We start from the raw sequence: 72,089 nt of genomic DNA on the forward strand, positions 1-72,089 counted from the left end.
GTGATAAGGCAAGGCCTTGGTACTGTTTGAATTGTTGTGGCGGAACAGCATCTAAACCTTAGATCTGTCACTAGTGAAATGAACAATCGTCAAAAAATTGGACAAAAATGCAAATGCAAAATCGTGAGAGAGAACTGTAACATGCGCGAAAAATTCAAGCAAATTTATCTTAGAGCAGTCTAAAATTGGAACATTGTGACATTGAGCCATAGAGTTGGGCATATGATTAAAGGGAAAACGGGAAGAAAGGAGAACAATCAACAACATTTATTTTGCTCAAGTCGAAAGGGGGTGGTTTTGATCATCAGGATAAACAAGTCGAGAGGACCTTCATGGAGAAAAAAACGCTGGGGTATAATGCATAAATGAAATTAAATGAAATGTATATTTGTAGAGCGAGATTGCTGCCCTGAGGCGTCCAAGCACTAATGGCAAGTGTAGTTTGCTTACCAGAGGGAGATCGCTGGGGGATCAGTGAGGAGCGTTAAAAAGGAAAGTCTTCAACTGCTTCCGAAAGGAGGACAAATTAGGGTTGGACCTAAGTTGAAGGGGGAGTGAGTTCCACAGCCTGGCGGCATTGTAAGTAAACATCCTGCCGCCAGCTCTTGTCTTTTTTATTCTAGGGACTGTGGCCATGAACGCCTGGCTAGAGCGAAGATTTCTACTGGGATGGTACTGTGTTATCAGTTCACGTACGATAGCCGGTCCTGTGTCCCAGAAGGCTTGATGGGATATACACATAGCCTTAAAGGCAATTCTTTGTCGTACCGGTAGCCAATGCAGACTGCTCAGTCCAGGTTTGGCTGACAGTCTACGCGGCAGCTGGAGCAATGTGCGGGCCGCGCAGTTTTGAACTATCTGCAACTTACGCAGTGTCTATTCAGGGACACCGAGATAAAGGATGTAACTGAAGTCCAGTCGGGACTGAATCAGACCCTGAATGGCCACTTGTTTTGCCTCCATAGGTAGGAGTGGAAGAACTTTCTTCAACATCCTAAGGAGACCAAAACAAGTAGCCGAAAGTCTTGTGGCCTGGGTATTAAAAGATAGAGCTCTGTCCAGCCAGACCCCCAATAAAGGCAATAATAGTTTCTGTCACCTATAATACGAATTGCTACAAAGTGGAAACCCTAGTGATAAGGCAAGGCCTTGGTACTGTTTGAATTATTGTGGCGGAACAGCATCTAAACCTTAGATCTGTCACTAGTGAAATGAACAATCGTCAAAGAATTGGACAAAAATGCAAATGCAAAATCGTGAGAGAGAACTGTAACATGCGCGAAAAATTCAAGCAAAATTATCTTAGAGCGGTCTAAAATTGGAACATTGTGACATTGAGCCATAGAGTTGGGCATATGATTAAAGGGAAAACGGGAAGAAATGAGAACAATCAACAACATTTATTTTGCTCAAGTCGAAAGGGGGTGGTTGTGATCATCAGGATAAACAAGTCGAGAGGACCTTCATGGAGAAAAAAACGCTGGGGTATAATGCATAAATGAAATTAAATGTATATTTGTAGAGCGAGATTGCTGCCCTGAGGCTTCCAAGCGCTAATGACAAGTGTAGTTTGATCACCAGAGGGAGATCGCTAGGGGATCAGTGAGGAGCATTAAAAAGGAAAGTCTTCACTGCTTCCGAAAGGAGGACAAATTAGGGTTGGACCTAAGTTGAAGGGGGAGTGAGTTCCACAGCCTGGCGGCGTTGTAAGTAAACATCCTGCCGCCAGCTCTTGTCTTTTTTATTCTAGGGACTGTGGCCATGAACGCCTGGCTAGAGCGAAGATTTCTACTGGATGGTACTGTGTTATCAGTTCACGTACGATAGCCGGTCCTGCGTCCCAGAAGGATTGATGGGATATACACATAGCCTTAATGGCAATTCTTTGTCGTACCGGTAGCCAATGCAGACTGCTCAGTCCAGGTTTGGTTGACAGTCTACGCTGCAGCTGGAGCAATGTGCATGCCGCGCAGTTTTGAACTATCTGCAACTTATGCAGTGTGTATTCAGGGACACCGAGATAGAGGATGTTACTGAAGTCCAGTCGGGACTGAATCAGACCCTGAATGGCCACTTGTTTTGCCTCCATAGGTAGGAGTGGAAGAACTTTCTTCAACATCCTAAGGAGACCAAAACAAGTAGCCGAAAGTCTTGTGGCCTGGGTATTGAAAGATAGAGCTCTGTCCAGCCAGACCCCCAATAAAGGCAATAATAGTTTCTGTCACAGGGGCAATTTGAGTATAATGCATAAAGGCCAACAGTATCTGCCAAGAGGTCAATTACAGTGACAAAATAAATGAGAGAGGGAATTTCGTGACACTGAAGTAACATTGTATTTTGGTAAAGGGTATGCATAAACAAGGGAGCGGGTTAAGCTCTACTGACTAAAACATGATCCTTGTCTGAAGAAAAGATACGAAGAGAGAAACGACAATTGGGCCACAATGTGTGGCGGCAATAAGTGATAAAACCATGCACTATGTAGCGGTGCAAATGTGGACATGAGTGGGTATAACAGTCGGATACCTGAAATGTATGTATGTATCGCATACTTTTATAGCACAAACTGTCACCCAGAGGGTATCCTGGCGCTTTGACTCTACCTGACCAATACACAAACGCAAAATTACCCTGCCCTAGGGAAGAGATGAGTCTTCAAGCCCTTTTTAAAGGGTGCAAGCTCCCCCAGACTCCTTAGAGACAAAGGAAGGGAATTCCAAAGCTTGGCGGCCGAGAAACCAAAAAACGGCCACCCATCCGTAACCTCTGGATTCTAGGGACTACCACCAGACAAGCCGAAGAAGAACGTAGAGGTCTGGCTGTGGAATACCATGACAAAAGCTTTTGCAGCAAAACCGGCCCCTGCCCATGAAGGGCCTTGAAGACTAGGCAGGATGCTTTAAAACAAATGCACTGCTGGACAGGCAGCCAATGGAGATCTTTTAACGCCAGAGAGGAGGAGGCTGAGCGCAAACGAGAGAGGGCAAGCTTAGCTGCCATATTTTGTATGCGCTGCAGCTTACTAATTAAAGTACTAGGAGCACCCAGAAGCAGTGCGTTGCAGTAATCTAGCCTGCTAAGGATAATACTACGCACTACCTCTGGTCTGGTCTGTGCTGGGAGCATAGGAAGAATCTTGCGCAAAGTGCGGAGCTGCGTCATACATGTAGTAATCGTCTTATTGACAAAACCATCCAGTTGTAAATTAGGGCCAAACATAACCCCCAGGTTGCGAGCAGAGTCCGCCGCCGCCACCGTGCCCAAAAAAGATGTTGGCCAGAAGTCTTCCGGCAAAGGGCGTGGGATGCGGTCAGTTGAACAGTACAGCACCTCCGTCTTAGAACCATTAAACTGGAGGGAATTGTGTCGCAACCAGTCCGCAGTGGCTGTCATGCAGCGATGAAAAGTCTCTTTAGACACAGCATCTTTGCCTTCAAAAGAAAAGACAAGCTGCGTGTCATCAGCATAGTTAATTACTGAAATACCGAAGGATTTGATCAAGCTAATCAGAGGACGAAGGTACAGGTTAAATAAAATAGGGGTGATTGCTGAGTCCTGGGGCACGCCCTGCCCTACTCCTCTGACGCCTGATCTAAAAGGCGGCAAAGCCACCACCTGGTGTCTGTTGTTAAGGTAGGAGACTAGCCAGTCCCGCGCCAACCCGCTTACCCCAATCTCTTGCAGTCTACTGATAAGAGTGGCGTGACTGACCGTGTCGAACGCGGTCGACATGTCGAGCAGCACTTAAAAAGCTGCCCGACCAGTGTCGACCCGCGAACGAAGATCGTCCAAGACGACCACCAGCGCAGATACCGTGCCATGCGCTGGCCGGAAGCCGAACTGAGCCACGTCCAGACAGGTGTTAGTTTCCAGAAAGCTGGACAGAGACCGGGTAACAAGTTTCTCCATGATTTTAACAGGAAATGGAAGCAGCGAGATTGGCCGATAGTTCGCCGGGCAGGTAGGATCCAATATAGGCTTCTTCAAAAGAGGAGAAACCACTGCTAGTTTCCAGCATTCCGGGACCGTAGTGGTGCTGAGGGACTGGTGACAGATAGAGTATAGTGGGAGGAAAAGTTCCTCATGGAACAACTTCCAAAATTTATGGGGCAACGGGTCCAACGGAGAGCCCAAAGACACCCCGTTCGCCACTGTACAAAAATCCTCAAAGGAAGGGAGAGTAAAACTGTCCAGCCGGGGTTGACCTACCTTTTCTTCTAAATGACCTAAAATGGCTAAAGGTTCTGGAGCTGCCGAAGGCTGTAGGCCAGGGGTGCCTGAGCTGGAGAGTCCACTCAAGATGGTAGTGATCTTGTCCTCAAATCCAGCTGCCAAGGAGTCGCATAGTGACTGAGAAGCCGAGGTGTTATTTGACGCACAAGCCGGGTGAGAAAGATCGTTAACAATTTTAAACAAAGACTGCAACTTGTTTGATGCCTGCAACAGCATATCCTCGAGATATTTGGCTTTAGCGCACTTGATCTGTACTTTATAGTCCGAAGGCAATTGTTTAAAGAGGGCTTTATCTGACTCTGTATAACACTTCCTCCAAGCTCTAGGAGAAATAGCCTGGTGATGGCACGCATCTGTAAAGACAATGATTGCCGAAATAAGTAAAGGGCGGAAAATTGGCGGCCGGTCTACAAGTTGTCGATTACATCTAGCAAAACAGGGGTGGTGTCACTCACCGGTGTACCGGTGATATTTCCGACCCGGTAGCGGGGTCTCGGAGGCCACCGGTGTGGGCGGTCAATACCAGTGAAAATTAGCCGAATGGATAGGTTTGCGCTAAAAAGGTATGGGTTAAAGGTGGTACACGAGCGGGTACGAGAGAATAGCAGAATACGTGGACCTTTTTCTCAATCCTATAGTCAAAAATCTTCCATCGTTCATCCAAGACACAAAGCACGTTCTCAGCATTCTTAATGATATTCAATGGCAACCAGGGATGATCATGACAACTCTTGACGTGGTATCCCTGTATACCTCCATCAAACCAGACACAGGCCTAGAGGCCATGATCAAATATCTAGACGCCAGACCAGTAACCCTGTGGCAACACACTAGTATGCTACTCTCGATGATGGACATCATCCTCAAAAACAATTTCTTTTTGTATGATCACAAGTGGTACAAACAAACAAAAGGAGTGGTCATGGGCTCAAAATGTTCCCCTTCATTTGCAAACCTCTATATGGGGTCATTAGAAGCGACTTGGATCTGGGGCACAAGGGAAGCTCACTGGATAGACTCTATTGTCTACTGGGGTCGCTATATTGACGACTGTCTACTTTTCTGGTCAGACACACAGACAGAATTAGATGCCTTTTTTAGTTACCTCAACACCAACGACATGGACATGAGGTTCACCTGTAATTCCAGCACTCAACTGATCACTTTCCTAGATCTGGAACTTTACATCAAAGCCGATTCCCTCAAAAGCAGACTGTTCCGCAAGGAGACATCATGCAATGCTATACTCAGAGCAGACAGTTCCCACCCCAAAAACCAAATTGAAGCCATCCCTTATGGTGAATTAGTCAAAGCAAGGAGGAACTGCAGTTACACTACGGAATTCAACAAATGTGTCTCTGAAATGAAAGAGAGATTCCACAGACAAGGCTATAACTCCAGTGTGGTCAACAAAGCAGCCAAAAGAATAAACAAAGTAGAACGAGAGAGCAACTTGCGACCCAAACCTAAACGAGAACCTAGCGTGACACAAACTAGACTAATAATCGATTACACAGACTTAAGCACAGTGGTAAGAAAAAGCATCAACAGGCACTGAAACATATTACTGGCGGACAAATCTCTCAAAACTGACATCAGCCCCAAACCACTTATCACTTACAGAAGAAGTAGAACTCTACCAAGGGCTTCCACAAATGTGCTTGCTGCGGTGTTTGTAAATGGGCACGGAATGGCGTCAGAACTTTTTCCAGCCATCTTAAACGCAACTACGAGATTCAAGTCAACATAAACTGCAACACTAAATTTGTAGTGTATGTACTCGAATGCACGTGCCACAGCCAATATGTGGCCAGTACCATCAGAGCCCACAAAGATCGTATTAGCAAACACGCAAGAGCCATGCACCAACAAGACCCCCGCTATCTGATTGCACTGCATATGGCTACATGTCCCACTCAGGGCACACACAAGAGATTCTCTTTCTACGGAATTGACGTTGCCAAACCCAATGTCAGGGGTGGCAACCGTGAGCTCAGACTCGGACGTCTCGAGGCCACCTGGATTATGCGCTTACATACGGTCAAACATGGTCAGAACATCGACCATGAACTCCAATACTTCCTGGGCACCTGAGACACACACGCCCATCCCTATTTGCCTCTGTCATTCTTTCTCAACCGTAGTGTTTGTCACCATCACTATTATTGTAGAGTGCACCAGACACAGGTCACAACCTGTAAATATTTATGAATTTGAAAAAAGATACGGTGCTTTTGCAATCCCTGTGCTTTGAAAAAATACGGTTTTCAGTCCCTCGACCTGTCTATAATGCCATATCATGTCTTGCTATCATGGTTTATTCGTTAAATGTAATTTACCCTACTGTTTCACTAGTAACTTTCCACCTAATACTCAAGTTTTTAATGCTCAATTATACATGTTTTGTGTCATGAGGTCATGAATTTGCTTTTCGAGTTAGTGTCTCTGTTAATAAGAATATAAATATGACATTTAGGAGCTTTACGTAGGTACAAACGTGCTGTGTCATGATGTGATGAATTCGCTTTTCGAGTTAGTATCTCTGTTAATATGAATATTAATATGACATGTAGGAGATTTGGCGAATGTACAAACATGATCCTTTTAGTTTCCATCTATCACCCCGAGCTTTGTTCTAGCATGCCTCAGTGACACACAATCCCATTCCCAGAGCGCTATGACACGGCAGCCCTTCACTCGACACTGCCGACTACTCTCTACTCAATTCCGGTTTTACAAGACTATCCCCGATCTAGTTGGTCGGGCACGCCCCCTCCCTAGCGCCCGACCGATTTCCTCTTAAAACCTACTTCCACCCCTCAGTCAGCCTCACCAACTCCGAGGCGAGAGGAGCAGAGCCCGAAACCTGAAACCTACAGGTATGTCCTGTTCACAGCGATGCCCCCATTTCACTCGATCAAGAGACACTCAGTCTACTGACGATTTAAATTTTTCTCCGCAGGTTCGGAAGTACAAGCTCGTACCCGCTCGTGTACCACCTTTAAGCCATTCCTTTTTAGCGCGAACCTATCCGTTCGGCTAATTTTCACTCGTATTGACCGCCCAAACTTGTGGCCTCCGAGACCCCGCTACCGGGTCGGAAACATCACCGGTACACCGGTGAGTGACACCACCCCTGTTTTGCTAGATCTAATCCACAATTTGTAGACCGGCCGGCAATTTTCCGCCCTTTACTTATTTCGGCAATCATTGTCTTTACAGATCCGCGCCATCACCACGCTATTTCAGGTATCTGACTGTTATACCCACTCATGTCCACATTTGCACTGCTACATAGTGCATGGTTTTATTACTTATTGCGCCACACATTGTGGCCCAATTGTCGTTTCTCTCTTCGTATCTTTTCTTCACACAAGGATCATGTTTTAGTCAGTAGAGCTTAACCCGCTCACATGTTTATGCATACCCTTTGCCAAAATACAATGTTACTTCAGTGTCACGAACTTCCCTCTCTCATTTATTTTGTCACTGCAATTGACCTCTTGACAGATACTGTTGGCCTTCATGCATTATACTCAAATTGCCCCCGTGACAGAAACTATTATTGCCTTTACGCATTATACCCCAGCATTTTTTTCTCCATGAAGGTCCTCTCAACTTGTTTATCCTGATGATCACAACCACCCCCTTTCGACTTGAGCAACATAAATGCTGTTGATTGTTCTCCTTTCTTCCCGTTTTCCCTTTAATCATATGCCCAACTCTATGGCTCAATGTCACAATGTTCCAATTTTAGACTGCTCTAAGATAATTTTGCTTGAATTTTTCGTGCATGTTACAGTTCTCTCTCACGATTTTGCATTTGCATTTTTGTCCAATTTTTTGACGATTGTTCATCTCACTAGTGACAGATCTAAGTTTTAGATGCTGTTCCGCCACTATAATTCAAACAGTACCAAGGCCTTGCCTTATCACTAGGGTTTCCACTTTGTAGCAATTCCTATTATAGGTGTTATGTCATTTCAGTCTGTTCACCCACGACACCATGCACTCATTTTGTAATTTTCAATACCATGTGTACATTCCTTGCTCTTTCTGATTATGTAATCTACAGTCCTGAAGAGTCACAGGCTTGATCCTGATGACGAAACACGTGTCGGCTGGCATTGTTTTTGTACATATGAAGAATTCCATCTTTTTAAAGAACTGATTTTGTACCACCGGTGTCACTCTCCTTATGAAAACCTGAATAGTATCTATACTGTATATTTGAAAACGTGTGCCCAGTTTTTGTTGCATATTTGGTTGTGTTATAAGCTTGCCTCCCTTAACTCATTTAGAGGTTCTGAATCCTCCTGTACACTGGCACCACCGTTAAGCAACTTGTCAAATCTATATCCTCCTTCGATCACCCATTCCTGCCTGAGCGCCATTGTCCTGCTCCCTCCCAAACCCACCGCAGAAGTACAAAATAGGGCCCTATTATGATGGCGGGCGGATTTTGTCAGCCCGCCACCGTAACAGCAAACCAGACCGGCCACCAGTGATTCAACGGTCCTGCAAGGCCCATTAGGATGCAACCCCCACCCTGGGGGTCGCTTCCCGCATATTTTACATTGCGGCGGGGAAGTGCTGTAAGAAGCACCCGCCACAATGTGAAATATGCATGTTGTGCATTAGCATGAACAACATGCCAGGCACCGCGCGGTTCCTGCCACCTTGTGTATGTCAATGAAGGCCCTCCCCCCAAGTGCAGCCTCTCAACCCCCAAACCCCTGGGGCCCGTAATGGGCCCCCAAAGCATTTTCCGCCAACCTTTCCTTGGCAGCATCGCCGCCATGGAAAGGCATTTCAAATTGAACATAGTAATATGGATGCAAGGCACTGCAACCATATTGTCTGTACTTTCCACCCGGCCGGCAATCCGACCAGCGGAAAAGTGGCGGACGGACTTTCCGTCCGACGCCATACACCCGCCATTGTAATATGGCAGGGGGTAAATTGTGCTATGATGTCGTGCGGATCGCTGCCACACTGCCGGCCGGGCGGTGGTGATCCGCACAACATCCTAATAGACCCCATAGTGATAAAACCAGCTGACAAGGGGGGAGCAACTGTCATTCAAGATCTTGACAGCTACAGAGAAGCTTGCCTTACCTTACTTTTGGATGAAATACTCTACAAGAAACTACAAAGGGACCCTACTACACGCCTGCAGAAGAAGAAACATAAGCTTACCAGTGGAGTGCTGGAATGGGAATGGATTTCCAAAAATGAAATGGTACTGCCTGAACACTGTGGACCCTAGGACACCCCTCTTCTACACTATTCCAAAGATTCATAAGGGTAGGGTAACCCCGCCTGAAAGACACATAGTCGCTGAAATAGGTCCAGTACTAGAACCTCTATTCGAGTACGCCGACTGGTTCCTATGACCCTTAGTTATACAGATCAGGTCGTATGTCAAGAATACAAAACATCTTTTAAACATCCTATCTGAGTTGGAATATGACCCTACAAAAGTAATGTTGATGTGCTTGGATGTAGAGGCACTGTATACAAGCATTCCACAGGGGGAGAGCGTACGTGTCATTGAGAATGTACTACTTGCGCTAGAGTGGACAATTAGGATAGTGGGAGTGCTATTTGTGTGATGAGAATTGTGATAAATAATTTCCTGAAGAGGGTTGTAGCAGTATCCATAGGGTCTTTCTTTCCTTTGTGAGCACTGTGATGGGTAAGGGTATATGGAAGGGCGTTTGACAGTACCACTAAGTGAGTTACATCTGCCGGAGGACGCATTAAGTATTTCAGGTCAGGGTTTTGTATGCACACTTGCTCTCAAAGCTTGGGTAACATAAAAGGCCCTACCTTTATGAGAGTTCCCTGTTAATAAAATGGGGGTTCGACTTAAACTGCACACTTATCTCTGGCAGCTGTTCAGACATGTAACCAATGTATGGAGACAAGGCTACCTCTAGCTGGAGGAGGAACAGTAGGTAAAGGAGGGACCAGGCTGTGCACCACTGCTAGGGGAGGGAGGATAGAACATGTTGGAAGAGCAGGAGAGATGAATGAATGGAGAGAAAGGAGGGAACAAGAGAGCAGGAAGGAGGTATAGGTAGCAGGCAGAGGAAGGTCGAAGAAGAATGTGAAATGAAATAATAGAATAGAAGGATCAGGATGATATGGAAGTGTAAGATGAGGCGATAATGTGGAAGAGCACAGTAAAAAGGCCATAGGAAAAAGTGAAAGTAGTGACAGGAATGGTGGTATAGAAAGGTGGAATAAAAGCAAGAGAGAGAAGACAAATAAAGATAAACGTTCATTTAAAATGAATTTCATCATCAGCAAGATGCCTCTCAGCAGAGAGGACAAGGCAAGGACTGACTGGTTGCAGGATCTAGTCTTCATTTCTGACTCAGGAGCAGGTTTGAAACACCCAAGAGGCTAATATGACCAAAATGTACTCCGGTATGAAGTGCAAATAATTAGCTATGATGGACACATAAGTGGGACCTGCCAATTGGTAGGTTATTTGATGAACAGGTAATATACCCAATTGAGAGGCGCTGGTGGTCAGAACTTAGTTGATAATAGTGGTTACTATGTGGAGCTGGCACTCTTCGTGAGTGTAAGAATATGGAATTGCTGGGTATTGTGAGAAGCTGGTAATGGCGGACAGGGGAAGAGGTGACACTAATGTGTGATGTAAGGAGCATGCACTGGAGTCCATTGTAAGAATGAAGAGCCAGCACTGATGGGCAGAGTAAACTGTGCCACTAGAAGGCAGTGCAAAAACCTGATTACCTGAGACAGAAGCATAATTATTACCTTACATTGGTTGCAGCATGAGGGCTCTTAGACTTGGCATCCTTGTTGTGGTTTCCCCCTATTTTTTTGTCTTCAGATCTCCTGCTTTTTTTTGTCCTCTTTCACTATTAGATAAATTCAGAGCTATTCAATCAACTCCTGTGGCCACCCTCTCAGTTGACACCGACTGAAGATGTCTGTATCCAGATGGATAGGCTTTACGCAGAGCCTCTCTACTAGCTTGTTCTGTGTCACACGGGGGCCTCACAGAAACCAGAGAGATGAAGTAAGTTAGTGTAAAAGCTTATTCATCAGACTGATTAATCCTTTGTTATTATTTTTGTCTCTTTCTAATTTAACTCTGTCCAATTTCATCTTGTATTTAATGGAGATCACCCAACCTAAAAAAGTTAGAGGAGTGTCCTTTATCCACCTTTTGCAGATTTCTCTTCATGCAAGTAAAATCAGATATAAACATAACTTGTTTTCCCACCTAGACATAGACTCATAACCTGGAAACAACCCAAAGAAGACCAAGGTTATACTTGACTGGGTGCTTACACCAAAAATGCCTTCCATACCTCTATTTACCTCCGCCCAAAAATGATGTAGCTTTGGACAAGTTAAAAACATATGGACATCATCTGCATTGATCTGGAGACAAAAATTTGGAAAGCTTAAAGAGAGACCAGTGCACCCTGTGAATACAAAAGATATGATTTCTTCTTATAATTGCAAGTTGCACTGTAGTGTATTAACTGTCATGAGATACTTGCCATAAATCTTCAATATTGTGGCTTGCAGCGGCACGTTGTGGTCCCTCTTTTCTACACATCGGTGAAGGAAGGTGAGCAGTGAGGCCTGGGTGCACAGGGGTGGGCATGCACCGCTGAGCGGCGGGAGGGTCTGGGGTGCAGCTCCCTGAGTGCGCTGGGGCAAACAGGTGATGATGTGTGCAATTGTATATACTGTGCCATTCATGGATCTGGACTCTGTTTCAGATGACGGGTTTGTCTCAGATGTGGGACCTGGTGAACTGCACTGCATACCGATACGTGGTTGGAGACACACCGGTGGCAGCAGGTGAGCAGTGTGGCCTGGGTGCGCAGTATCGGCACTCTCTGTCCCTCTCTTCTGTTATCTGTGTCTTTCTCCCCCTCTCTGTCTGTCTATCTCTCTTTCCCCCTCTCTGTCCGTCTATCTCTTCTGTTATCTGTGTCTTTCTCCCCCTCTCTGTCTGTCTATCTCTCTTTCCCCCTCTCTGTCCGTCTATCTCTCTCTCCCCTCACTGTTCGTCTATCTCTCTCTCCCTCTCTTTCTCTCTCTCTGTATCTATCTCTCTCCTTCCCTCTCTCTCTCTGTCCTTTGATGTGCGCAAGATACACCTTCTCATCATGATTGTTGTCTTGCAGGCTGTGACCTATGGATTGTCCTGATTGTTGAATAGATTTTCATTTGTTGATTTGCAGGAGAATGTGTGATACTCATTTTTGTGACAACACATGCATGTCACCAGAGGTGATTGTGCGCATCAGGCGGATTATTTGGTATATAATTCTGTGTAGTTGATGTGGCATGTCTTTGGCCAGGGGAGGGGGTGCCCGGGGTGGAGGGGTCCTGGGGGTGGTGGCAGTGGGTGCTGTGGTCCTGTTGGGGCTCCGAGCTGCATGATCAGTGGCTCCATGGCATCTTTCGCCCTATGGGCTGGGCTCCCTTTTGTGGTGCAGGCTGTGGTCCGACTTTACACAAGGTATGAGCAGGTGTTAGTTTCCTTCTGCTAACGCGCCTTATCGCATGTTTTGTAGTCTGTAGTCTGGCTGGTCATTGAGAATGTTGCGGAGTGGTGTTATTGCAGATTACTGCTCGGGAACCCCTACTCTGCATCTCATTACCGATAGTTGCGGGGGTCATCTGTGGCAATGTTTTTTGCTGCTGCTATCGCGGGTAAACTGGTGCTATGGGCTGTTGGCACTAGCTTGTGAATGGGGTAATAAGTTTATCATGATGTTAGCTGTGATAAAGTATAGTTAACTCGGTGATAGCTCCTTGAGAATATGCCCCTCAGTTTTTAGCTGTGTTTATTTCATATCCCGATACACACTCAAAGTTCTGTGCTTCTTTGTAAATTAATGGGATTGTAACATTCAAGTCCGATGTAAATACCATTAAGTCATCGGCGTATAATGCCACCTTCCTTTCCCAGTTCTTACATTTAAAAGGAGGTACACCTGGATGTTGTCTAATCTTTCCAGGCAAAGGCTCAATGTATAAGTTAAAAAGCAATGAAGATAACTGGCAACACTGCCTTGTGCCTCTCTCGATTTAAACTGGAGCAGATGGGTTCCCATTCACTAGAATTCTGGCTATAGGGGCTTGATATATCAAGCAAACTGATCTACAGAAGTTTTTTTTCTAAATTACTCTCTTTTAATATATATTTTAAGTAGGCACAGTTTACTCTATCAAAAGCCTTCGTGGCATCTATAGTTATTATGGCCAGAGGAGTTTTATGTAGAGTTGCTATATCGATTGCCCCAATCAGATTGTAAGTGAGATCCCTGATTCCTCTCCCCCGAACAAATCCCTTTTGATCCCTGTGGAGTAGGTCCTCTATCACTCCATTCAACCTCTCTGCCAATATTTTTGCAAAGATCTTATAATCAATATTGAGCAGAGAGATAGGCCGGTAAGTGTCACATGAGCGTGATGATTTTGAGGTATTAAGGATCAACGCTACTGTTGCTTCATTCCAAGAAGGTAGTATATCCCCCTTCTTCAAAAATGTGAGAGAATAATCTCATCATAACAGGGATGAGTACTTCACTTAAAGCTTTGTATAGTTCCGCAAGTAGCCCATCTGGGCCTGAGGCTTTCATAGTTTTGCCCGATGCTATGGCTTTTCTGATCTCAGCACTTGAGATCGGCATGTCCATATTGTGAGATTTATCCTCAGCAATCCTGTTCAGGTGGCCTGACCCAGCCAAATTCGGATTTCCCTTTCCTGGACATTTAAGTCTTCACAATAGACTTCCTCAAAATGCAAATAAAAGGCCTTTTCGATTTCAGGCAGGGTCTTAAGTAAATTCCCTGTGACAACAGAGTTTAGCTCATTAATGGTGCCTCTTGCCAGCTCTTGTTTGATCTTCCATGCCAGGAGCTTTCCACAGCTCTCCTCATACTCAAAATGAGCTAATTTACTGGCTTGCCACCTCTTTTTCAATCTTGAATCAAGCACACCCGCCAATTTGATTTAAGAGACTGTAGCTTTGCTGACATATCTGCATCTGGAGAGCTACTCTCATGAGTTGTGAGGTAATACTCGGTTTCTTGTATTTCCTTCTCTATCCCCTCAACTTCATATCTATACTTTTTGTGCCTGAAAATTTGTAGAGAAGTTATTAGACCCCTTAAAAAGGCTTTCTACGCATCCCAGACCACTTGTATCAGAGAAGTACCTACATTTGTTTGAATAAAAGCTTTTGATTCAAGTGGTAACTTCTCAATTATGCCCTCCTCCAGAAGAATGGCACGCTCCAGTGTCCATCTCTTGAGGATCGATTTTACTGGCACCTTAAGTGATAATGCCACTGCTGAATAGTCAGAGAGGTCTTCCCCCACATGGTTAATATCCTGAACCCATTCCTTTAAGACGGTGCTCAACAGGAAATAGTCTAATCTAAACATAAGACCATATTTTTTATTATGGAAGGTGTAAACTCTTCTATTGCCCATTTTACTCCTCCATACATCATACAAGGCTAACTGTTTCATTGCATTTTTAATCAGTGCACTCATTTTAAGATTTTGAATTGCTCTACTTTTCTGGTATTTATCCAGTATCTTGTCCAGGACCACACTAAAATCTCCAGCCAGTATTAATGGATCTGTATAATTTAACAATTCAGAAAGTAGATTCTTGAAGGGAGCAGGTCATCTGTATTTTGGGCCATAGTATCCTGCTACTGTGAACTTAAATGCATAGCATTTGATTTTAGCTGTACCCCATCTACCCATCTTATCCACTGTAGTAGACTCTAGAGAGACAGCTGAGTTTTTTTAAATAAATATTGCAATTCCCTTGGTTGAAAGTTGTTGCATTGTACAGATCACTTCTTGAATCCACTTTCTGGGTTTACATAAGGATTTTAACTCACTTTCTGATAGATCGGTCTCTTGCAGTATGGGGATCTGTTCCGAAGTATCTCTCAAATTTTGGAAAATGTTCTTCATCCTATATTTTGTTCTTAACCATTCAGGTTCCAAGAGAGAACCTTTAACCTTAAATTCTGATGTTTATAGTGGACTGCCCATCTCTCTGATGTCTTCTCTGATTAAAACAGTCTAAACCGGCGATTTGGACATATTTTTAGATTTTTTCCCACTGCTCACCACCCTGGGCTCCCCCTCTTTCCCTCCTAGTGATTCCTTCCCTGGTGAAACCCCACTTTCCTCTGCCATGGCCTCTCCCTTGACCTATGGAGATCCCCCCATAGGTCAAGGGAGAGGCCATGGCAGAGGAAAACTTTAAGAAAGTAGGTATTTTCTTGTCTAACCATCCAAACCTGCCTTGTCTGGAGTTTGAGTGACAGGGGCTGGGGGATTCCAGGAGGCAGGTTGAGTCAGCACAGGGCTGAATAGAGAGATCTGCATGTAGATGGGTGGGAGGAGTTGCACCTGGGACCTGAATAGGGCTGTGTCTTCCCTCCACAATGCTGGCTCCACCTCCTGTGGTGTGTCTGATGCCCCTGCCCTGCACTGTGAAAGGAAAGAAGAAGTCATGTAAACAGAGAGCTCCAAGACTGACCAGAACTGGTTTGGAATAGGCAAAGGCCTCCCTGCCTTCAGAGAACAAAGAGAAACTGTGTATAAAAAGGGGGACCCAGACCCCAGAACTTTAGATCACTTTTGGGAAACAGGAAGAAACCTTTGCTGATGAGAGGAACCAGAGAGACTGAGGAGAGACTATCCCTAAGCTGAAGTGCTGCTTGGGGGATTGGCCGGCAGTGGTTGCCTGACTGCCAAATAAAGGAGAGAGGAACTCCCCAAGAGTTCTTTGAAAGTGCCTGCAGTTGTATTGGGCTTTCTGACGTACTGCGTGTTGCAAGGAGCTGGAAGCGTGACTCATGACGGAAAAGCATGTTGCCAAACTGCCACAGTCGCTTCGCAACGCAAAAGCACTTCACATCGCCAGATAAGAGGATCGACATCGCACAGATGCTGCCCCATCACCAGGAAGCGTGTCGCAGGGCCTGCCACGGCTCAGAAGATTCGGTGAGTCACAGCTCGGCCGCCAGGCGTGCATGCATAGTGTCGCATCAAGAAGAAGACACCATCTTTGTTTTCATCGCCCAGGATCTTCATCGCATCACCGCATTGCGGGTCACACCAGCACGAAAGAGCAGTAAGAAACCGACGCATCACCTGCATGTGAGGAACCGATGCATCACCTTCCTTGCAACACTTTCATTGTATAACGTTACGCATCCTAAGGTACATTGACTCAAAGTGTCGCATTTTACATCTTAAGAGAACTACGCTAATTCTACCATTTTTAAAGTACAGTTTTGTGGATTTTTGTTGTTTGTGGTGTTGTGTTACGTCTATATAAAAATACTTATTTTTAATATAAAACGTGTGTGGTGTCCATCTGTAGTGATGTCACTGGGTTACTGTATGTGTTCACAAATGCTTTACACACTGCCTCAGAGATTCAATCAATCAATCAATCAATGACACTTATAGAGCGCGCTACCTACCCGAAGGGTCTCAAGGCGCTGGGGGGGGGGGGGTGCCGCTACTGCTCGAATAGCCAGGTCTTCAGCTTCTTCCTGAAGGAGAGGTGGTCTTGGGTCAGGCGCAGGTCGGTCGGGAGGGAGTTCCAGGTCTTGGCGGCCAGGTAGGAGAAGGACCTTCCTCCTGATGTCGCTCTTCGGATGCGGGGGACAGCGGCGAGGGCGAGGCTGGCTGATCGGAGGTGGCGTTTGGGAGCGTGGAAGTTGATTCGGCTGTTGAGGTAGCTCGGGCCTTGGTTGTGTAGGGCTTTGTGTGCATGGGTGAGGAGGCGGAACGTGATTCTTTTGTTGACGGGGAGCCAGTGCAGGTCTCTCAGATGTCCGGAGATGTGGCTGGTTCGTGGGATGTCGAGGATGAGTCTGGCTGAGGCGTTCTGGATCCGCTGGAGTCTCTTCTGGAGTTTGGCGGTGGTCCCGGCGTAGAGGGCGTTGCCGTAGTCCAGCCGGCTGGTGACGAGGGCCTGGGTGACGGTCTTCCTGGTCTCGGTGGGGATCCACCAGAAGATCTTCCGTAGCATGCGCAGGATGTTGAAGCACGCCGAGGAGACGTTGTTGACTTGCCTGGTCATGGAGAGGGAGGAGTCCAGGATGAAGCCCAGGTTGCGTGCGTGGTCCGTCGGTTTGGGTGCGGTACCCAGGGCGGGGGGCCACCAGGAGTCGTCCCAGGCGGAGGGCGAGGAGCCCAGGATGAGGACCTCCGTCTTGTCCGAGTTTAGTTTCAGGCGGCTGGTCGTCATCCACTCGGCTACCTCTTTCATCCCTTCGTGCAGGTTGGCTCTGGCGGCGGCGGGGTTGTTGGTCAGGGAGAGGATCAGCTGGGTGTCGTCGGCGTAGGAGATAATGCTGAGGTTGTGTTTGCGTACGATGGCCGCGAGGGGGCTCATGTAGACGTTGAAGAGGGTTGGGCTCAGAGAGGATCCTTGGGGGACGCCGCAGATGACTTCGGTGGCCTCTGACTTGTACGGTGGTAGGCGGACTCTCTGTGTTCTTCCGTCGAGGAAGGAGATGATCCATTCCAGTGCCTTCCCCTGGACTCCGGCGTTGTCGAGGCGCTGCACTAGGGTGCGGTGGCAGACCGTGTCGAAGGCCGCGGAGAGGTCAAGGAGGATGAGGGCCGCTGTTTCTCCATTGTCCATCAGGGCTCGGATGTCATCGGTGGCGGCGATGAGGGCGGTCTCGGTGCTGTGATTGGCTCGGAAGCCAGACTGTGAGGGGTCGAGGGATCCGTTCGTCTCGAGGAAGGCGGCCATCTGCTTGTTGACGTTCTTCTCAATGACTTTGGCTGGAAACGGGAGGAGCGAGATGGGGCGGTAGTTCTTGAGGTCGGTGGGGTCCGCTGTTGGTTTCTTGAGTAGAGCGCTGAGTTCGGCGTGTTTCCAGCTCTCCGGGAAGGTGGCGGTGTCGAAGGATGTGTTGATGATGTCTCGCAGGTGGGGTGCGATGACTGCGTCGGCCTGGTTGAAGACGTGGTGAGGGCAGGGGTCGGTTGGTGATCCGGAGTGGATGGAGTTCATCGAGCGGATGGTGTCTTCGGTGCTGATCGGGGTCCAGGCGTGGAGGGCGGTGGTGGGGGGTGGTTGTTCGGTCATGGTGTGCGTTGGTTGGTTGTTGAAGCTGTTGTGTATGTCCGTGATCTTGTTGTGGAAGTATGAGGCGAGGGAGTTGCAGAGGTCTTGCGATGGGGTGATGTCGTTGTTTCCTGCGCTGGGGTTGGAAAGCTCTTTCACGATGTTGAAGAGTTCCTTGCAGTTGTGTGCGTTGTTGTCCAGCCGGTCCTTGAAAGCTGTTTTCTTGGCGGCGCGGATCAGCTGGTGGTGTTTCCGGGTGGCGAGTTTGAAGGAGGTCCTGTTGTCCGGTGTCGGTTCCCTTTTCCAGACTTTCTCGAGGGCTCGGCAGTTCTTCTTGGAGCTCTTGAGTTCGTCGGTGAACCATGGGGCCTTCTTGCTGCCGGGTCTGCTAGGCGGGGTCCTCAGAGGGGCGAGCTCGTCCGCGCAGTTGCTGATCCACTTCGTGAGGTTGTCGGCGGCCTGGCTGGGGTCTGCTGAGCTGGCAGGAGGGTGCTGGCTCAGGGACGTGGCGAGCTGGTCTGCTGTGATCTTGTTCCAGCTTCTACGGGCGGTCTGTTGCTGGTGGTGGTGGGTCGTCGTTCTCTTGAAGGTGAAGTGGACGCAGCTGTGGTCTGTCCATTGAAGCTCAGTGGCGTGGCTGAAGCTGACGTCTTTGCTGGAGGAGAAGACTGCGTCGAGTGTGTGTCCGGCGCGGTGGGTGGGGGTGGACACCAGTTGCTTGAGTCCCAGGTTGGCGAGGTTGTCGAGCAGGGTGCTGGAGTTGCGGTCGTTGTTGTTTTCCAGATGGAAGTTGAGGTCTCCCAGGAGGATGTAGTCAGCGGAGGGGAGGGCATGCGGGCTGACGAAGTCGGCGATGTCCTCGCTGAAATGTGTGCGTGGTCCGGGGGGTCGGTAGATCAGGGTGCCTCTGAGGGTGGTGTTCGGGTTGGTGTGGATCTGGAAATGCAGGTGTTCGGCGCTGGTCAGGGTGTTGTCGGTGCTGGTAGTGAGACGGATGGTGTTCCTGTGGATGATGGCGATGCCTCCTCCCATCTGGTTGGCGTTGCGGTCCCTGCGGACGATCTTGTAGCCCTCTGGGATGGCGATGGCGATGTCGGGAGCTGAAGAGGCGTTCATCCAGGTCTCCGTGAGGAAGGCAACGTCAGGGGCTGTGGCGTCTAGGAGGTTCCAGAGTTCTACGGCGTGTCTGTGGACGGAACGGGTGTTGAGCAGGATGCACTTGAGGTGTGTGCTGCTGGTGTTCGATTTGGCGGGTGCTGGTGTGAGGCAGGTCCGGATGCAGGCGAACTTGCAGGCGCGGCAGCTGAAAGGTCCGTGGGTGCGTCGTGGAGTGGCTTGGTAGCACTCTGGGCGTCGGCCGGTGTCGAGTGCGGTGAGGGAGGCGGCGGAGTACGTCAGGCGGGTCGGACGGGGTCTTCGTGGGCCAGGGGTCCTGGCGCTGGTCGCGGTCCGGTCGCGGACGGGCGCAGACGGGCTTACCTTTGGCGCGCCTTCGGCGCACAATCGGCGCGCCCGCTGCGCGTGACCGCTGCGCGTTCGCACGGTCGCCATTTAAGGCGAAGTGCGCGGGTGGGCGGAGCAGCTGGGAGGCGGGAGCGGGGAGGGATACAGAAGAGAAGAAAGGGGCAGGGACAAGCGGCGGTGGCGGGAAGGGAGGGTGGAGGGCGGCGGACAACACGAAGGATGAACAAAACAGGCACAAGTCTGCAACAAAACAAGGGGTATGAGGGGGAAAGATACCAAGATACACGGAGAATACTACACAAGCACAACTGTTGGACAAAACAGGCAAAATAAGGAAAGAAAAAAGGAGATGCACGGAGTTAAGGAGAGAAAACAGGCACAAATGTTTGTCAAAACAACCCTACTGCGGGGGCAGCCGGCAGCCGGCAAAACGAGGCAGTAGCGAGGCAGAGGGCGGGCAGGGGCACACACAGCAGCTGGTGGCCGTGCGGCGCGGGGGTGTCCCACAAGTGGGTCACACTCACCTGCGTCGCACGGTCGCCATTTAAGGCCAAGTGCGCGGGTGGGCGGAGCAGCTGGGAGGCGGGAGCGGGGAGGGATACAGAAGAGAAGAAAGGGGCGGGGACAAGCGGCGGTGGCGGGAAGGGAGGGTGGAGGGCGGCGGACAACACGAAGGATGAACAAAACAGGCACAAGTCTGCAACAAAACAAGGGGTATGAGGGGGAAAGATACCAAGATACACGGAGAATACTACACAAGCACAACTGTTGGACAAAACAGGCAAAATAAGGAAAGAAAAAAGGAGATGCACGGAGTTAAGGAGAGAAAACAGGCACAAATGTTTGTCAAAACAACCCTACTGCGGGGGCAGCCGGCAGCCGGCAAAACGAGGCAGTAGCGAGGCAGAGGGCGGGCAGGGGCACACACAGCAGCTGGTGGCCGTGCGGCGCGGGGGTGTCCCACAAGTGGGTCACACTCACCTGCGTCGCACGGTCGCCATTTAAGGCCAAGTGCGCGGGTGGGCGGAGCAGCTGGGAGGCGGGAGCGGGGAGGGATACAGAAGAGAAGAAAGGGGCGGGGACAAGCGGCGGTGGCGGGAAGGGAGGGTGGAGGGCGGCGGACAACACGAAGGATGAACAAAACAGGCACAAGTCTGCAACAAAACAAGGGGTATGAGGGGGAAAGATACCAAGATACACGGAGAATACTACACAAGCACAACTGTTGGACAAAACAGGCAAAATAAGGAAAGAAAAAAGGAGATGCACGGAGTTAAGGAGAGAAAACAGGCACAAATGTTTGTCAAAACAACCCTACTGCGGGGGCAGCCGGCAGCCGGCAAAACGAGGCAGTAGCGAGGCAGAGGGCGGGCAGGGGCACACACAGCAGCTGGTGGCCGTGCGGCGCGGGGGTGTCCCACAAGTGGGTCACACTCACCTGCGTCGCACGGTCGCCATTTAAGGCCAAGTGCGCGGGTGGGCGGAGCAGCTGGGAGGCGGGAGCGGGGAGGGATACAGAAGAGAAGAAAGGGGCGGGGACAAGCGGCGGTGGCGGGAAGGGAGGGTGGAGGGCGGCGGACAACACGAAGGATGAACAAAACAGGCACAAGTCTGCAACAAAACAAGGGGTATGAGGGATGAGAGATTAGCCTGTCTGCTCATGCCAATCTACCAAGGTGGTGAGCAGGTGTTATTTTAGGACTGTACCCCCTTACCCTGACTAGACGCAAGGGTCCCTATTTGTCAAAGGTACCTACCTCTGCCAACTAGAGAACCCCAAATCTAACAGCAAGTGAGTCCAGTTTAGCGTCTAGTTTCTCGCATGAGACTTTGATGTCTGCTAGGTTACGCGCTGAGACCAAGAATCTGCCTCTCACTTAGTCAGCTAGGACTTGTGATAAATCACACACTGATTGTGGCGAGGAGTGGTCAATATGTGCTTGAGCTTTCTCAAACTCTTCCAAACTGTCCCCGGAAAGTCTAGCTTGGTTTTTGTCTAAGGATACTTGAGAAGCAAATACTTCTCTTGGAGTACCCAGGACTCTCTGCTCCACCACCCATGCAACTGGGCTTTCTTCTGCTTTATCGGCCATTGCTGGGCCCTGTAAGTCATTCTCTTCCTGTAATCCTCCCTCATCCATAAATAAAGGAAACCTGTTAGAGGTAGGAATGTTATTCAAGAGATTTATTGACTCACGTGGTTCATACACGGAATTCTCATCTGTTGGTTTTAATATTAGCGTACTGGGGGCTACTTTAAAGTAACTCCTTACAGAAGGCGTTCATTTGGGGGTTTGTCGAACCGAGGGTGCACTCTTTTTTTGCAGTTATTCCTGTGTTTGCATGCCACCAAGTCTCCATTAGTTGATTTATTTGGAGGCTGAAACTTCTTTAGTTTTTTACTTTGCTGTACTTCTTGTTTTTGTGTGGCTCCGCTGCCCTGAGAGTCTACCATATGTAAATTCAATTTTGTGCTTCTTAAAGAATATCTGGATTGCACCTTTGACTTCTCCCCTAAAGTGTTTTTTCCTAGCTTACTAGTTACTTTTTTAAACGTTATAAGTGTAATTTATAAAAGCGGACAGGTAACCCCTTCATATTTGGTGTTTATAGAATCACAATTTAAAATCCAAACTGATGGTGAAGTTGAATTTTAAATTGCAACTCTGAAAATACCACTTTTAGAAAGTTTACATTTTCTTGCCTTAGCCATTTAGTACCTGTACCCTGTCTCTGGTCACATGACTGGGCATGGGTGACACTTGGACTTTGTGTATTCCTCTTAGACAGCCACACTCAATGGGAAGCTTAGTTATGTCAGGACCAGCCTCACTTACATCTGAATAGGTTGTGTCATGTCTCTACACAAAGGGCTGCATTCCCCCTGTGGTTAGTCTGGAGCGATGTCCAGAAGGGCAGGCTACCTGTGCACTTCAAAGGCTTGCCTCCAGAAGCTTCTCCACACTTCAAAGGCAACACTGTGCATAAAAGAAGAACCCCAGACACAACCTTTTCAGTATACATCTAGACCTGTAAATACACTGCCAGGACAAAGGATTGCAGTGCTTCTTTAAGGACTGCCACTATGCTGGACTGCTGCCCTGCTATGCTGTTGCTCACTTAACTGGCTGAGAAGGACCGGACCTGCAACTCTTGGACCGAGAAACTATAGTGACTCCAATGGCTAGTTGGCTGACCACCTGATCTGAAGCTTCCTCCTGATCTGAAGGCTCAGGGACATAACGGGCTTCCAACAACCTTCTACCTGGACTCTGCCATCTGTGATTCTGCCCTGCCAAGTGGTACCACCCCAGCCCTAGACCCTCAGAAGTGGGCTTAAGGTGCTTTGCCAGCCACGGTGGATCCAGCAGAACCCACACATCTGCTGGGCTGTGAGGGGCAAACCTGAGCAGAACTGATGCACCTCCGCTGCTGTTTAGATTGAACCTGTCAAAAAAGACCCCGAGCACAGCTCTTCAGAACTGCTACATCACCCCAATTGTGCGATGCATCCTCTGCACAGGCCCCCACATACCTCATTTTTCTAACTTGGTATGGGATCCTTTTTGTGTGGCGATTTCACTGTTTAACCGTTTGACCTGTTGCAAAAATACTTTACACATAGACTCTAGGTTAAGCCTAACTGGTCTGTGTCAAGCTACCAGGGTACTAAGCACAGGTTAATTTGGGGTTTGCGTGTGCCTTACCTTGTCAAGGATTAAGGTTGCTGCTTGACCAGGGCTCACACCCCAATCAACCAATAACCAATTTCTCACAAGGACCTATTAATGTTGAGCAGTGTAAGAAAAGGCCATATTGATTGGCACTGTCAGGACCTAGCAGCAGGGGTTATGTGAAGGTTTGGCATTAGTTGGTAGTATCAGCATATGTGCTGAGAGTTGCCAACAATGATGAGCAGAATAAGGAGTATGAAATGGTGGACAGTGTAAATAGTTGGCATTTGTTACCCATGAAAGGAGCAGGACCTGGCAGGCACCTTGAAACATGCTCACTGCAGTGTCATGAGCTAGCATTGATGCCAAGGGACAGAAGATGAGACTGGTTACCAGAACACATATACGATATGGCACATGACAACATGTAAAGCTGCCACTCGCGTTTAGCCCGAGGGCCAGACCCTTCTTGGTGTCACATATGTGAGCACTGTGAGTAACTTGGATAGGTTCTTGACAAGAGACACTGACATTGGTGAACAGTGTTAGGGGCTGGCACTAATGAGCTGTGCAAGTAGTTGGTATTGTTGAGCAGTATATGTAGCTGTGCTACTGATGGGTTGCATAATAAATTATGGGGTCCGGCACTATGAGAAGTTGATACTGGTGGACAGAGTGAGGATATGGTACTTAATGGCAGTGTGAGAAATGATATAGAGTGCTGGTGGTGGGTGCACAGCCCTGATGCTTATATATAAGATTTGAAGTTGTATTTTAGTCGTACAAGTTATTTCAAGATTGGGTGCTCCTTAGGTAACATTTCCGTCCTGGATTAACCTTGTTATTTCATAGATCAATATTGTGCTTCCACTCTTGGTCGCATCCCTATTAGGGCACACCTTTGGTTCCTTTCAATAAGAAGGACTCCAATGATTTTTCTTTTGAAAGTTGCAATTTATTTTTGTTTAATTCATAAGCTTAATTCAGTATTTTCGGAATTGTTCTCATTCCTTTACATCATGAGATTCTTATTCATAAACATTCCATGTGCTCCAATGCATTTCGGGCTGCCACGCCCTTCTTCTGGGAGCTTTAATCTACAAAATACCAAGGACACAGCTACTATGCATAAATATATAACGCAAAGTTCAATACATTATACACATTTTGTACTATTATTTGTGTGTTATTATCAAGCGGTGAGTCGAGTGTGAACTGGTGTGAAAAAAATCAGGCGAAAAATGTGACGGTAAAACGGACATTAGGTGAAATCGGTGGTGAAGGAAAAAGGTGCTAGTGGCATCTGGCAAAACACACTTACATTCGCTGTTGCCGTTCTGGGCTTGTTCATGAGCTGTGGGTAGAAGGAGCATTGTGGTGAGCACAATAAAATAAAACATTGTGCAATTTCGTCTGTAATTTCAACCGTTTAAAGAGTACCATTCTGTTGAACTTACAGTTTGTGGGCGCTCGTGTAGAGTGCTGCTCGATTTTCAATGGGGATCTGTGTACGCTTTGCCGGTCGGCATTCAGCTTTCGTGCACGTGTGGACCTTTCGTTTGTTTGTTAACACGTATATGCTCAATATAAAAGATGGACTACGACTGTAGAACTCAATGTGGCGGCCATTTCTAAGTGGTCGCGGAATATTTGTTTATTGCCTATTTCAGTGCTTGTGGAGGGGTAACTGAAATTGGAGCTGGGAACTAACTAAGAATAACATTGGGGCGTATAACACTGGAAAATAAACACGGTAAATAGGAATCGTGAAAAAACGGGTGTCGATAAAAATGTGCATGTATTTACAACAAGTGTTTATAACTTTATGGGAAACACTGGTAGCACTGCAGAAGAGAGAAACATATTTTGGCCCTAGTGGCCTTCTATAAAGTATGGTTATATTACATTACAGGTAACATGCAAGCTCCATACGGTCATTTAATCCATTCGGTTTCATGGAGTTCAGTCTGTATATCCAGAAATTCTCTCTACGTAGTAAATGTTTGTTATTGTCTCTACCTTCCACTTTCGTGATTGCTTCTAACACCAAAAATTTCAATTGTGAGACATGATGTTTTTGTTCGCTGAAGTGTAAGGCAACAGCTGATTTTTCATTGTGCGTTCTAATGTTCGACTTGTGCGCATTGATGCGAATTTTTATTTTTATTTTGTTTTTTCCAACATATACTTTAGAGCATGGACACTTCAATAAGTATATTACATTAGATGTATCACATGTTGCTGTTGTCTCCAGTTTGATATTGAACCCTTTTATGGGATGTGTTATTGTATTGCCTTTTATCACATTATTGCAGTTGTTGCAATTTGTACAGGCTCTAGTGCCTTTTGTAGGGGTTTGTGGAGGTGTGTTCTTTTTCAGTAGTTCTCCAAAATTGTTGTTTCTTCAATATGCAAATATGGGTGGCTGTGCGAATAGAGATTTAAAGTCTGGTTCCATGCTTAAGATTGGCCAATGTTTCATGACGATCCTTTTGTAAGCTGGACTTAATGTTGAATATTTTGAGACCATTACTAGTCTTGTGGTCTTTCGTTTTATGGTATTTTTCAACAAATTGGCTCTTGAGATTTGAGATACACGTTGTTTTGCTTGTTCTATGATGTTTTTCGGATAGCCTCTGTCTTTAAATCTTTGTCCAATTTCTTCAATTCTTTGGGTGGCTTTGTCCTCATTTGATGTTATCCTCTTTGCTCTTGTCATTTGGGAGAAAGGTAGGTGGTTTTTAAGCGACGCTTGATGGAAGCTGGTGTATTGCAAAGTATTATTTCGATCCATTTGTTTCCTGAATAAGTCTGTTTTCAGATTCCTGTCGCTAAGTGTGACTTCAACATCTAGGAATGGGATCTTTTCTTGTTGTATTTCCGAGGTGAATTGGATTCTGTAATCAATGTTATTTAAGGTTGTTAGTGCCTGTTATAATTTCTCTTGTGTATTGTTCCATAGTATAAAGACGTCGTCAATATATCTGACTAGGAGCTTAGTATTGGCTGTCCATATCTGGTTTGCGAAAATGTGGGTGTCTTCATATTGTTTCATGTAGAGGTTAGCATATATCGGCGCAGCGCAATTACCCATAGAGGTACCAGACAGTTGAAGATACCATTCATCCTTGTATTCGAAATAACTCTGGTATAAGGTGAAGTAAACGAGCTCCATCAGAAACTTTTGCATTGAATGGTCTATGTCGGAGTTTAAGATTGCAGACTCCATAGCTTCAATACCCCCTGCATGGGTTATGGAGGTATATAGCGACTTTAAGTCCGCCGTGCACATTAGTAGGTTGTCATCATCCTTGATTTCAATGGCCTTTAGCTTTAACAAAAAATCAGTTGTCTTTGATGTAGCTTCTCATTGTTTTTACTGTCGGTTGGAGGTACTTGTCCAGAAATTGTCCGACCGGTTCATGGAGGCTTCCCCTTGTAGACACAATCGGGCTTAGGGGAGGATCCTCTGGACATTTGTGCATTTTTGGAACCATGTGTAACGATGGGCTTCTGGGATTTGGTTTCAGTAAAAAAGTGCGAGTTTTTTCTTTGAACGTGCCTTCATCATATGCTCTGTCCAATATAGATTTGACAAAGGTTTTGAATCTGGTTGTGGGTTTCTCATCCAGCTTCATATAGATTTCCTTATCTGAAATGTGTTCCATCACCTTTCTTTCATACATCTCTGTGTTTAAGATCACTAGTGCTCCGCCTTTATCTTCTTTGATGCACTTAATGTTTTTGTTGTTAGCAATCTTTCTTAAGGTATCTGCATCTTTTCGGGTGATGTTTTGTTTGAGTTTTTTGTTATAATTGAGTTTTGTGAGGTCCTGTCTGATCAGATTTTCGAACAGTTCCAAGCATTTATGACTGATAAGGGCTTGGTATGTACTTGTTGGTCTAAGGCCCATTAGTTGATCCGTCTGTTCCTTTTCTTGAGGGGGCAGAACATTCTCAAAGAAGTGTCTTCGTCTCAATTTGCGCGTGAATTTAAAAGTGCTGACCTCCAATTGTAGTTGTTGAGTTTTTGTTGTTGGGACGAATGACGTTCCTTTCTGGAGTAGTTTAATTTCATTCGAACTTAAGGATGTATCTGAGATGTTGATTACTAAATGTCTTTCTGTGTGGTCTTCTTCTTGTCTTTTTTAGGTTGTGTAGTGCTTCGGGTGTTTGGGTGTTCCTTGTCTTTTTCCTCTCCGGGGTCTCCTCTTTCTTCTAGGCCTTTTCCTAAAAAAGGTGCACTCGTCGTGGCTTGAGTGGTGATTGTATTTGACATGGATTGGTGTTCTTTTGATGTGATGTCTTGCGGTCCTGGTGTGGTTTGTGTGGGTTTTTGGGTCTATTGGATGTGTCGCTTCCAGATGAAGAGGTATCCATTTGTTGGGTATATGGTCTGCTTCTTCTCCTTTGTGCATAGACTTCCGCCCACGTGGAGACCTCCCCTAGTCTGTAGTCTAGGGTGTCTCTTCGGTATTTCCTGAATCTTGAGTGTGAGTAATGACACTGCACTGCAGTAAGAGTATCTGGCATTCTAGATTGGTACATAAGCTGGCAATACAAGCATTACGTGAAGTGGACACTGGTGAGCAGTGTGTGAAGTTGGCACTGGTGAGTAGTAGTGGGAGCTGGTATGCAAGAAGAGAAGTGTGCTCTAGTGTGTGATGTGAACCATTGCTACTGTTGAGCAGAGGGAGGACTCTGCATTGAAGGACATGGTTTAAAGTCAGTTTAGAGGCAGCATAGGGAAGAAGCTCTGATTGGCAGTATGAGTAGCTGTCACTGGAAGGCAGCATCAAGATTAAACAGTGTTAGGTAGTGTGAGGAGGGTTGGCATTGTTGGGAACAATAATGTGATGTCGCTGGTGATCAGGTTCTGGTGGTATTTGTGAGTTTCTGGCACTGCTGAGCAGTGTATGAAACAGGCAGAGAAGCTCAGCGCAAGGAGCAGAAAGAAGTGGCAGTAAAAGGAGGTGTTGGCTCCTCCGCTATGGCAGAGGAGCATCGCCCCACTGCTTTCTCGCAATGCAAGAAGCAAAAACATGAAATGTTAATAACTTTTAGTTATTACCATTTTATGCTTTTTATGCTTCTTTTTACGCCCTGCTACTCAGTTAACAGAGCAGGGGAGGAGTGGTTTGCCCACTCCTGAGTGCGCAATGACTGTTTGGTCGGCCCTCTTTGGCCACCCCAAAGAGTCATGCACACTCCCCTGTTCCCCATGCAGGCTGCTTTGCAGAAGATGCCCACCCCCTCAGCCTCTCGATGGCGCTCAGACCAATCACAATTCTCCATTGGAACATTGTGATTGGCTTCGGGGTGGGAGCCTGACAGCCTGCTTCTTGTTCCAACCTGGACTCGGACACACACGAGCAGGAAAGAAGACGTGGGACCTGGCGACAGCGGCAAGGTAATTTTTTTTTTTTTTTTTTTTAATGCAGCTAGCATTTGGGTTCTGGAGTAGGGCGATACTCTTCGAAAAAAGTGCTTCAATCACTCTTCAGGAGTAGGACAACAGAGCCATGAGTCCATATTTTTTTGTGATATATACATTTTGAGGTTCCCTGATGTTATTGCTTTTTGCAGCATGTTGGCGGATATATTTTTTCTGGCTTTGGACAAGCTATTATTGACTTATAGCATCCACCCGTTTATAAATACTGACGATCAACCATCAATCAGTGGCCTCAAACTAATAGAATTGTGAAGCATTTCATGACTATTCTGAAGAAAGTGTATACAATTGTTAAACTCACAAAGGCCCACATTTCGGACACATTAACATGGCACCCCACAGTGCTCAACTGGAAACTTGCAAGACCACGAATTCATCTTTCCCAAGTGACCTGTGGTCGCTCTTCAACATGGAAGAGGTGACCACCATAAAAAAAGATTGAAAATTGATCAATAATAGGACATGTGACAGCACTGAAGACTGTCATGAAGAAGACCAAACGCTTGCCCACTTAAAACTTTCATTCAGGGATGGCCCGTCCTTTGATCCTCAGCCATATGTCATAAAAACCATAAAGGAGTCTAGGCTCACTGTCTGGAGGGATAGATATACCATCACATACAACTTTGTATACACCTTGCGGTTAAACGGAGATCTCTGTGAACGCTTGTCCATCGAGAAGCTATTGGATTTTGAGGTCTCTGATGAAACAGCTCTGAGGATGGATTACGCGAACTATTCCTTTGACTCATCAGTCGCTACATCTCTTTCTCCATCTCCTATCTTTCTTCTTTTCCCGATCTGAACCTCAAACATTTCTTTAAAATGTATGCCCCTGTCAATATACTCAACTTTCTGTGAGACTTAACTTCTCGATTGACTGACTCCAGGTCATTGTTAAGATGTGAGGGGAAATGATAATATTTCATCACCAATACCGCCTGTAGCTGAAGGGTAAAAGCCATACAACAATTACTTTTATTTTGTTTCTTCAACCCGTGTCTGTTGTTTCTTCGACAATACAAGACGCATTTATGAAAAATGAAGTATGCAATCCTCCAGCAAATGCATTTAAACAACAGCTAGTAACACAACTTGTGTAGAGATTCTCACCTATTCAAATTTTGGATAAGGCAATGGGAGGTGCAAAGAGCCAGGAGCTGTGCGGTTACTTTTAACCTATTTAGACAAGACATTTTGGTACAAATAATATTTACTAAAATCATGGGGTGTGGGGGCGTCAAAAATGGTTGTCGCACCAGTGCCTCCAGCACTAAAGCGGTCCTGTATAGATGTTCAGAGTCACAAACTTTCACACAACTCTAGCACGGCTGACAAAGCTGTACTATATAAATATATATGAGAAAAATCACTTCATTCCTGTTCGTGGACACAGTCCAGTGAGCAGAGACGCAACTAGAGCCAAATTTCGGGGGAGGGAGGCTAGTTAAAATTTCAGGGGGGGTGCTAATTCTCCCAGCAATAGGCAGACCAGATGTGCAGGGGCTCTACGAAGGGGTGAAGAAAACAACAAAGCCTTGTTAACATGTAAATGGTTAAGACCTGTGAAATACTCGGTTGCGGCTGCAATAAGACGGACGCCAGACCAGCCAGCCTACAGCAGCTTAAAAACTGTTTGTGTGTGTGCCCGGAAAGCTGTCTCAGCCCGGGCTGACACACACAACAGAGGGTGGGTGGGGGGCAGGGGGCCTGACGCCCATGTAACCCTATGGGAGTTGTGTGCTTGCCAGTGAGCCATTAAAATACAACATTCATAATTCAACTATTCATGCCAGGGAGGCTTGTGCTTTTGTGGTCTTGTCGCTTCTGTGCTCAATTTGTTTTTTTGTTCCGCTCGCCGATGGGAACTCTTCATGAATCGCAGTTTCGCAGCTACTTCCTATCCAATTTAGCTGTCAAAATGAAGCTTGTGAGGTTCTTGATTAAATTAAGCCATGAAAGGATTACAATAGATCTGAAAAATGGAGCCCAATTTCATGGAACAATTACAGGTGTTGATGTGAGTATGAATACACATCTTAAAGCTGTGAAAATGACCTTGAAGAACAGAGAACCTGTACAATTGGAAACATTAAGTTTTCAAGGCAATAACATTCGATACTTCATTCTGCCGGACACTCTTCCTCTTGATACACTACTGGTTGATGTTGAAACGAAAGTTAAATCCAAGAAAAGAGACGCAGTTGCTGGGAGAGGCTGAGGCCGAAGATGTGGGCACGGAAGAGACAGAGGAGGACCCAGACAATAATTTTTCATAAGTTAGAAATGTCCCAAAAACTGAGGGGCATATTATCAAGGGCAGTATCGACACTTTAGCAGCCCTTTTTGCCGCTATAGGGGCGATATTCTAACCACCCTATTAGGAAGGTGGCGCTAACATGCATTAGCGCGTGTTAGCTGCAGTTTTTGTAACGCCACGCATCTTAGCGATATACATCGCTAATGAGATGCAAAGAAGGCGTTCTTGACCATTACTCCATGTAAATAATCGCTAACAAGGCTTCACGATATTTACAAGCATGGAGCAGATCCGCGAAGCGATGAGAAAAGCCGCGCTAACTGCGATTTTCGCCAGAATCTAACGCCTGATACAATTCTAACTAAGCTATCTGTAATATGGGAGGTGGATTCACAGGTTAAGTCCACACTCCCATATTGTCTATTATTCCCTCAGCGCTGTGAAATCATCGCTTGAATTCACGCGTTATTGCCGATTATCGCTGGTTTTCACATCGCCATTTAGCAAAGCGTTGCTAATACGCCACTAACACGGTGATGTGAATCAGCGATAGATGGCGATAATGGTAAACGCGTTAAGCGCGATTTGTGATGTTTATCGCATTACCTTGATAATATGCCATTGAATGATTTGTACAGGTCTTGTTTTTTAATAAATGAGTATATGCCCACAAAGTTTGACATGTATCGTCGACCGGCAATGTCCAAGTGAAATAATGGAAAATTTGATATAAGAAAAAAAAATGCAACATTCATGATGTATGTCTTTGTTCAACAATGGTTTCAGTAACAATCCACAGACAAAGGCACCTGATGTGAGCATTAGGCAAAAATGTTCACATTCCGTTATGAGAGAGATGGCTCTTTTACATTTATTTATGTATTTTGATAGTTTTAGCGCGAAAATTGACCCTTGCGGGTATCCGAGCGCTTTATAGGTATACTCGGGCATTAACACATGGCAGACCCTCTGGAATGTAGTGAAGAGAGCAGTTACTTTTTTTTGTATTAAACGTGTGTCATCCTGTTTTATTAACTACGAGAGCAGTGGGGACTGCGGACAAACAGGTTTAGGGTAATCTGACGTTAAACAATGTTTCAGTGTGAAAAGAAACAATTGCTGCGCGTGATGCCTACTCTGAGACAAGCTCGCGTGCATGCTTTCGCGTATTTCTCAAGCAGTAAACACTGACAAGAGATTGATGCTAACAACAGCGCCCGGAATGGGGATTTCTGGTATCTGGTGAGGCAGCAGGCGCGAGCCATTTGTCTTACAGGTGTCAGGCTTTTCATTATTGATTCTGAGCAAAGCCTCCAAAACTTCTAATGAGCCACTAATATGCTGGATGGAGTACTCTGATTATGATTAATTTTCAACTATGAAGTGTGTCATTATGGGTGTTTGAGCCAATTACTTCACGCAGGTGAAATAAAAGCAGGCTGAACAGCCTGATTTGGGGAATCAAAGCAAGTGAAGCAAAACTCATCCTGAGATTAATGATAATGCCGAGGCTTAGACAGTGGTGTAAGCTACAAGCGGGGTGCCAGTCAGCTGCTCTCTCCTTTCTACCGCCGCCACCAAGCAGTGCACGCGACCAGCGCGTGTCGGCGTGTTTCAGGGCCCTGTTGGAGACTCGACACCGGAAATCTCTATATTCGCATTGTGTACGGGTCATTACACGAGATCTCACGCTGAAGATTAGCTTCAGTATCTACAGATTTATGCTTCCTTTCAGCAGTCAGATTACCGGATGCCACGCTTTGGGTCTCGAGTGTAAGTAACCATCTTTGATGGGGCTCGAAAGATTTATGTTTTCATTATATGGATTCTATCAGGATTAGTAACATAGCCATCAAATGTAAGGTCCATACACACTGGCTAAATCCACATTAGACGTGTGGCTGAGCAACAAACCAGTTTAGTGTCTTAAGCAAGCTGCAGAGATGTACAGCTTCTTACAGACACTGATATGAGTATATGCTCTTTCACCATGGCGGGCTTATTTATGAGAGCCCTGGGTCACTTGTGCACCACGTAAAGTGGTGCATGTGTGAGACGGGGCTCTGAATCAGATTTGTGAAGCCATGCAAAGTTATCCTGCATGACTTTGAGAGGCCTCATAAATCTTGAGTAATGCAACGCTGTGCAAATTGCTGATTCACCTTACTCTGCGCCTTGGATGCATTCCATAGGTGTTGCAGTGGCTTATCCCAAGCAAAACTCACTGATTTTGGTGCTGTCCCGGATTTACAAAAATCATGTAAACCTGGGAAAGCGCCAAATCATTACTTCTCCTGAGGTGAGGCTTAACGAGGAGAAATATCTTTATTGCTGCTCGTTTTTCCTCTTTCTATGTGTGTGGCAGAATGCATTGTATTGCATATATAGTGCATTCCAGACCTTTCACTTTGGCGTAGGGCAGCGCAGCAAGGTGCCTTGCTGCACTGCCCTGCGCAAAAGTCCCGTAAAGGAATGCCTGGGTGTCTAGACATAGATGAATTGGATATTTTGATGCTGACTCAACTAAATCTGCACTGCACGCTTTAATGATGCCAAAATATATTGTATTGACAGGGAAGTCTAATGTTGTTTTAAGGAACATCATTGGGTCAGACTGCATATGACACTATTGTACGTAGTGGTTTCGGATGACTTGCTGTCTTTCTCACTTCCCCACACCTAATTCAATGACCTTCCTCCCTATTCTAGTGTTTACACTTCCCAGGAGTAAATAGGATTCACAGTGTTTGACTGAATGATGTAGACAGAGGTCCAGTGTTGATGTCAGATCTTGCTCTGCAGTTCATTGGAGGGAATCTTATATGTCTCTCTGTCTCCCTGTTCATCTTCTTCCCCTTGCTTTTTCTTGTCTTCTTCTCCCACCCAGAGTCCACTTATCTTAGAGCCTCCTTCTTGTTTAACAATTTTTTACACCTACTGTATTATTGGGGGAAAGCCATTGTAAAAACAAATTGGAGCATTTTAAGATGTCCATCCTCAAGTGTGAACATGCACATGTGAGTTTCAGACACCATTGAATAGTTATGTTTTATTTTGTTAAATGACCTTCAAACATGGCTGCCACAGACCTGGACATCCTTGCCAGCCCTTGTTAATGGCATTTGTTAAAACATAACAAATACATTCAGAGATGGCCTCTAGGGATGCACACACATCAATGGAAACCATATTTTAATGGTTTTAGAAGTGTGATAACACCGAGTCCAAGATGGCCATTACAGGTTTGTGCACATTCATGACAGCTATGTAAGATTAAAAAAACATAGGCAAAGCCAATAGCTTTCACTGCTGCGAACAATTGGCTTTGCCACTGTTTGTTTGTGTATGTTGGTGTGAAACTGCCTTTTGGACGTTTATTGTGCTGTTATCTTAACGCCCAACTCAAACTACCGGTCAATCTAGACAAGGTGTGCATAATCCTTCTTAGACTGCTTATTCATGTAATTTAAGTGCTGTTTCTTACAAAGGCAGCTGTGCTGTGGCCAAAGTGCATAATCAAGAACCAAGGATGTGGGCATCATGTCTGCTCATGAGGTGCATATTGTCCAGCCACACATCACTCCAACACATCAGTTCCTCTGACCATTTCCTGCTCAAGCTGATGTAGAAATGCCCATTTAAATTGCTACTAAAATACTTTATGTAGAGGGCCAATTGTTTAATCAACTACAGCATCACTCAACATGATACAGTCAGCGACACTAATTCAATCGATAAAATGAGCTGGGTTGATGTGAAAACCAAATTCGTTTTTTTCACAGGATTTTGTATATCACCTAATCACCCTTCCATTTTATAGACATTCAACACAGTGTCTAATCTTCACTCCATTAATTCATCTTCTCTTACATCACTATGACATCACAATGCACTTCTGTCTCCATGGGTCACAGATCCTAAGGCAGACTCCCATCAGCTTCCATCTGATACATTAGCTCATCTGAACATGACTACAGAATGGCCATGGTCTTCACCGCAGGACCTGGAGCACCTTCAAAATCCAGTCCAGAAAAAAAGATCCTCTGGGATTATTGTCTTTATCTAGGAAATTGGTGGATATCTGGTAGTTCGATCATTTAATGGCCTCATCTACTCTTTCTACCAAGAGTCTTCTGATGTGCATTAAAAAACACTAGGCTTATATTGTAACTCACAGATAAAGAAGATACTTGTGCTACACAGTGCCGTGTTTTATCTATGGTTAATGTCACAAGCCAATACTGGCGCGTGACATCTCATGTCTTACTGCTCTCCTGCGCAAGAGTCCCATTGTCTTCCCTTACACCCTATTGGTTCCCCCCACGTTCCACATTCCATTCCCCTGGTCCCCTGCCACTCCAACGGTTCCAACTGGCAGAGGAACCGAGAGTCTTCACCGCCCAGTTGTGTAGGGGCTGTTGGTGAATAAATCTTCTGAACCCATCTTACCGCTTCTGCATTGTTCTTACACCTGGGATTATTTGTATCACACTTTTATTTGGATGATACTGATGGAGCAAAGACTTGTAAGAAAAGAGACTTGCTCGGACGCAATCCTCTCATGTAACTTTTAACCACGTATTACCCTTGCATTGTGTAAATCAATATGCACAACAGACTACACTAAAGAAGATGAAGCTTGCCTATGTGTTTAACTAACAAGTAACTCGAGTAAGATTCTAAAATGGACCCTAACTGAAAATATTTAGTACGCATGTGTCTACTGCATCTACCTAGTATGATGTACTTTCGCTTGAAGGGAATTTCTTGCGCTTGCGCAATTGCTGACAAGATGGCTGCTTTGGAACTCATATGCCTGGCAGCTGCTTTGCTGAAAATGAAAATAAGTTATTTTACTACTGCTAATGCGGGCAAGCATTAAGAAGTAAATGGTGTTAGAATAGAGATTGGTGGTATACAGTGAAACAATTATTGGGGGATTTTAACATTTGTCTTTTTGACTCTTTCAATAGTGCTTATTATGGGCCTTTTTGCATGAGCCATAGTCTGTTCCCTCCTGATTGTTGCACATGCGTAGTACAATCAAGCTGGAAGAAGTGATGTCATCTTGAACACCGTTCAAGGTTAAGAAGGAACACTTTTCCTGGGAAAGGAAACAACAGTCCGCTGACACAGAAGGGAACCTGTGAACTATTATAATTTGTGACAATAATTATGTGAATGCGGGTGGGAATAAAGACTTATGAATAAAGTTTGAATAAATAATTAAGGGGATGGGTTTATTAACAAAGGCCTAACTGAAAAGAGTGATATGTAAGCATGGTGTGATGATCACCTCCGCTTGCCTGTCCAGTCAGAATTAGGGGTTTCATGATATTGAAACATTTTTGGGTGGTACATGAATATTGTAGGGTATAATTGAGGTAGTTCTTAGTTTGTTAGAGAGACGTCAATGCTGAATGCTGCAGAGACCGAGATGCTGGCAGAGTGAAAAGAGATGCTGAAGTAGAACCAAATTGCAGAACCGTATATCTTAAGCTAATTAATGTAGAAGAAGTTTGCAGAAGAATCTTAACGAGGAAGAGAGTGTCAGAGAGGGGTGCTAAGCAAGCGTCGGTGATAGAGAGGTCATCTGTCCTGTCCTGAAGCCTTTAGTCGCCAGATCTTCCCTTGGGGACCCTTCCCAGCCCCTTGGCCAGGGGGTTGGTTTTCACACCATACTTGGTATTTATAATCATTTAGTCTGTTATGTGCCTATGTCCTTTTCTCTCTATCCTCTCCTTTCCATGCATTGTCATTGTGTAGAATAATTGAATGCATTTGATAATTGATTTATTGAATCTTCCTTCCTATGAATAGACGGAGACTGTTCTGTACTTTGTAAGTGGTTCACATGAGTTTATTTAGATAAAGATTTAAAACACTTCCCAACTCTGTGATCATTTAAAATTTACAAGTAAGTTGTTTAATGTCATTTCACTATCAACTACTTCAACTAATAGTCCATCGACCAGAGGAAATAACTTTTTCATCAGTAGAAGATTAGTTAGGAACCAGAAATAACTAATCTTGGTATGGTAAGAAATTAATAAAAACATGAACCCAGCGGTTTATTACCTGGTAGAGTGAATGTGTGTTTATGGGCCCAGGTGAGTATATGGTATTAGAGTACCTGTTGCTGGTAACTAGCTGGATCAGTTTACCTTGAGTAAGTACAAGAGACTTACTTCCTTGCAATAAAATATGCACAGTTGTAGTTTTTGCAAAGGCAGATAATGGAGAGCATTATAAGCAATCACAGTGCGTGCTTGTAGGCTGCTCAAGTCTGAACAGGAATGTCAGAGGCAAATAGGAACACAAAGGATGCAGCAGGAAAACATGAACGTACCAGGACACCTCTTAATTAGATCTAATCCAAATTCAATATAATATGAAAAACGAGTTCAACCAAGTCACCTTGATTGCTAAACACTAATTCAGCTTTTTTCAGGATTAAATTAAATGAGGGGAAGGGGCCTCGGTGTTTGGATCCACCCTCTTTTAATTTTGTTGATTTCAGTTTAGATTTTTCCCTTTGCAATAAAGATGTTATTTCACATATGTGGCACTTCTCAGTTATACTCATTTTAAAATTCTTGCCATGCTGAGGGTGCCCCTGCGAGGGCTGATATGAAATTGTTTTGTAATACTTGAAAGTTAGTCCTCATTAGGTGATAGGGGTTACGCATGTCAATATTTGTTGAAATCATTGGGGTTCCATATAGGTCCATGAGGGGTGGATTTATTCCCAAAGCTTGGGATCTCCACTACTTCATTTACATCCAATGTATATAAACGTGACTTACACGCGTAACCAGAACACCTGGTATAGACGGGATTTATTTTTTCATTTTGTTACCTATTTTCTGCTCATTGAAGTCTGCATGATGCTAAACAATAGGGAATTATACTTACACTTTCACACAAAACAGCTACAATATGGCTTACCAGAGTCATATTGACGGGGGGAGATGTAGAGTTAGACAGAGAGAGAGACAGCGTCAGATATAGAGGTAGACAGAGCGAGAGAGAGAGTCAGATGTAGCAGTAGACGGAGAGATGTAGAGGTAGACAGAGAGAGAGAGAGAGACGGAGTCAGATGTAGAGGTAAACAGAGAGAGAGAGACAAACAGCCAGAGACAGAGTCAGATGTTGAGGTGACAGAGAGATGTAGAGGTAGACAGAGGGATAGACAGAGTCAGATGTTTAAGTAGAGACAGAGCAAGAGAGACAGAGTGAGATGTAGAGGTAGAGGTAGACAGAGAGATGTAGAGGTAGATAGAGAGATGTAGAGGTAGACAGACAGAGAGAGAGAATGTCAGATATAGAGGAAGAGAGAGAGACAGAGTCAGATATAGAGGTAGACAGAGAGACAGAGTCAGATGTAAAGGAAGACAGAGAGACAGAGTCAGATTACAGGTAGACAGAGAGAGAGACCGAGTCAGATGTAGAGGTAGACAGAGAGAGAGAGACAGAGTCAGATGTAGAGGTAGAGGTAGAGAGAGAAACAGACTCAAATGTAGAGGTAGACAGAGTGAGAGACAGACAGAGACAGATGTAGAGGTGACAGAGAGATGTAGAGGTAGACAGAGAGAGAGGCAGAGTCAGATGTAGAGGTAGACAGAGAGATGTAGAAGTAGACAGATAGAGAGAGAGAGTGTCAGATATAGAGGTAGAGAGAGAGAGACAGAGTCAGATGTAGAGGTAGACAAAAAGACAGAGTCAGATGTAAAGTAGACAGAGAGACAGAGTCAGATCTAGAAGTAGACAGAGAGAGAGAGAAAGTCAGATGTAGAGGTGACAGAGAGATGTAGAAGTAGACAGAGGGATAGACAGAACCAGATGTAGAAGTAGACAGAACGAGAAAGACAGACTGAGATGTAGAGGTAGAGGTAGACAGAGAGATGTAGATAGAGATGTAGAGGTAGACAGACAGAGAGATAGAATGTCAGGTATAGAGGGAGAGAGAGAGAGAGAGAGAGTCAGATATAGAGGGAGACAGAGAGACAGAGTCAGATGTAAAGGAAGACAGAGAGACAGAGTCAGCTCTACAGGTAGACAGAGAGAGAGACAGAGTCAGATGTAGAGGTAGACAGAGAGAGAGAAACAGAGTCAGATGTAGAGGTAGAGAGAGTGAGACAGACTCAAATGTAAAGGGAGACAGAGTGGGAGACAGACAGAGTCAGATGTAGAAGTGACAGAGAGATATAGAGGTAGACAGAGAGGGCGACAGAGTCAGATGTAGAGGTAGACTGAGCGAGAGAGACAGAAACAGAAACAGAGTGAGATGTAGAGGTAGACAGAGAGATGTAGTGGTAGACAGACAGAGAGAGAGAGTGTCAGATATAGAGGTAGAGAGAGAGACAGAGTCAGATGTAGAGGTAGGCAAAAAGACAGAGTCAGATGTAAAGTAGACAGAGAGACAGAGTCAGATCTAGAGGTAGGTAGATAGAGATACAGAGTCAGATGTAGAGGTAGACAGAGAGAGAGTCAGAGTCAGAAGTAGAGGTAGACACAGAAAAAGAGACAGAGTCAGATGTAGAGGTAGACAGAGAGAGAGAGGTAGACAGAGCGAGGTTGTGATAAGAATTGACAGAGGTGAAATAGAGTGAGAGAAATAACACTTTACTAGAGGTAGGTGAAGTAGGAATTACTTTACAAGAGGCAACCGGGTGAATTAAGAAGTTTTATTCCAAGTACCTGACACTCACGGCCAGACGGACCCGCTGTATACCAGAATCTCCACCAACTGATTAACGTTGGTGGAATCCTGGCACACATCGTTCTGTGCCTGATCATAGAATGAATTTTCAAGAATATACAAGCATCTCGAGTCACTCTCGTGCTGGAAGCGCGAGAGTGCTCTAAATATAAATGCACCATATTACAACTTCTCTCTTTCCACAATAACACAAAAGAAATTATGACAATGCAAAATTGAATAAAAACATGAAAAGAAAAATATGTGAAAAGTAAAAACAATTTTTTAAAAAGACATTACATAGTCATTAAATTTGGCAGGCAATCTTCTTTGATGAGAAATCAAATCAACATGTGAAGGAGATGACAACCTAGTCATATCAAGGGAGGTAGAATCATGCAAAGTGGTTTGTGTATTAAAGCACTGACCAGTGGATTTCGCAGAATCCTCTCGAGAGACAAACGAAGAAACAACAGAAGAAGGATCATGCAACCAGTTAGACCAGTCACATTGTTACACTTCCTGTTTAGATAACTTAAGTGAAGAGGTAACTTGTGAATCTGAAAGTCGCACAAGAACTCTCTTGTTCCACCACCCCCTAGAACCAAGTAGTGCCGAGCCTTTGCTCACATCCGTGACTTGCACAGGAGAGGAAAACTTAGACATCCCCTTAGTAACCTTTTTTGGATTTTTAATGAGAACCCAATCATTAGGTTTCAAATCGGTATTGTTTAAACCTTTCCCTTCATCATGAACAGATTTGCAGTGACATTGTTTTTTTTAAACTCGATATACTAGATGTTTATCAATAGGTGTATCTTTTCCATATTTACTTTCCAACCAACTGGGACACAAAGTAGTGTGAACATTTCTACCCCTCAACAAAGAAAACAGAGGAAGACCAATGGTACAATGTGGCGAAATGTTATACGACCATAACTTGTCATCAAGAAAATCTTGAACATCCTTACCTGAGGAAAGGGCTGTTTGAATGGCATCCTTAACTAATCTATTTGCTCTTTGCACCAGACCATTGGAAGATGGTGAATATAATGCAACTTTTAAATGATTAACATCCTTCTCTGCTAAAAACGCAGAAAATGTTTGAGAAATAAAATGTGTACCATTGTCAGTAAACACGACGGAAGGTGAACCTTAAATGGAAAACACTTTCCTCAAAGATTTTATGGCATTGGTGGAACTTGGGGAATTACAAAACATATGATAAATTCATTTTGAATGGCCATCAATCAATAAGATCAAAAATTATAAATAATGAGATAAAAGGTCATAGGGACCCAAAAAGTCAAGTCCAACCTTATCCCAAGGTTTGTTCAGAAATGGAACAGGATGCACAGGAGTATTCATGACCTTCCATTTATTATCTGACAAAAGACATTCTGGGCACAAATCAATATAAAACTTGACTTGGGATTCTAAAGAAGGCCACAAATAATACAACTTGATGAGTTGTGAGGTTTTTGAAAACTTAGGTGACCATGATGTGCACATTTAATGATGTCCTCTCTTAAACTTGAAGGAGGAATGAAAACATCATGTCTCATAATCATGCCATTGACCAAAAAGAGTTCAGAGGCAACCATGGTGTTAGAACTGGAAATTCTGGTTGGCTAAGGCTTACGCCAAAGCCAGGCAGAAACCACCATTCTAGTCAGGGCAAGGGGGTCACACGCCAAGATAACCCCTGCTCACCCCCTTGGTAGCTTGGCACGAGCAGACAGGCTTATCCCGGAGGCAATGTGTAAAGCATTTGCGCACGCACACAACAGCAACAACATCCTAGGCACACCACAAAAGGAACTCCACACAAGGTTATATAAAAATAACTTTTGTATTGTCAAAACACATCAGATAGTAATCACACAATATACATTGTGACAACTGGCACGGGCAATATTCACAAGGGATTATTTACACCAGGACAGGGCCAAATGGGCCACTGTCAGAATCAACACTTAGCAGAAATAGCACTTCTAGAACTTAGAATAAATGTAGCACAAAATAACAATTATAGGTCACAACCAGTAACTAATGGTAAAGGTATGTACACACTACGCAATACTAATAAACATAGGCCTAGATCACGCATGGACACATAACCTCTCTAGAATAACATACTAGGCAAAGTAAACTCCTAAGCATTAACACATTTAGAAGTATACCACAAGCATAAAGGAAAAGCAGATTACGCAGCAATCATATTTAGGCCTAACCAGTATAACTACAGTAGGCACTCTCTCACTAGTCTAAACACATTAGACTTTGCCTCCTAGGAATAAATCACATTTAGGGGCGTACCTCTCAGTGAAGTAAACTCTCAGTGACATAAACCCACATAGGTAAAATAACCTCATAATCATAGTAACATCACATTGTGCAAAAATCACAATAGGCAATTACCATTCTAAACATAGTAAAATCACATTGCGCAGAAATCACATTAGGGCCTTGCGCCCTACCCACATATCAGCCCCCTGGCCAACTGGCCATCTCAAGAAGGGGCCCAAATGCCCTGTGTCCAGAATGTCAGGGCGCGCTGCCATCGCAGCGCCAGTCAGGGGTGCGCCACCAGTGCAAACCTAAACGTTGCAGCTGCCCACTAATTGCTGGGCAGCTAGGAACAACAACAGGGCCTAAACGTTGCAGCTGGCACTAAGTGCTGCACAGCTGTAGAAGGCCTGGCACCACTGTGCCATCTCTGTCCCACACCGGGACTCTCTCTCCCTTGGCGCCTAAATGGTGCAGCTGCCCACTAATTGCTGGGCAGCTGGGAATGTAAAACTGCGGCATGGGCTCTCAATGGCCCTTGGAACAAACTGCGCCCACTGCTGGATCCACACTGGCTCTGGTACAGAAAAGGGCATGCCACATGTTGGAGCCACCAAGGCTCTAGCAAGACTTCGGTCCCTTTGGGACACACTGGTACTGTTTAAGAATAAAACATGCCCATGAAGATGGGGCCCCACATGGGCCCTGGGAATCAGCTATGCCCCTTGGAAGAACTACGGGGGACACATGGGTCCCTTTGGGCCCTATCATAAAAAACTTGTGCCCCTCGGGGGAGCCTGCAGGCTCCTAAACAAAACATGCCCCACGCTGGAGCCATCTAGGCTCTAAGGGCCTCTGGCCATCGGTGGAGCGGCCCGCTGCCATCCGGGGCCGCTCCGAAAAAGAGGCACTACCATTCTGTGCCTCGCATGGGCACTAACACCCCCCAAAGAGCCCCCACTCACCGGGACTCCTTCATCTTCGCTTCGAAAGGCCGCAGGCGGGGCTCTCTCTCACTCAGGAGAGCCTCGCTGCTGCGGCGGCCCTGTTCCTTCTCCTCTCGGCGGTGGTGATCTCTCGGGTGCCTCTGCGACCGGGGACACCCATCTGGTGGCGCGGGACCTCCACGTGTCACGCCTGCTCCGGCCACCTCATCTTCATCCGGGCCGGGGCGTCAGGCGCACATGCAGGCGGGGCTCCCCTCAGCACACAGGAGCCCTGCCCTCAGAGACGCTTCGCCGGCATGCTGGGGAGGCGGGGTAGGCTCCCGGCCTCCCCTTTGCCTCCATACATCTGCTATCATGTCGCGGGGATCCTACCCGCTAGGCCGCACTTCCGCTTCCGTCCCGTGGCCCCGCCCACAACCAGGCGGGCCGCGGGCGGCAGCAGCGGCAATCTTCCATCTTTGGGGCCACAATACGGGGTAAGTGAGGGGTGACACCCTCGGAAGTGGAATAAAAGCGCTACTGAGCGCTTGGGGGAAAAGTAAAGCGCTCCCAGCGCTATAAGTAAAATACAGCGCTCTCAAGCGCTATAATTGAGATCAAGCGCTCACAGCGCTGAAGGACAAGATAAAGCGCTTCCCAGGCACTAGGGGCACAGGCAGCACCAAATGCCCCAGAAAATGACCCCTACAACAAGGAGGGTCCCAGGAACACAGCCCCCATAGGTGAAGAGGGCCGGAGGAACCCACAAAGTCCTGGGCACCAAAAGATGGAGCAAACAGCTCCCAAGAAAAAGGAAAGTCCTCCAGCCTCCAAGTCATCAGGTATCCAGGGGCTGGGCAGGGCCCAGGGAGGCAAGCCTTCCCCTGGGCCCAAGCAGCAGCACGCCCCTGGCAGAATTCAAGTAGCAAAACAAGAACATTTTCAGAGTGTCACAGCACCCTTTTTATACCCAAAATCTTTTGTCTAGCAGGGTGCAGGCAGTGTGAGAACCAGCTACAACTGGTTATGGGGAACTCCTTTCACTGGCCAGGCTAGGGACATCAGACGCACCACAGGGGGTGGAGCCAGCATTGTGGAGGGAAAACCCAGCCCTATTCAGGTCCCAGGTGCACCCCTCCCCTCACCTCAGCATGCTAATCTCTCCACTCACAACCGGGCAGACCCATCCAGACTCTTGGAGCCAGGCTCACCAGCCAGCTCCAGTCAATCACACGCCAGACACAAATTACACAAACATGCCAACCTCTAGAAGTGGCACTTCCACACTAGACACAATCATGCTGTATACATCATTGCGCAGCATTCAATCTCACGAGTTCGCACATACCAAACTCGACCCTGCACTCCCCACACATCAGGAACTACCATGGTCACACAATTTTTTTTTTCAAATTTCAAAGCTTTATTCGACAGCATGTCATCAAAGCAATTATACATCCTAAAACTACACTAAAAATACTACAAAGTTAAATTCATAATTTTTTTAAAACTCATTAAACCATGGTGCTGTCACTTACAAGAATTAAGAACAATTTATACAAAAAGAATTAAAACAATTCAATTAAACATTGGTTAAAAAAATTGATCGTACATTGCTCGTTATGAAGAAATTCATTGGCTAGCCTCTAGGGATTTCAAGGAACGGGTGCGAATTGACCAGGCCCACCCTAGAAATTTTGCAACGGCTACCGCCATGGAGGGTGTGCAATCTGATGCGAGTATTCTTAGAGCCTCTACAAAACTGCGTGTCCCCAGGTTTATGCACACAGGTTTTATCCACTTACGACGGGGATTTATATAAAGGGGACATACAAACAGCAAGTGGGGTGCATTCTCAATCATATGTTTACAATAATGACATTTGTCATTCTTGTTTGCCGACCATTTATAAGTAAAAGCTTTTACTGGAAGGGTCCCAATTCTGAATTGAAAATACAATTTTCTTTCATAGGGCCTTTCTATAATATCCCAGTAAGACTCACACAATGGTAGGGGTTTGATATAAAAAAAATGACCAGTTAACTCTGTGTTGGATCCAGTACTAAGGGCAGACGATCAAACCATGTTCCAGTACATTTTTTTCAAGGTTATCTTTGATGGGAAGTTCGAGGCATTTGGGTCGTACCATAGGTAACCTAGTCCCAATCTTGTTAATAAACCCCATATTTCTTTGAGCCACAGGATAGAATGAAATCGATCTGCCCTGGTGATGTCCTTCAGGGCAGTGGCATAATGAACTAGTTCGGGAGTTGTCATGATCCGTCTCCAATATAATAAGGGACGTAACCGTGCCAAATCCTCTATTTTTTTTCTACCAAGATCATATACAAGCGGTAGAGTGGGGGTACTTTGGGGGACCCCAACTAGACGACGTAGAAACCTATTCTCAGCTAAATTTAGTTGATTCATATTGAAGAATCCCCATAGTTCCGAACCATACAGAGAGGCTCTTATCACCTTCATGTTATATATTTCTAGGGCCGGGGTGATTGGCTTAGTCTGAGAAGCTTTATGTTTAAGGGCTATTACACCCGCCAGCTGATGAAATTTTAAAACAGCCATATCAATGTGGTTTTTCCAGCTCATATTACTCTGAAGGGATATTCCTAAGTACGTAAAAGCCTCAACCTGTTCCAGTGGAATATCATCAAAGTTAATTGTGCCTTTGAATGTCTTCCGCTGATTCAGGGACATGAACTTGGTTTTGGAGGTGTTTATCTCAAGTCCACGCATCTGGCAGAACTCTCCAAACGCATTTACTGCCTTCTGGAGCCCACTCGGAGTCCGAGAAACTATCAGCGTGTCGTCCGCAAACATGAGAACTGGCACGCGTGCCCCGGCCAATACAGGAGCATCGGTGGGGGAGCGGCTTAGATGGTCTACTATGCCATTAATGTATAGGGTAAACAGTGTGGGCGCCAAGACCCACCCCTGCCGAACACCACGTTCAACAGGGAATGTATAGGTCACCTCACCCTGTGCCCCCCATCTGATTCTTGCATAGTTGTTCTCATGCAAGCGGACAAGTAACGCTAACAGTTCCGGGGCCATCCCCGCTTCAGCTAGAACACTCCAAAGTTTGGGACGGGGGACTAAATCAAAAGCTGATTTCAGGTCTACAAACACAGCATAGAGTGTCCCGTTAGTTAAGGTCACATTCCTCCAATAGAGAGCTATGAAGAAAAATACCTGATCAACTGAGCTAGTACAGGGTCGAAACCCAGCTTGGTAAGGGGACAAAATATCTTTTTCTTCTATCCAAGATTGCAATTTGTTTTGCACTAAGCGACCTATTATTTTTTGGGCCGAGTCAATAAGACTGATAGGTCTATAATTACTAGGCAGTGATTTGTCAACCCTTTTTAAAAACCGGAATTATTTCCGCGCCTTTCCATGAAGTGGGGATTGGCGCACCCCTAGCCACAGAATTAGCTAACCACTCAAAATACTAACACCAAGATGGACGATCACTTAAAAACACATCGGCAGGAATGCCATCCATTCCAGGGGCTCTACCCCCGTCACACTGTCTAGCGCTAAACTGACATCTTTAGTTGTGAATAGCTGGTACTTATAAAAGACTGTGGGGGGTAATGAGCACTCTCCTTCGGCAAGTTTACAGGCGTATTGTGGTCTGAAGTATTCTACCCATTCGTGTTTGGCAACATTATTTTGCGGGATCTGTGCTGTCCCTCCTCTATCCCACTTAACTATAGCCCAGAATTGCTTTTGGTCCTTTGCTGTACAAGCAGTTTTCAGATCGCGCCACTGATCCTCATCCCACTGTTTTTTGGCTGCTTTCTGGGCTTTCCTATATGTCTCCCTAGCCTTTCTCACACCTAAGATATTCCTGGATCTAAGTTCAACACTTACGGTGACATGCATTAACAAACCGTTTAGCGATTCCTTATTAGCGATTTTTAAGGAATCGCAAATAAGGAATCGCAAAACGGGATGCATCAAGAAAATAGCTAATTTATAAGGAATCGGTAAAATTCGCAGAAATAATAGCGATATCGAAAATAGCGATTTCGCTATTAGCGAAATCGCAAATTGCGATTTCGCAAATAGCGAGGTCGCACGTTGATGCATATTGATGATGTCAGAACCAGGAACTGTGCCCTCCAAGCCTCATTCTGAAACAGGAAGTGTGCTCTGAGAGCCTCATTTTCACTCCAGGAGCATTGAGAGAGGAGGGAGCTGGTACTGGGAGCAGGAGAGGAGTGTGTCTCATTCATAAAACCTATAAGGTACACAAAATGGAGCCTGCAGAAACTGTTGAGGACTCTCAAAGTGGCAGAAAAAGAAAACTTAAGTTTTCAGAAACAGAAATTGAAGCCCTGATTGAGGGAGTTGTACACAGCACTGAGAAGCTGTTTGGGAAGGCTTCTCTCAAGGTGCCTGAGCAGGAGAAAAGGAGAATATGGCTCATGATACAAAGCAGAGTGAACGCTATTGGGGTCACTCATTGTACCACCGACGAACTTAAAAAAAGGTGGTACGATTTGCGCAGTAGGGCCAAGGCATGCATCGCAGATCGCTTGAAGGAAGCACTACTAACTGGAGGAGGGACACCACCACACACCGGAAATACTCCCATGGAGGATTGATTGAGAGCACAATCCCGAAAGAAGCTGTTGTCGGTGTGACGCATCTGGATACCTCCGGAGCAGCACACACGTCCCAAGGTAAGAGGAATGCATGTGTACATTGTCCCTATCACTGCAGTGTGAATGGTAGCTCTGCATAGCGCACACGCAAGTAGTGAAACATTAACATCACTTTCAATAGTATAGCAAGTGCATCATGGGAGATGTAGTGTGGTCAAGCAGTTCCAGTTACAGACACACATATTAATTTAACCAATTCCAAAAGAGTAGTAACTCTGGCAAAGTATAAATGTTTATTCATGTTACAACAGTCACATAACTAAAAAGCATACATTAATGCTGTTGTGCACTGTTTAACCTCACAGATGCAGAACATGGTGAGGCCGGGGACAATGATGTCCAGGAAATCCAGCTCAGCAGCGCCTCTGAACCTGATAACACACCAGCTTCAAAAAGCATCCAATCACGTGTCCCACAATCACGTAGGACACCTGTCCAAAGTTTGGTACCATATCCCACAGATGATGAGGCTGATGGGGCACCTCATGTCAGCAACCCACGAAGTACTCCCGCCACATGTAGATCATCCTTCAACCGGAGAGCCAATTCAAGGTTGACAAGGAGACGACGCAGAGCACGAAGGCCACACCAGGTGGAACAGTTGACTGATGTCTGGGGTGGCTTGGAGGGACAGATGCTGCGGTCACATCGCCTGCAGGCAAAAAACACTAGATTGATCAAGGCCGAAATTGCCAAAATGTCAGTTAACCTAGCCGTGTTTGCCACTAGTCTCCAGGAAATGACAAGAGTCATGCATGAGGGTCAACTAGCACACAATGCATAGCATCAAGAGCTCATGCAGCAACTGAAAATGCAAGTGGCGTCCAATAACACACTGGCCACAGCAACAGCTATGTTGTCACGTAGAATTTCAACAATGCATACCGAAATGTCCAATGATAATAGTGATGTTGCCACAGGATTACAGCACGTCACTAACGTAGTAGAGATGGAGACTGCATCTACAAGTGGTGAAAACATCCCTGCACCAAATGTAATCAGTGAGGGTGCCTCAGGCATGATCAATACACCAATGCCAATTGTCAATGAGGCTAGACGGTCCAAACGCTGTGCCATCCCATCCAGACCCAGCCTAGGGCAAGAAGATGCTGCTGCCGAGAGGCGTCTCGGTGTTAGGGGCAAGAAACGCTAGGCTGCCATGCACAAATCCTGTTGAGCTGGTGAATGAACCATTCTCACATTGTGACCTCATCACTGACTGACAAGTATTTTAATTTATTTTGAATTAGTAAATGTTGTTGGCAACAAAAGTGTGCCCAAAGTCACTTGTAAAGTGCGCCTCTGTTTACAGGTCACATATTCTTCTTATTAAAAATTGCTTTGCAAATCATACTGTCTGCGTGTCATCATTACTCACCCTAAAAGTAATTTTGTGTGATCTCCATTCTGTGTCTGCGCCCTTCTGCTGCGTCAGATCCTTGTTGGGCACGTTGGTGAAGGATTGGCTGGTTTTCATCCTCAGAGTCACTGTCAGAAAGCTCAATTTCCAGGCCTCCCTTTGTCGCTATGTTGTGCAGCATGCAACATGCTGCCACAATTTTGCAGCATTGCTCTGGGTTGTATTTCATAGCACCTCCTGTCTTATATAGGTGTCTGAATCTGCTCTTTAGTAGACCAAATGTTCTCTCTATCACATTCCTCGTTGAGATATGCGCTGCATTGTATCTTCTTTGGGCGGCTGTTGCAGGATTGAGATATGGTGTCATGAGGTAATTGCGCAAGGCGTATGCGCTGTCGCCTACATGTGAGAAAAGAAAATATGTGAACTATGAGTTTCAGATATGCATTTGTGACAAGTTTGCAATGCTGTGTGGCACATATTTACCTAGCAAATGTCCCTCTCCAAAGTCTCCCCTTGCAAGTCGGGTCTGCATGCCACTTTGCCTGAAGATGAATGCATCATGTGCACTGCCAGGAAATTGCGCTACAATGTCTGTTATTATGGTTTTGGCATTACATACAACCTGAATGTTAAGGGAATGGTAGCATTTCCTATTTCTATACAAATATTCCTGTGTGGCTGGGGGACATATTGCAACATGGGTGCAATCTATACATCCAATTACTTGTGGGAAGCCAGCTATCTGATAAAATTCCTGCTTAGTCTTAGCTAGGTCATGGGCTGAGGTTGGAAAACTTATATGTGCATGGATCCGGGACATCATGGCATCAAGGAACGCTTTCAATATTCTTGATAATGCACTTTGTGAGACACCTCCGGCTACTGCAATTACTCCCTGAAAACTGCCTGATGCCAGTAGGTGTAGGCAACATAATATTTGTACGTGCGTTGGGATAGCTTGGGTCCTATGTGTCTGTCGTTGAAGAATGGGGTCCAATTCATTAATTAGATCAAGTATCATTTGTCCATTCAGCCTATACTTATCGTATATTTCGTCATCCTGCTGGCCAAGCAAAGTTATGCGCACTCTGAATATGCGTTCATTGATTCGCCTCCTTCTCTGTCGAGCACCTAGCAGCCGCATCCTCCTCGCCATCAGGTACAGACCAGCCATTTTGAGCTCTGGGGCCTTGTGTGGGTGTGTCTTATACATTTTCAGTTGATTAGCAGGTGTTTCAGGTTAGATTTTTATTTTTACCACCTGGTTGTGTCCCTTCTTAATTTGCATGTGCAAAAATGTGATTTTTAGAGAAAATCATTATTAGCGATTTTTCATGCATATCAATAGCGATTCCTTATTTGCGAATCGGTAAATGTGATTCGCAGTTAAGGAATCGCACTTGTATTCTCAGAATAATTTTAACTTTTTCTCTATTTTAGCGAAAAATTAACGATTTTCGCTAATATATGGATGATGCATTTCTACACTGCCAATTGCGAGCGCTATTGCTCTGAAATAGCGATTTGCATCATTTGCGAATTCGCTAACGCTTGATGCATGTGCCCATTAGGTTCTGGCGGGCTAATTTACAAGATTGGTTGTACCACCCCACCTCAGGTAGATTTTTACCGACCTTAACTGATTTTGTGGTCTTCCTAAAGAACCCCTGCAGCTTGGTAAAGAAATGGGTATGAGCCTCCAGCATAATTTGGGGAAAATTTTGCTTACTGCTATGGATATTTATGTTTCCCACTTCTTCGATCACCACTTTTTTAAGGTCCTCCAGCTTCTCTGGACTCTCAATTAATCTGCCCCATTTAATATGGCGTAGATTATTTGAGGCAACAATATCTAGGGTGACTTTGCCGCCCCCCATGTTGGGTTCTCTAGACCCCTTTAGTGCTTGAAATTCCATGCAGAGTGGGTTGTGGTCGCTTTCCAACCTGTTTTTTACTATCATGTCAATCAATCGATCCCATCCTCTGATGTCCACCAGGAAGTAATCTATTCGACTGGAAGACCTGCCATTGTTGAAGGTTTTTTCCCCCTGGCGATCTGACTGGGTACGCCCATTGGCTGCTCTGAGTCCTCTCACTAGGCATAAAGCCTTAAGTTGGATAGCTACAGCTGACCACTTTCTAATTACAGGTAGATCAAGCTGAGGGACACATCATTTACTGTCCTCCTCAGCAGCAAGAATTTGATCCTCCTGTCCAAGTGGTTCAAAGGTTATGTTGACATCACCTCCCACAATAATGGACAACTGGGTTGGGAGCGCCTCAAGTTGGAGGTCAAGAGCAGAAATTACTTCTGAAGTTTGACCTCCCACTACCCCCCTAGCATAAATGTTAAAGATTGCCACCCCCTGGCCATTAGCCCATGTAATATTAACTGGCAGTATATCGTTCGATGGGGAATTGATTTGCTGAATTTTACAACATAGTGATTGGCGAATCCAAATTATCAGGCCCCCAGATGGGCGCCCTTTGGGATTTTTTGTAGCAAGTGTGTGAAAATTAAGGAACCCCAGACGATGGATGTACTGGGATCAATGACCATCATTCCTGGAAAAGAATGATGTCAAACTGGTCAATAAAACTGCACCATTCTAGAGATGTTAGCTTATTACTAATTCCTGCAAGATTCCAAGATAGAAAGGTCACCCCTGCCTCGACTGCCGAAAAGCAGAGAGGATTCTGTGGTGTTAATATGCTTTGGGTATCACCCTCCCTCCCAAGCTCAGGTTCTATATTGATGCCTGGATAGCTTGTTATCTCTGATGGTGGTACCTCACATCCCGGGCTGTCACATATCTCTAATGGATTAGAGCAAATCAGTTGTTCAGGGTCAATGTTCTCTATCAACCTCCCTGGGAATTTGGAGTCTCCCGTCCTTTTTATTCTGGGCGTTGGAGTGACATTAGTAAGAGTAATCCCCTGAACTATAGAAGCACACATTCTACCAGACTCGGCTAGTTCCTTATACACAATGCTATCGGCCCACTCAAGTCAATCACATTCATTCAGGTCAGACAAAGCCCCAAACCTATTTTCCAAGCTAATTCCCCAATCACTAGTTTGGGCGCTAGTTTGAACATCCCTACCCCATTTATTTAACACTGGGTTCCATGTTGGCCTTAGTGTGCTAGAATTCGCTGCACTTCCTTTTGTACAATAGAAAAATTTGAGCGTAAGTGGAACTATGGAGGTACTCCTACGTTGCGGAGGGAATATATTTAACAGAACATTAGGGAGTACATCTGAACTAGAGAAGTTCAAGACTATACAATCTCCCCTGAACTTTTTCGGACGGTTCCCTATCCAGGCTACCCTTCTTGCCATGATGATTTCCCCAGCTAGCTGCTGTTTACCCCATGGTGACATCAACATATTATTTGACAACCAATGCAGAGCTTTACTGGTCAAAGAGGTTGGAGATTCCACCTGGCCAGGCGCCAGAGGAGGTACAGTGGCCAGGACCAAGACCAGGGGAGAAGCTTCTACAATGAACTGGAGTGAGCCTTTCTCTGGGCAGGGTACAGTGGATCTTGGTGGGGGATAGTCTTTGGCCACTACCTGGCCATCTTCACCTATTAGAGGCTGAGTGGGGGGAGGAATCAATGCCACTTTCGCCCCGCCCCCCCCTCCCAGCATTCTCCTCAATTGTTTCTGCTCTACTTGAAACTAGGGTTGATATATTATCTACCACCTCCACTGTCTTGTTTAGAAGTCCACCCAGTCTTTTTACCTCTGCCGTAAGCTGGTCGATTTTAGTCACCAGCAGTTTAATAATACCCTTGATCTTAGAGTCGATCATGCTAACTATGTAATTAATTTGCTCCTCCTCCATGACCGCTTTACCACCTTCTACTCCATCTACTTCATCATTATCCACGATTTTGGTTGGAGAGGCTATCCTCTTTCTACTAGAGCGTGACCCACCACGTTTGGTCTGTGCTTTTCTACATGTTCTAACTGCTCTGGTTACAGGCACAGGTGACAGAGATTTCTCTGCTATAGTAACTACCTGAACCTCAGGGTCTATTACTAAGTCGACAATTGGGGGTATGCTATGTTCAGAGATGTCTATTAAGAGGGGATCGATGTCGGTGGCATCACTACCGGTGACCTGCACCGGGGGTTCTAACAGGGGGGGATCTGACAGAGGGCTCAACATAGGGCTTGACGCGGGGGACGTTGGAGAGGGGCTCAATCCCAGTGACTGGCTTCTTTCGCTGTTAATTTTGCTCACAACCTGCACTAGGTAATTGTCTATAGTATTAGAGACAGAGGGAACCTTTTGTTTCGGCATATCGCACCCAGTTACTAGTATTACAATGGTAAATGATAACACTCCTCTAAGGCAGATAGTGTATAACAATGTTCTGCTTGGGCAGATAAGTCACAAGGTCACAAGGTCGCAAGTGACCACAATGGTAACAAGGGAGAGCTGGTCTTACTGCATGAATGGCATGGAGGTCCCACAAAGCTACGAGCAGGGTCCCTGGCCCAGTCCAGTCACGGCCAGTCCCGGACTGTCTCAGATTGTCCACCCTTTGTCTGGGCTTCGTCCGGCGTCCCGCTCGCGTCCCGCGGAGCTGTGTGTTATTGTTATTGTTATTTTAATTTTATACCGCGCCTAATCACCTGCAGGTCTCTAAGCGCCCGGAAAGATGGTACAGGACAATAACATAACAGGTCAGAGCAGAAGAAATAACATTGGATTATGCCATGCTCAGGCTTCTCCTGAACAATAGCGTTTTCAGGCTCTTTCGAAATCTTAAAAGGTTTCCCTCCTCACGCAGCCCTCCAGGCAAATTGTTCCACAACTGGGGAACCAATACTGAAAAGGCTCTACCTCCCTTCGTCACTAGCCTGTAGCGAGAGCAGGTCAACAACTGCGAGTCCGAGGACCGAAGTGTTCTCGCCGGGCAGTACAGTTGTAGGCGCTCCTTGATATAGGCCGGAGCCTTACCATAAATAGCCTTATGGGCTGTACACAAACTCTTAAATTCCACTCTCTCTTTGTGAGTCAGTTAAACGGGGTGTATGACGAGCCGGGGGCAGGGCTAACAGGTGGTGCAGCCAAGATGTCACAGGCCGTGCAGGGACTCCTGGGCAAGCGAGTCCCCAGCGCGCTCCTCCCCTGCAACAGCCGCACTCTCCCCCAAAGCACACAGAGTTTGCCGTTGGCCTTCCCTTCAGAGACAATGCCGCGAAGCGGCACCCGCGAAGCGGGTGCGGCGAGGAGCAGCGGCGGAACAGGCAAGAATAAGTGGGCAGCGTCAGGTCAGTTCGTTAGCGTGGTTCGCTATCACTCAGCGTTGAGATCCCACTGGTTTCCTGGCAAATGGGCTCTTTAAGGTGTTTACCGAGCCAGGGGCAGGTCTAACAGGTGGTGCAGCCAAGATGTCACAGGCCGTGCAGGGACTCCTGGGCAAGCGAGTCCCCAGCGCGCTCCTCCCCTGCAACAGCCGCACTCTCCCCCAAAGCACACAGAGTTCGCCGTCAGCCTTCCCTTCAGAGACAATGCCGCGAAGCGGCACCCGCGAAGCAGGTGCGGCGAGGAGCAGCGGCGGAACAGGCAAGAATAAGTGGGCAGCGTCAGGTCAGTACCTTAGCGTGGTTCGCTATCACTCAGTGTTGAGATCCCACTGGTTTCCTGGCAAATGGGCTCTTTAAGGTGTTTACCGAGCCGGGGGCGGGGCTAACAGGTGGTGCAGCCAAGATGTCACAGGCTGTGCAGGGACTCCTGGGCAAGCGAGTCCCCAGCGCGCTCCTCCCCTGAAACAGCCGCACTCTCCTCAAAGCACACAGAGTTCGCGGTCACCCTTCCCTTCAGAGACAATGCCGCGAAGCAGGTGCGGCGAGGAGCAGCGGCGGAACAGGCAAGAATAAGTGGGCAGCGTCAGGTCAGTACCTTAGCGTGGTTCGCTATCACTCAGCGTTGAGATCCCACTGGTTTCCTGGCAAATGGGCTCTTTAAGGTGTTTACCGAGCCGGGGGCGGGGCTAACAGGTGGTGCAGCCAAGATGTCACAGGCCGTGCAGGGACTCCTGGGCAAGCGAGTCCCCAGCGCGCTCCTCCCCTGCAACAGCCGCACACTTCCCAAAGCACACAGAGTTCGCGGTCAGCCTTCCCTTCAGAAACAATGCCGCGAAGCGGCACCCGCGAAGCAGGTGCGGCGAGGAGCAGCGGCGGAACAGGCAAGAATAAGTGGGCAGCGTCAGGTCAGTTCCTTAGCGTGGTTCGCTATCACTCAGCGTTGAGATCCCACTGGTTTCCTGGCAAATGGGCTCTTTAAGGTGTTTACCGAGCCGGGGGCGGGGCTAACAGGTGGTGCAGCCAAGATGTCACAGGCCGTGCAGGGACTCCTGGGCAAGCGAGTCCCCAGCGTGCTCCTCCCCTGCAACAGCCGCACTCTCCCCAAAGCACACAGAGTTCGCGGTCAGCCTTCCCTTCAGAGACAATGCCGCGAAGCGGCACCCGCGAAGCAGGTGCGGCGAGGAGCAGCGGCGGAACAGGCAAGAATAAGTGGGCAGCGTCAGGTCAGTTCCTTAGCGTGGTTCGCTATCACTCAGCGTTGAGATCCCACTGGTTTCCTGGCAAATGGGCTCTTTAAGGTGTTTACCGAGCCGGGGGCGGGGCTAACAGGTGGTGCAGCCAAGATGTCACAGGCCGTTCAGGGACTCCTGGGCAAGCGAGTCCCCAGCGCGCTCCTCCCCTGCAACAGCCGCACTCTCCCCCAAAGCACACAGAGTTCGCCGTCAGCCTTCCCTTCAGAGACAATGCCGCGAAGCGGCACCCGCGAAGCGGGTGCGGCGCGGAGCAGCGGCGGAACAGGCAAGAATAAGTGGGCAGCGTCAGGTCAGTTTCTTAGCGTGGTTCGCTATCACTCAGCATCACACATATTCCCCATGCATTCCTATGGGAGGGCAGGTCACTCCCCAAACACACAGAGAGCGCACGCACTTTACACTGGACCACAGTGAAAAAGTGCGCAGAGACCTAAAATCACCAACACCAGGCTACAGAAACAGGCTAGGCAAAAGCAAAAAGTTTCGGGGTGAACCTGCAAAAAAGGGCCAGGTCCAACACAACCCCCTTGCAGCCAAAACGCAGGGTAGACCAATCAATCCCTTGATGGGCTTCCCTGCTTTGGGCGACAAAACACGGACACGGGCCCGCACGGCAGGGACACCCTTCGGTGCTACGCCACTCTGAACCCACACGGATTTCTCTCAACAAGAGTTCTCTGGCCCAACTAGGATACCCCACTGGCACTCTCTAGTCGTCCACGGCCAGGACCAGGCCCTAGACCATCCAAATGTCACAGGTCCTGACCACTTCACAGAGTGGGGGGCAGTAACCCCTGGCACATAATAGCCATTCTCCACTCTCCCTCTCAGTGTAGCTATAACTGCCACTGATCCTTCAACCTAGGGACCATACCCTCAGGCTGACCAGAGGTCACGGGCAAGAATGCCCCACCCTACCTCTACTTTTGGGGTTCCGCACCCTCCCATGGAAGCACCCACCAGAACACAACTCGCCCACCAGATCAGGACCTCACTCCATCAACTGGTCTACCACCTGGGATCTAGAAACTATTTCACTTCGGAGGTACAAAGCACACACCACAGTCCCTCTTCAAGCAGGTGGGGGGAAACAGCACACAGCAAAGTCCCCTTTCCTCTACCTTAGTGGAAACAACAAACTGCAGGTGAGCCCCAGATCACACAGCAAGGTCAGCCCCCTCAGTCTCTTCAGCTGATCTACTTTGGCAGAGATTCCTTCTTGACCTGGAAGTTTCCTAATCTCCCAACCTAGGGTCTAAATCCTCAGGTTGCACCGGGGTCAGAGGCAAGGACACCGTCCCTCCCCTTCCAGAGTTCTGCACCCTCCCACCTTAGAGCGGTACCCCTGGAAGCCAAAACCGGTCAGGACACTGATTACAGATGCCCTTCCCTCCAAGTCAGGCTGAACCTGAACCTGGCCTTCCTCCTCCTTGGGGAACGACCTCCAGAGGCCCCAAAGATGGTCAAGCACTCTGGATGGTCAAATGCCCAGCGAACCAGGACTTCTGCACCCTCCACTTAGGAGCGGTACTGCCCAACACCAGGATCGCCGGAGTTCTGGTTACAAGCACTCCCCGTCCTCTAGACAAAGGAAGCTCCTCCTCAAATGACCTATAAGTACAGCCTAGGCCCCTGACCTGGCGCTCCCTTAGGGAACCCTACAGGCCCTGAGACAGGGTTTCAGGCCAACGTGGGACACACCGTCCCACACTCACTCTGCCTCCACTGAGATAGGATGTGAGCCCCTACACCCCTCCCATTCTACTAGGACCTAGCTGGGCTACACATAAACCTCTTCCCCTACACAGGATCATCAAATACACAAGCCACTACTTTTAGAATCACTCCCTAATGCCTCTGCAAGACATCTAGCACACCGCCAGATGTCCACCTTCTTGTCCAGTGCCTCTGCAGGACCTCCTGCACACCACCAGAGGTACACCTCCTGTGCAAGCTCCTTTAAAAAAAAACTCACACAAACTCCTCTAGTTCATACACCACTCATCCACACACTCCCCCTCCAGACTGGTGAGACAGTTCCTCACTGGCCCTGACTCTCAACCTGTACCCTCTTACTGAGCACCAGGCACCATACTCTGGGAACTGGGAATGGAACTTCACGCACTGGACACATTTTAGCTGCCACCACTGGATCCTACCATACTGGGGAAAACCCAGCCGTAATCAGGTCCCAGGTGCACCCCTCCCCTCACATCAGCATGCTAATCTCTCCACTCACCACCGGGCAGACCCATCCAGACTCTTGGAGCCAGGCTCACCAGCCAGCTCCAGCCAATCACACGCCAGACACAAATTACACAAACATGCCAACCTCTAGAAGTGGCACTTCCACACTAGACACAATCATACTGCATACATCATTGCGCAGCATTCAATCTCACGAGTTAGCACATACCAAACTCGACCCTGCACTCCCCACACATCAGGAACTACCATGGTCACACATATTCCCCATGCATTCCTATGGGAGGGCAGGTCACTCACCACACACACACAGAGCGCACACACTTTACACTGAACCACAGTGAATAAGTGCGCAGAGACCTAAAATCACCAACAAAAGGCTACAGAAACAGGCTAGGCAAAAGCAAAAAGTTTCAGGGTGAACCTGCCAAAAAGGGCCAGGTCCAACACATGGAAAATGCTTTTAACCCATTACTAAGTTTCCTGCTCTCAAGCCAACCCTTTACGATATATTGCATGACAAGTTTAAGAGTATCGTCTTTGTTATAAGATTCTAACCAGACTTGTTCAGAAATATTTGGGCATTCTCTAACAGCATCGAGTGCCGCTACAACACACTCTGTATCTTCAGTAGTTTTAACATCTGAATTATTTTGAAATGCCATCCGTGAAAGGCAATCAGTCCTGAAATTTTATCCGCCAGAAATATGCTTGATTGAAAAATGAAATTCTTGCAATTTTGAAAGTAATCTAACCAATCTGGCCAAGGTCCTCCCAAGCCCATTTTCATTGAGTAAATGTGTAAGGGGTTTGGGGTCGGTGAACATTTCAAATTCACGCCCCCAAATATAATTTCTAAATTTCTCCATTGCCGAAATGCAGGTGAGCACCTTGCGATCAATTGTACTGTAATGAGTCTCAGAAGACTTGAGCATTCTCGATGAAAATGCTACAGTGTGCTCTTTTCCAGCAATCTACTGACCAAGAACTGCACCCAACCCCATGAGACTGGCATCCACCATAATGAAGCATTTGGAATCATCTTGAAAAGCATAAAGTGCGGGTGCTTCAACAATGAGTTTTTGGTTTGAGCAAATGAAGAAGATACTTCATCAGACCAAAGAAACTTCGAACCCTTGCACAATAAGGCACACAAAAGCTCAACAGTTTGTGCATATCCCTTAGCAAAATGAGCATAATATTCTGCTAATCCCAAAAATGATCGAAGGGAATCTTTGTCTTTGAACGGCCCTGATGAGTGACAACTTTGGTTTGATTCCTTGAGATGACAAGGTATATTCTAAGTAATCAAGCTGTTGTGTGCCAAAGTGACATTTATCAGATCTAATGTATCATTCAATTTGCTTAAACACGAGTACGTGTTTTTCAAATGTGTTTCCCAATCTTTAGAAAAAACTAAAATTTCGTCTTGATAGGCCTGGACCCCCAGCATGTCCTGAAGAACATTGTCCATCATCTTCTGAAAAACACTAGCCAGGGAGGCCAGGCCAAAAGCAAGTCTGAGGTATTTGTAGACCCTAAAGGGTGTGACAAAAGTAGTAAAATCTTGTGAATCGTTTGTTAATTCAATCTGGTGATAAGCTGAGCAAAGGTCTATTATGGAGAAAAATTTGGCACCCCATATGCGGGCCAGAAGTTCATGGATTTTTGGGAGAGGATGACAATCAATTAAAATATTTTTATTAGAGGTGCGTAACTCTGCACATAGCCTGACCTCACCAGAATTTTTCCGAACAATCACAATGGGGGAAACCCATTCTGAAGAATCACATGGTGCAATGACCCCTTTATCACATCATTTCTTTAGTACTGATTTAAGTTCATGCCTGGCACTAAGGGGTAAAGGGCAGACCTTGTGCACAAAAGGTTGAGCATTAGGTTTAAGTTTTACTTTATGTTGAAAAGCTTTGACAGTGCCTAACTTGTTGGAAAACAAATCCAAAAGTCCAAAATCTTTTTAACATTGTGTGAATGATCAGTACTATTGATACAATTTAATGTGTTTTCTTCCTTTTCTGACCAACCAGCTGGGGAATAACCTTGAGGAGGGTCGCCAAGTACAATGGGGTTGTCAGACCCAGGAACAAGGTGCAAACCCATTCTAGCAAGATCCTGCCAACCAACTATATTACATCCTCTAACTGCGACATATACTTTTGTATAGATATATCTTTCTAGACATTCTAACCTTGAATTAAAGTAACCCAGCATTGCAATATCGAATTCTCCAAATGCCTTTGGATTGATGTCAGTTTTGGTTATTTCAATAGAACCTTGCCATTTCTCAAGAAACATTACATCAGATAAAGTAGTTATAGGTGAACCCGAATCTGCCATAATGGGGATCTCAGTTTTCCCAAATAAGGCAACACCTAATGAACCTTTGACGTAGTGGGTATTAAAAATTGAATTACATTCAATTGAAACAATCATGTCATGAAATTGCTCTGTACAATCTTCAATAGAGTCTGTAAATTCCACACTATTAACTCTGGTAGGTCTTTTTGGCAGATCTACAAACACTTTGAAAGTGACCAATTTTTTTGCATAATTCACATTTTTTTCCTGAGGCAGGACACATAGGATAGTTGCTCAAGTGTGATCTAGAACCACATCTGTAGCAAATTGTGGTCACTTTTTTAAATGGTTGTTTAAATGATTTGTTCATATTAACAGCGTTGATGGAGTTTCCAGCATCGGATGAAGTAGACTTAAACGAGTTGATGGAATGATCCGGTTGAAGGACTTTTGAAGTAACAATCGACCTCTCAATGTTTTTTGCAATACCAATTGGATCTTGTAAAGAGGGTTTCCTACAGCTGAGAAGACGCTATTGTTTTTTTCTTGAATGACAAGAGAAAACAAATTGATCATGGATATATATCTCTGGATTTGCCTCAAACTCACAAGATGACCCTAGGACTCGTAAGGCTGCGATATATTCATCCACTGATTCATCCTCGCGTTGTTTCCTTCGGTGGAAGTTATGTCTTTCAAGCATGATATTTGATTCTTGATCATAATGTCTTGCGAGGCGAGATAAAGCTTCTTTGTAGGGATTCCAATGACCTGCATCCCCAGATTCACTAGGAGGAGTGGGAAACTTAGGTAAATTTTCAAATACATGTTGTGCTTCAAGTCCTAAACACCCATATGGTTTCCAAAAGCTTTGACCCATTGACGCCAGGGAATACTGGGTTTGCCAGGATGCTGTAAAAACGGAGAAGGTTGAGCAAATTGTTGAGAAGTAGCCATCTTTTAAAGAATAAGCAATAAGTAACAATAAAGAACAAATGTATTGTACATAAAGATTATTGTAAATGCAATATTACTAAATAGTATCATGAAGGTGATCCCATCACCGAAACGGAAGGCTCCAATTAGACTGAACAGTAAAATGGTAGATGAAAAAGGTGAGCCTATCACCGTGTGAAGGCTCAGTAAAAGCAGTAATTTTGTAAATGATGAATAAAGTGAGCCTATCACTGTGTGATAATATTCAAAGCGCTAAATAAATTCTGTAATAGATGAAGGCTAAAGGTGTGCCTGTCACCATGTAAGTAAACAGGCTAGATCAGGCTTACCTAAGAATAAGCTGTGAATTCAGCAAGGAGCATCTGTGGGACCCAGAAGTGTTGCCGCTTTAACTATATGGATGGATTGACAACTGGAGGGGTCTCTACAAAAGTGCGGTGTTGCCCTTTTAAATTAGTCTCTGGCACAAGCTGTAGCACAAGCGCGGTGTTGCCCTTTTAAATTACAATTACTTTGGTACATGCACAGCGTGATCTTCTGTTTGAAGTCAGAGTGAAACGTCAGAGAGCTATCGCACTTGCGGGGAACAGCGCGCATCTGTGGCGGCAGCAGGATGCTTGAAATGAGGCAGCACAACGTACCTTCAATCCTCAAGTGAGTTGACAACCATACAAACGATCGTAAGTGTGATCGGGGCTGGTATGCTGTCAGGTTTTTTGTTGCCTTCTCGACAGACAGCTTCTGCGCTCCTTCGTGGACCCCTGGAGAGTGCAGGTTACCAAAATAAGGAAAAGCGGAGGTCGGCTGGTGAGTGTCAGATGGGCAGGTAAACTCCTGTTCGTCGCCAAATGAAGTAGGAATTACTTCACAAGAGGCAATCTGGTGAATTAAGAAGTTTTATTCCAAGTACATGACACTCACAGCCAGACGCACCTGCTATATACCAGGATCTCGACCAACTGATTAACGTTGGATGAATCATGGCACACATCGTTCTGCTCCTATCATAGAATTAATTTTCAAGAATATACAAGCAGCTCGAGTCACTCTCTTGTTGGAAGCGCAAGAGTGCTCTAAGTATAAATGCACCATATTACAGTAGGTCTTCGAAGTTGGTTTGGGGTCCTGTGCCATTTCATACTTTGCTCATGCCTTTAAGTATCTTTGCTTCGATGGACACCTTTGACGCACATCATTACCTTTCTGATGAGCTGTATTGAACAAATCAGACAGAGACAGTTGACATCTACCTAGAGCCTCAGTAATCAACGTGAAACTCATTATTATGCTATCATAAATCCTTCAGATCCACTGTCTGCTCGTGTTGTGACACAAATAATTGGTGCTACCTTTTAAAGAACAAAACAGTATGACAAGGTGGAGAAGAAAGAATGTTAGAATGTTAGACAGATTAACTACATTTAAATATGTTATTGATGGGGTCATTAATGGCACTATGTGATCTAACAAGTAGCAAAGCTAGTATTTGAATCAAACTCATAATTACTTCTAGTTCTTTTAATATAAAATCAAGGCTAAAAAGAACAAACTCCAACAAACCACTTGTTTGCCTTTAATATAATGCATACAAACAGAAGAATACCACTTACATGTAAACGGACCAACTCGCCTAAAGAAACTTATTTTCACTATGTTCATTAATAAGTATACAGTTCATCAAACACGCGCACACACAGACCTTCAATCATACAAGCATGAATGCATGCACACCAGCAGCCATGCAGAGCACAGTATGATGTTTAAGAAGTGGCTGAGCACAAGGTGATGTTCACCAGTGAAGTGTGTGTGATGCAACTCGGGCATCATGACCACATTTGTATCAGTTAAATCTAGGACATCAATCACAGATCAAGCATGTAGTGTGATACCCTGACAGAGAAAGTGTGGCTTCGAGGTGCATCATAAGAAGCTTTATTTTAAAACCGTGACGATTTCAGTCTTTTTTTACAATATATGCCAACTATTTCCCCCATTAAGAAAGTGCTAGCAATGCTGAAGAGCAGAATACATGTCTGCTCATCGGTTGCCAGCCATGTTTTCAGCTCTGCACTATGAAAGCATCGCCAAAGTTTCTGGAAGCTGCAGTGGCAATACAGTGAGCCATTAAGGCAATTCTTGGATGAGGGGAAAGTAATATTTTTGTAGGTTATTTCCCAAATTAACTAAGCAGATCTAAATACCAAAGAATATTCGGCTAGTATTGGTATTAATAAATCGGAACTTATTTTTATATAAAATAACATGTGTGTTTTGTACAAAGACATAGCTACTGAACAGCATCAACAAGGCATATTTTGCATAATCCAGGAACATCTAAAAGTTAGTATGTGTAATAAAAATTTCATTGGATTGAAGGTGTAAAAAGGTTCCTGTATTATAATTGCACACTTTTCTGCATTAAAGACTCAGTTGTTTTTTGCAAGTCAAAAACTTTAATAGGTTGAGCAACACACAAGTGAACAGTGAATTTTCTGCGTATGGTTTTCAGTATACAGGAAAATTGTCGCACATAACAGGTAGCGGTAAGAGTAGGAATAAGTGCTAAATGAGGATGAGGTCTGAGGGAACCCAATACCCCTGCAAAAGAATGGGCCAAGACTCACCCTGTAGAATGCAAACACAAGGTCCTGTGCACACTTCAAGTTAATTACTTCAAAATCGCATATATCAACAGTTACATTGTTTCAGAAATAAAGATCTGAAGACAAGCTCTTTCTTCAAGAAGAGACACCAAGAAGAAATCAGCCGACACGTGTTTCGTCAATCGGGTAGTTACCCGTGACTCTTCAGGGCTGACAATATTCCAAATTAAACGGGATCGGGGAACCGGTGATAATTCCAACCCGGTTCTCAAACGGGTAAAATATGCCAAAAAGGCCAGTAGTGGCATTACAAGTAGTAAACAAAGTTCCCATGAACCGGGAGGAATGAACGGACGGGCGGGTACAGCCGCACTTCCGCTTCCGTCCCGTGGCCCCGCCCACAACCAGTCGGGCCGCGGGCGGCAGCAGCGGCAATCTTCCATCTTTGGGGCCACAATACGGGGTAAGTGAGGGCTGGCACCCTCGGAAGTGGAATAAAAGGGCTACTAAGCGCTTGGGGGAAAAGTAAAGCGCTCCCAGCGCTATAAGTAAAATACAGCGCTCTCAAGCGCTATAAGTGAGATAAAGCGCTCACAGCGCTGAAGGACAAGATAAAGTGCTTCCCAGGCACTGGGGGCACAGGCAGCACCAAAGGCCCCAGAAAATGACCCCTACAACAAGGAGGGTCCCAGGAACACAGCCCCCATAGGTGAAGAGGGCAGGAGGAACCCACAAAGTCCTGGGCACCAAAAGATGGAGCAAACAGCTCCCAAGAAAAAGGAAAGTCCTCCAGCCTCCAAGTCCATCAGGGGCTGGGCAGGGCCCAGGGAGGCAAGCCTTCCCCTACACCCAAGCAGCAGCACGCCCCTGGCAGGATTCAAGTAGCAAAACAAGAACATTTTCAGAGTGTCACAGCACCCTTTTTATACCCAAAATCCTTTGCTAGCAGGGTGCAGGCAGTGTGAGAACCAGCTACAACTGGTTATGGGGAACTCTTTTCACTGGCCAGGCTAGGGACATCAGACGCACCACAGGGGGTGGAGCCAGCATTGTGGAGGGAAAACCCAGCCCTATTCAGGTCCCAGGTGCACCCCTCCCCTCACATCAACATGCTAATCTCTCCACTCACCACCGGGCAGACCCATGCATTCCTATGGGAGGGCAGGTCACTCACCACACACACACAGAGCGCACGCACTTTACACTGGACCACAGTGAATAAGTGCGCAGAGACCTAAAATCACCAACACCAGGCTACAGAAACAGGCTAGGCAAAAGCAAAAAGTTTCGGGGTGAACCTGCCAAAAAGGGCCAGGTCCAACACATGGAAAAAGCTTTTAACCCATTACTAAGTTTCCTGCTCTCAGGCCAACCCTTTACGATATATTGCATGACAAGTTTAAGAGTATTGTCTTTGTTATAAGATTCTAACCAGACTTGTTCAGAAATATTTGGGCATTCTCTAACAGCATCGAGTGCCGCTACAACACACTCTGTATCTTCAGTAGTTTCAACATCTGAATTATTTTGAAATGCCATCCGTGAAAGGCAATCAGCCCTGAAATTTTATCCGCCAGAAATATGCTTGATTGAAAAATGAAATTCTTGCAATTTTGAAAGTAATCTAACCAATCTGGTGAGGTCCTCCCAAGCCCATTTTCATTGAGTAAATGTGTAAGGGGTTTGTGGTCGGTGAACAATTCAAATTCACGCCCCCAAATATAATTTATAAATTTCTCAATTGCCGAAATGCAGGCGAGCACTATGCTATCAATTGTACTGTAATGAGTCTCAGAAGACTTGAGCATTCTCGATGAAAATGCTACAGTGTGCTCTTTTCCAGCAATCCACTGACCAAGAACTGCACCCAACCCCATGAGACTGGCATCCACCATAATGAAGCATTTGGAATCATCTTGAAAAGCATAAAGTGCGGGTGCTTCAACAATGAGTTTTTGGTTTGAGCAAATGAAGAAGATACATCATCAGACCAAAGAAACTTCGAACCCTTGCACAATAAGGCACACAAAAGCTCAACAGTTTGTGCATATCCGTTAGCAAAATGAGCATAATATTCTGCTAATCCCAAAAATGATCGAAGAGAATCTTTGTCTTTGAACGGCCTTGATGAGTGACAACTTTGGTTTGATTCCTTGAGATGACAAGGTATATTCTAAGTAATCAAACTGTTGTGTGCCAAATTGAAATTTATCAGATCTAATGTATCATTCAATTTGCTTAAACACGAGTACGTGTTTTTCAAATGTGTTTCCCAATCTTTAGAAAAAACTAAAATTTCGTCTTGATAGGCCTGGACCCCCAGCATGTCCTGAAGAACATTGTCCATCATCTTCTGAAAAACACTAGCCGCGGAGGCCAGGCCAAAAGGAAGTCTGAGGTATTTGTAGACCCTAAAGGGCGTTACAAAAGTAGTAAAATCTTGTGAAACTTTTGTTAATTCAATCTGGTGATAAACTGAGCAAAGGTCTAATATGGAGAAAGATTTGGCACCCCATATGCGGGCCAGAAGTTCATGGATTTTTGGGAGAGGATGACAATCATTTAAAATATTTTTATTAGAGGTGCGTAACTCTGCACATAGCCTGACCTCACCAGAATTTTTCCGAACAATCACAATGAGGGAAACCCATTCTGAAGAATCACATGGTGCAATGACCCCTTTATCACATAATTTCTTTAGTACTGATTTAAGTTCATGCCTGGCACTAAGGGGTAAAGGGCAGACCTTGTGCACAAAAGGTTGAGCATTAGGTTTAAGTTTTACTTTATGTTGAAAAGCTTTGACAGTGCCTAACTTGTTGGAAAACAAATCCAAAAGTTCAAAAGCTTTTTAACATTGTGTGAATGATCCGTACTATTCATACAATTTAATGTGTTTTCTTCCTTTTCTGACCAACCAGCTGGGGAATAACCTTGAGGAGGGTTGCCAAGTACAATGGGGTTTTTAGACCAAGGAACAAGGTGCAAACCCATTCTAGCAAGATCCTGCCAACCAACTATATTACATCCTCTAACTGCGACATATACTTTTGTATAGATATATCTTTCTAGACATTCTAACCTTGAATTAAAGTAACCCATCATTGCAATATCGAATTCTCCAAATGCCTTTGGATTGATGTCAGTTTTGGTTATTTCAATAGAACCTTGCCATTTCTTAAGAAACATTACATCAGATAAAGTAGTTATAGGTGAACCCGAATCTGCCATAATGGGGATCTCAGTTTTTCCAAATAAGGCAACACCTAATGGACCTTTGACGTAGTGGGTATTAAAAATTGAATTACATTCAATTGAAACAATCATGTCATGAAATTGCTCTGTACAATCTTCAATAGATTCTGTAAATTCCACACTATTAACTCTGTTAGGTCTTTTTGGCAGATCTACAAACACTTTGAAAGTGACCAAATTTTTTGCATAATTCAAATTTTTTTCCTGAGGCAGGACACATAGGATAGTTGCTCAAGTGTGATCTAGAACCACATCTGTAGCAAATTGTGGTCACTTTTTTAAATGGTTGTTTAAATGATTTGTTCATATTAACAGCGTTGATGGAGTTTCCAGCATCGGATGAAGTAGACTTAAACGAGTTGATGGAATGATCCGGTTGAAGGACTTTTGAAGTAACAATCGACCTCTCAATGTTTTTTGCAATACCAATTGGATGTTGCAAAGAGGGTTTTCTACAGCAGAGAAGACGCTATTGTATTTTTCTTGAATGACAAGAGAAAACAAATTGATCATGGATATATATCTCTGGATTTGCCTCAAACTCACAAGATGATGCTAGGACTCGTAAGGCTGCGATGTATTCATCCACTGATTCATCCTCGCGTTGTTTCCTTCTGTGGAAGTTATGTCTTTCAAGCATGATATTTGATTCTTGATCATAATGTCTTGCGAGGCGAGATAAAGCTTCTTTGTAGGGATTCCAATGATCTGCATCCCCAGATTCACTAGGAGGAGTGGGAAACTTAGGTAAATTTTCAAACACATGTTGTGCTTCAAGTCCTAAACACCCATATGGCTTTCAAAAGCTTTGACCCATTGACGCCAGGGAATACTGGGTTTGCCAGGATGCTGTAAAAACGGAGAAGGTTGAGCAAATTGTTGAGAAGTAGCCATCTTTTAAAGAATAAGCAATAAGTAACAATAAAGAACAAATGTATTGTACATAAAAATTATTGTAAATGCAATATTACTAAATAGTATCATGAAGGTGATCCCATCACCGAAACGGAAGGCTCTAATTAGACTGAACAGTAAAATGGTAGATGAAAAAGGTGAGCCTATCGCCGTGTGAAGGCTCATTAAAAGCAGTAATTGTGTAAATGATGAATAAGGTGAGCCTATCACTGTGTGATAATATTCAAAGCGCAAACTAAATTCTGTAATAGATGAAGGCTAAAGGTGTGCCTGTCACCATGTAAGTAAACAGGCTAGATCAGGCTTGCATAAGAATAAGCTGTGAATTCAGCAAGGAGCATCTGTGGGACCCAGAAGTGTTGCCGCTTTAACTATATGGATGGATTGACAACTGGAGGGGTCTCTAGCACAAGCGCGGTGTTGCCCTTTTAAATTAGTCTCTGGCACAAGCTGTAGCACAAGCGCGGTGTTACCCTTTTAAATTAAAATCACTTTGGTACATGCACAGCGTGATCTTCTGTTTGACGTCAGAGTGAAACGTCAGAGAGCTATTGCACTTGCGGGGAACAAAGCGCGCATCTGTGGCGGCAGCAGAATGCTTGAAATGAGGCAGCACAACGTACCTTCAATCCTCAAGTGAGTTGACAACCATACAAACGATCGTAAGTGTGATCGGGGCTGGTATGCTGTCAGGTTTTTTGTTGCCTTCTCGACAGACAGCTTCTGCGCTCCTTCGTGGACCCCTGGAGAGTGCAGGTTACCAAAATAAGGAAAAGCGGAGGTCGGCTGGTGAGTGTCAGATGGGCAGGTAAACTCCTGTTTGTTGCCAAATGAAGTAGGAATTACTTTACAAGAGGCAATCTGGTGAATTAAGAAGTTTTATTCCAAGTACATGACACTCACAGCCAGACGCACCTGCTGTATACCAGGATCTCGACCAACTGATTAACGTTGGATGAATCATGGCACACATCGTTCTGCTCCTATCATAGAATTCATTTTCAAGAATATACAAGCAGCTTGAGTCACTCGCTTGTTGGAAGCGCAAGAGTGCTCTAAGTATAAATGCACCATATTACAGTAGGTCTTCGAAGTTGGTTTGGGGTCCTGTGCCATTTCATACTTTGCTCATGCCTTTAAGTATCTTTGCTTCGATGGACACCTTTGACGCACATCATTACCTTTCTGATGAGCTGTATTGAACAAATCAGACAGAGACAGTTGACATCTACCTAAAGCCTCAGTAATAAACGTGAAATTCATAATTATGCTATCATAAATCCTTTAGATCCACTATCTGCTCGTGTTGTGACACAAATAATTGGTGCTACCTTTTAAAGAACAAAACAGTATGGCAAGGTGGAGAAGAAAGAATGTTAGAATGTTAGACAGATTAACTACATTTAAATATGTTATTGATGGGGTCACTAATGGCACTATGTGATCTAACAAGTAGCAAAGCTAGTATTTGAATCAAACTCATAATTACTTCTAGTTTTTTTAATATAAAATCAAGGCTAAAAATAACAAACTCCAACAAACCACTTGTTTGCCTTTAATATAATGCATACAAACAGAAGAATACCACTTACATGTAAACGGACCAACTCGCCTAAAGAAACTTATTTTCACTATGTTCATGAATAAGTATACAGTTCATCAAACACGCGCACACACAGACCTTCAATCATACAAGCATGAATGCATGCACACCAGCAGCCATGAATCTGCATAGCACAGTATGATGTTTAAGAAGTGGCTGAGCACAAGGTGATGTTCACCAGTGAAGTGTATGTGATGCAACTCAGGCATCATGACCATATTTTTATTAGTTAAATCTAGGACATCAATCACAGATCAAGCATGTAGTGTGATACCCTGACAGAGAAAGTGTGGCTTCGAGGTGCATCACAATACATGTCTGCTCATCGGTTGCCAGCCATGTTTTCAGCTCTGCACTATGAAAGCATCTCCAAAGTTTCTGGAAGCTGCAGTGGCAATACAGTGAGCCATTAAGGCTCTTTTTGGCAATTCTTGGATGAGGGGAAAGTAATATGTTTGTAGGTTATTTCCCAAATTAACTAAGCAGATCTAAATACCAAAGAATATTCGGCTACTATTGGTATTAATAAATCGGAGCTTATTTTTATATAAAATAACATGTGTGTTTTGTACAAAGACATACCTACTGAACAGCATCAACAAGGCATATTTTGCATAATCCAGGAACATCTAAAAGTTAGTATGTGTAATGAAAATTTCATTGGATTGAAGGTGTAAAAAGGTTCCTGTATTATAATTGCACACTTTTCTGCACTAAAGACTCAGTTGGTTTTTGCAAGTCAAAAACTTTAATAAGTGGAGCAACACACAAGTGAACAGTGAATTTTCTGCGTATGGTTTTCAGTATACAGGAAAATTGGTGCACATAACAGGTAGCGGTAAGAGTAGGAATAAGTGCTAAATGAGGATGAGGTCTGAGGGAACCCAATACCCCTGCAAAAGAATGGGCCAAGACTCACCCTGTAGAATGCAAACACAAGGTCCTGTGCACACTTCAAGTTAATTACTTCAAAATCACATATATCAACAGTTACATTGTTTCAGAAATAAAGATCTGAAGACAAGCTCTTTCTTCAAGAAGAGACACCAAGAAGAAATCAGCCGACACGTGTTTAGTCAATCGGGTAGTTACCCGTGACTCTTCAGGGCTGACAATATTCCAAATTAAACGGGATCGGGGAACCAGTGATAATTCCAACCCGGTTCTCAAACGGGTAAAATATGCCAAAAAGGCCAGTAGTGGCATTACAAGTAGTAAACAAAGTTCCCATGAACCGGGAGAAATGAACGGACGGGCGGGTACAGCCGTCTGAGCAGGAAAACTGCATGTGCAGTGCGTGCGGTGAAACGAAAAAGCTCTATCCAGATGCGGATCCAACACATGTCCAGCCAGCCTCTTATTGTGGGAGTAAAAAGGAAAACTTCAAAAATTTTGTTGCATTGCAAAAAAATTTATATCGATATATTATTTGTTGGTGGAGGACGTTATAGCATGCCATTGATAGTTGTTTCTTGGCTAACAACAAAGGAATGGTCTTGACGATGTTGGAGCTGAACCCCAATAACTATTTGAACCCCAATAAGTAATCACCTCAAAATTTACCAAGATAATTCAGCTCTAGAATACCCAATGGATCTAGCAGTTAGACACAACACTCCTCATCAGGAGAAAGACAAATAAGCAGAGTTAAACTGGATAAAAATATGATATGCCTAAAGGACTGAGTTCTAGATCAAAAATAAACGAAAAGGATACATATTGCAGAATAATCAAAAGGAGGTAAAAAGAAGAAAAATGCATGAACTCAGTTCAATTCAGAAGTAAAGATCAAATGCAAATTCATGAAACCCTAGCTATATATATTCTAAGCACAAATTATAAGTATCAGACTCACGTGGAGCACCAACAGCTTAACAGATCATCTATGAGGAAAATGGCAAAGTAATCCAATGAAACACAAAATCCTAGAGGTTGGTCAGACAAATCACAGAAGCTTTTAGAAGATTCTGTAAATTTAGCATTGAAAGATCATGGTTATGGTAATGTTCGGCAAATCAGGAACAACAATGTAATAAATGAAAACTATGCAATTATTTAGCACTATCCCATTTCTTAAGTTGAGATAAATCATCCGCTTGCATCCTCAACAACTGCACTCTGAAGCTGTATAATAAAAATGAAACATTTCTTGAACAATGGCTCATAGAACCAGTGGCGGCTCCTCCATTGAGGCGTCGCCTCACTGCTTTATCGCAGTGCGAGAAGCAGAAACATAAAATGATAAAACTACGATTTTATGTTTCTACTTCTCGCACGAAGGGAAGATATGACTTTCTTGAGTATATTACATGTTATTGATACAACTTACTCTCTTTTACATGTGTATACATCCCCTACACTGTGTTGCAGTAGCTTATTATATTTTTTTCAAGGTCCTGATGAAAGCTGGAGCAATCCTCCTTCTAGCTGAAACTAGTCGACCACTCTGCACAGCGCCATAATG

General features: G+C 45.3%; 1 protein-coding gene across 1 annotated transcript; it reads left to right on the top strand.

The window, feature by feature from the left end:
• Nucleotides 1-30,881: 30,881 nt before the first annotated feature.
• On the top strand, nt 30,882-31,181 carry LOC144827691 (small nuclear ribonucleoprotein Sm D1-like). Its single transcript, XM_078685912.1, has one exon. It carries the CDS (start codon nt 30,882-30,884, stop codon nt 31,179-31,181), a length of 300 nt encoding a protein of 99 aa, XP_078542038.1.
• Nucleotides 31,182-72,089: the final 40,908 nt, after the last annotated feature.

Source organism: Lissotriton helveticus, chromosome 4_1 (assembly GCF_964261635.1).
Source record: "Lissotriton helveticus chromosome 4_1, aLisHel1.1, whole genome shotgun sequence".
Classification (NCBI taxonomy): domain Eukaryota; kingdom Metazoa; phylum Chordata; class Amphibia; order Caudata; family Salamandridae; genus Lissotriton; species Lissotriton helveticus.

Excerpts from the sequence above, each read along its gene's own strand:
- LOC144827691 (XM_078685912.1), top strand. The coding sequence starts at position 30,882 with ATGAAGCTTGTGAGGTTCTTGATTAAATTAAGCCATGAAAGGATTACA.